This window comes from Corapipo altera, unplaced genomic scaffold (genome assembly GCF_003945725.1).
Source record: "Corapipo altera isolate COAL_440 unplaced genomic scaffold, ASM394572v1 56, whole genome shotgun sequence".
NCBI lineage: Eukaryota > Metazoa > Chordata > Aves > Passeriformes > Pipridae > Corapipo > Corapipo altera.
This window is the reverse complement of record NW_020884896.1, coordinates 10,872,315-10,944,403: the sequence shown is the minus strand read 5'-3', so window position 1 is coordinate 10,944,403 and position 72,089 is coordinate 10,872,315. Positions and strand designations below refer to the sequence as shown.

General features: G+C 37.6%; 2 protein-coding genes across 2 annotated transcripts; one reads left to right on the top strand and one right to left on the bottom strand.

Moving 5' to 3' along the window:
* Positions 1 to 26,849: 26,849 nt before the first annotated feature.
* On the bottom strand, positions 26,850 to 54,102 carry NHLRC2 (NHL repeat containing 2). Its single transcript, XM_027648084.1, has 11 exons — positions 53,553 to 54,102; positions 51,359 to 51,511; positions 47,354 to 47,809; positions 45,297 to 45,418; positions 43,645 to 43,774; positions 34,296 to 34,395; positions 33,641 to 33,872; positions 33,102 to 33,224; positions 31,847 to 32,056; positions 30,541 to 30,766; positions 26,850 to 29,193 (listed from the first exon to the last, which is right to left on the bottom strand). Exons 1-11 carry the CDS (start codon positions 53,713 to 53,715, stop codon positions 28,928 to 28,930), a joined length of 2,181 nt encoding a protein of 726 aa, XP_027503885.1. The 5' UTR covers positions 53,716 to 54,102; the 3' UTR covers positions 26,850 to 28,927.
* Positions 54,103 to 54,181: 79 nt separating this feature from the next.
* On the top strand, positions 54,182 to 71,226 carry DCLRE1A (DNA cross-link repair 1A). The gene is made up of 9 exons (XM_027648083.1): positions 54,182 to 55,150; positions 56,755 to 58,251; positions 59,917 to 60,050; positions 61,210 to 61,328; positions 62,942 to 63,085; positions 63,966 to 64,111; positions 65,147 to 65,301; positions 69,671 to 69,812; positions 70,449 to 71,226. Exons 1-9 carry the CDS (start codon positions 54,733 to 54,735, stop codon positions 70,613 to 70,615), a joined length of 2,922 nt encoding a protein of 973 aa, XP_027503884.1. The 5' UTR covers positions 54,182 to 54,732; the 3' UTR covers positions 70,616 to 71,226.
* Positions 71,227 to 72,089: the final 863 nt, after the last annotated feature.

The following is a 72,089-nucleotide window of genomic DNA, read 5'->3' as shown; positions in this document are numbered from 1 at the left end:
ACAACTGTCCTGAAACCTTTATGGATGAAGTGATCAACACTTACCTCTTCCCCTTATACCCAGTAGACACATAGTGTAGTAAAATTCTGGAAATCAGTGGCTTTAACTTCTAGCATCACCATTGGCCTGACAAGTTGATTTTGACCAAATCACTTTTCTTTCAGCGCACATCCCTCTAGTACTTTGATTAAGTTTCAACCTGATTAGGGTTTCAGTTACTGACAGTGTTCACAGAATGATAGAATCATAGAATCAGCCGGGTTGGAAGGGACCTCTGAGATCATCAAGTCCAACCCTTGATCCACTACCGCCATGGTCACTAGACCATGGCACTAAGTGCCACATGCAGTCTCCACATTCAGTTGTTGAGTTGCTATGAACACCTGATATAACTAGTTCAGCATAAAACCTGGAGGAAGTTTATCTCTGTTTTCTGGGTCCAGCTCTGACATTTGACCCTGAATCAATCTGATGTCCCAGTCTCAGGTCTCAGTTGTGATCTATAGCACAGCTCTGAGCTGGAGCACAAACCAGTTCAAGGTAACGGACTGGACCTGAGCATAGCCAGGGAAATCCTGGGAGTTACTGAGCCTAGCTATGCCATAGCAGTTGGCTTGCTGTACATGTCACATTTTAGTGAGAACAGTAAGTGATAGACCAGGGAATCTGGGATGGTACTATAATTAATAGCACATGTTTAAAATTAAAAATTAAACATGGCCAGTGTCCATTATTGTAGGAATATAGGTGGTTCAGAGCTATTTTTCTTAGCAAAAGAATTAAATCACAGTGAGTTAAACAGTTTGTGGTTACTTGACAGTGTGGCTTTATCCGGCAGAAACCAAAGAAGTCTCTTTCAACTGATGTCTTCTTTCCAGAGAGGGTTGTGCTCTCTCCTAAAGCTTGGATCACAGACAGGCCTGAACCAGACCACCATGCAGCATGAACCTTGGCTGGTGACTGATATAAAAGCAGTCTGAAATCCAGATCTATAAATCCAGGAATAGGTTCCACCTCTGTAATTTGTCAGATTCTAGCAATTTGGGAGTGCACAAGCTCCAAAGCTTGTGAAATCTCATGATTTTCTCCAAAAAGGCTTAACAGGAACCTGGAACTTAAACACTGTTCCATATATACAGAGTAATACAGGCACAAACTTAGGTTGCAGAAAGAGATCTCAGATCGATCCTGATTTCTTCATCCTTATATTGACCTTCTTTTAAATATACTTCTTGTAATGGAGGAGAAAAAAAGCTCCTTTTCTGATCTGAGAACTTCTTTGGAACATAAATGGGAATATAAATGGGGAGATGGACACAAGTCCATCCTAGCTTGGTTTCTGACATGAATAGTCTGTACTGCAGATGCTCATCAACATGGTAAGTCTTGTGAAATACAATATCCCCTTTATGCTCCAAATTTCTATTGAGCAATAGAAATGCAAGGCATTGTATCGAATCAACAGTGGTATCTCGTGGTCACTGGGTGATCTGAACAGTCCTTTCCAGCTCCCTCTGAATATGTGGGAAACAGCAAGCAGGTTGAGCATAGCCACTATCCCCACAGATCTCCAGCTGTTTCATGAAATATTCTATCAAAAGGTTGTAAAAAGGAGGCTTTTCCTTTTGGATCCTAAGTCACTGCTGGTGACCAACTGTTTCCAGATTTACTTTATAACCTGCCTCCAGCTTGAAAATGAAAAAAACCACAACCAACAAAAACAGCTTTTTTTTTTTTCCCAAATACATATTCCTAGGCTTTTGCTTGGTTTAGAAAAACATTATTTTAGGTTAGATGTTTAATATTAGCAAACCATTAAATTATAGATTCACTTGCTTTCAGCCTCATGCTTTAGAAATGTTATTGTTGGTTATGCATCTTTTTTTTTTCCCGGACAGAAATGGTGAAGAAAATGTGGATGATGATCAGATGAGCTCTTCAGCTTTGATAACACAGGCCCCCATCACAAAGAGACCAGGTGGGAGCAGAAAGTCCCATACATCTGTGGCCAGCACAGGACCCACACGCAAAGATGAGTTTTATTAGACTTTAGAATCCAAGCCTGGCTGATATAAGAGTGGGACAATTCATGCATCTCAAACTCTATTTCTTCCTGGCAGAGCTGGAGAAATGCCCTCTTAAGCCCTCAGTCACATCAGTGTTTCTACCTAGATAGGGCCTGGGGAGCAGGAACCCCCTCCATTGTATTCAGGTTTTCTTTGCAACATAAAAGGACATAAATTATTACTTCATTTAGATTCTTCAGAAGCTGATTGAGTCACTGAAGAAACATTGGTAGGGAAGTATCACTTCAATCCAACATTCACTAACCGTTAATAGAAATTGCCAAACAGACCTTTAAGTTCCATTTTATGAGAAAGCTCAGAGAGAATATGAGATGTGTCAGCTTCCACAGAAGCTGGAGCAAACCTTCAGGATGAATGGAACCGTCATGTAACTCAGCTTTTTGCCAACGCACTTCATTGCCCACGGTCCAAGTGCTGCCTGTGGTTCCCGTTCCACATTTCCATCACTTGGACTCTTTCCCTTGATTAAAGACAATACTTTCCCTTGATTAAAGACAATAGGTATTTTCAGAGCCTATTACTTCTTTGCTGCAGTTTCTTTTCTTCAGGCCTGGGCCCCCTGCAATTGGCCATGGCGATTTTCATTGTGAAGGAGGTGTGAACAGGTTGGTCTCCTGGGACACCCCTTGACTGGGCTTTTTTCCTCTGGACAAAAAAAAGGAACAAAGAGATCAGAACATTTGCCTAATTAACACAAATACGTATGGCTTATCAGGGTGTTTAGATGTAAAGAACAGTACAGAGAAGTAAGACCTGGCTTTTCAAAAAGATTTAATTCAGCCTGTAATGGTACGCAGACATATCCAGCAAATCTCCAGATAATTAAGCCTGTCTCTGGCATACCAAAGCAAATTGTTTACATCTTTTTCCCTTTAAAATCACATTATCTGGAATGCCTCCACTGCTAGCAGAAGGAGGAATCTCAGGGGCAAAAAAATACTTTGTCCAAGACAACACAGTAATGATCTTTTCCACTCATTTCTGTGAACATCCTTTTTCTTGGACAGACTGCCATAAGACCATCAGGCAGCTTTCAAAGCATATGCATCACTTACCTCTGCTGAAGCAGCAATCTGGGGCAGGAAGGGGCAGCAGCACCTCAGATAGGTGTCCAAAGAGCATCTCAAACATGAAAGTACCGACAGATCACTGCTCTCTCCCCCTGCCCTGCCTTCTCAAAGCGCTCTAATGTATTGTCACTTCCATTACCACTGAAATGAAAACACACAGGGCTTTCCTGCTGGTGGAAAATTAATGTATTTTCATCTATCACAAGCCAAGCCAAAATTAGTAAGAACTTCATTTTAATACCATGCTGAGATTTTATTCACTGAGCCTCCTTGACTCAAGACATACTGCTGCCTTAGAGCAGAACTCCCACATGTTCTAGTTTATTACCAAAGCTCACATTTTATAGGCAATTCTTAATCCTCATGTTATTTTGCTACTCAGACAAATTTATCTAAATCTATCTGCAAATTCTTGCAAATACAGACTGTGCTGTCTGAGGATGGAGGAATCTGGGACTAGCTGCATAAGGGCATACAAACATCATGGGTTTTATTTGCTTAGAATTTGCAGGCCAGGAAGCTCATCAGGCTGCTTGAAAACTCCCCTTTGCTGCACTCATGGAGGCAAAGTCTGGCAAAACAAGGTTTATGAACCCCACACCAGCCTAATTCTCATGGCAGGAATTGCTCTAAACCTGTAAAAACCAGGACTCCTATTTTTTCTTCTCAACTGTCACTTTTTTGTTCTGAAAAAATGTGTAAATTCATCATAATTCAATTTTGTTATATCTAAAATGATACATCAACATGCATTTTTATGCTGTACATCGACCCCCTCAGATGCAGAGCATGCAACTTAGATGTCCCTTTGATGTGAGTATTGAATTCTGGCTAATTTTCTCAGTTTACCACAGCTGAGAATCTGTCCAAAGAAGTGTCAAAGTTTTTTATAATAGCTCTTCCTTCACCAGCAATGCAAAATTTAGGTGTGTCCTTCTGTCGTGCCTTAAAAAGGTAAAAAATCCTACACTTTATTGATTCAGAGGAATGCAGGAAGGGGGTGTTAAGAACAGATTTGATTTGCTAGTGTGCATTTAAAAACTACCTAGACCTTCTGCAGGATCTATCAGAAAGGTTGAAAATTATGTCAATTATACATATATTTTAAGTGGAAGGCTTTCCAACAAACAGCTAAATAAATAAATATGCAGTAGAGGAAAAGAGAGCTAAACTATTGCTTCACATATTTTTTCTATTTGTATATTTGCAAAATGTTTATCAATGGATGTACAGATTCACTTATTGCTAATTGAAGCAGACCCACTTTCAAAGCTCCCCACCGAATAGATGTCCCACCAAACCGCAGGGACCCACAGGGATGATTAGGTGGAAACAACTGAACTCTATTTCCAAATATTTCATTACGCCATTCACAGACACATTCATCCATTTTCCACACATTGTGCTACAACATAAAGAAATGGACCCATATTATCCCTTAGTTTACACAAGCTATAATTCAGCATGGTAGAGAAGCAGGTGATTGGTAGGACCACTGAGGCATCAGGCATGTCCTGCTTGCCATGAGCAATGGGAAAGAACCAGCTCCCCAGGAGAGTTCTGATCTCAAGCATTTCAATGTCAACCTGAAGCAGCTGCTCTGAAATTAATGGATTTGCACCTGCATGGTTGAGAGTAGAATCTAATTCTCAATCTATAATTTAGAGGAGGATAGCACTGGTATCTTGCTATTTTCCACATTTTGGATTGTTCTAAAGTGCATTCTGCATCTTTAATATGCCTCATTGATTGGTGGAAAATGCATCATCATTAAACTAATTCCCTTTAGACAATTCTGTTCACCTGGAAGTTTCTATTCGATGGAAAGAAAAGAAAATAAAAAAAGGAAAATCTCTGGAAAATCAGGGATTTCACTTTAGCCATCGCTTAATTATAGTGTTGAACTAAACCATCAGCTTTCCAACTCAGGCTAGTTCAACAGTGAAGTTGTAGAACAGTGGGAGGAAGAAGGTATAGTGAAAATTTGGATCTATATTGCAGATACTGTCTTGTAAAGATGTTCAAAACCAGTTAAGACATGTTTTTGTGTATAGACTATTAAAAACTGTATAGGGGTATCTCAGGATTCAGTAAATGATGGTGTTCTGGGTTTCAAATTCTCTGAGAAGTATTTCTAGGCTTACATGAAAGTAAACTTCATTATCATTAATTTTCAAATGTGAGACACAGAGGTTAATCAAATGATACAGCTTTTAATTTTCCTCTTTTAAATCTCTGTACAGTGCTTGTGATTTAATATTTCATCTCTAACAGTCTGCCCACTGGGAATGCTTTTGTGTAATGGGAGGTTGTGTTCTCATTTTCAAACTTCGGAGGCACCAAACATATACACAGGAAAAAAGCTGTAAAAGGAGAAGTAGATCCATTTGGTGATGATGCAGGTTTCCCACTGAAACTCTATAGACGTGGAGCAAGAATAAAAATAGCGTGTAATAACTAATCTGGACTTTTAATGTAAGGAAGGGGAAAAGATCATACAAGTATTTGCACTTCTAAAACCTTAGGCTAAATTGTGATAAACTAGTAAAAATTTAACCAACTTAAGTTGCAGTGTGATGGAGAAAGAGGATGTTCCCTCTCCTCCTATCAAACTCTACTTGCTTTTGTCCATTTTGGTTTTGTTTATAGAGATGCATCTTAGTCAAAAATCTGATTTGGAGCAATCCCCATCTATGACTGCCACAAAGGGTAGCATTTTCCTTATGTGGATTCATGCATTTCTGTAAGAAAACTAATATGGCAAAACCATGGAGTCAGGTTGTTCCTAATTAATAGATTATCCTTAACTCTTTCATTTACTGCACGATGTTCAGTGATGGCAGAGGAATTGCTCCTATAACTGAAGTCTGCCATCCCCTTAAACACACGGAGGATGAGCCAAGGAGCCCTGGAGTGGGCATTTGCTGGATGCTCTTCCAGGAAAACATAAGGTAACTCTGCAAAGTTACAGGTTGCTTTAAGATTGAAAACCCATGAAGTGGGTCAGTCTCACTTCCAAAGTGAATGTCAGTTAGCTCCTATAACTGCTGATATTCTGAAATGCCACTCCAACATCCCATCTACCGTAGTAGTCCGTATCTTGCCTGTTCTTGCTGGAGCCTTGGTGAGTGCTGGGCCACCACCAGTGACAGGGTACAACCTCAGAGCTGGACAGTACCAGCTCCAGGCAATCAAGGGTTAGGGGGAGAAAGGACTTTTATTTACAGCAAATAATACACATAGGGAAGGAATCCTAAGTTAACAGGATTCTGGATGCAGCTCTGTGAATGAGCAGATCAGAAGAGCAAACAACCCTTGACACTGCTAATGAGTCACTCACACTGTGTAAAGGACGGTGATTTTGTGGAGCTGCTATTTCACAGCTACTCTACAGAAGATAAAATCTGCATTAAGCGATTTTTTTTTTGTTTTGTTCCATGATTCAGGGAAAAGAAAAAGTGCTATAATAAAAGGAAGGGCTGGAAAGGAGATAAGGATTCCACTCTGAATTCTGTTAAAATCTTTCTTTTGTGAGCCAGTTATTTTCTCTTTCCATAGCTCAGTGCCTGAGGTACATCCTTCTGCGACAGATATACCCATGATGTAGCTGAAGTTTGATGCATTAACATTTGAAGAAATATTTAAATAAATGTGAAAGACACTTCTGCATTTAAACTAAGGTATATACACACCATTACTGCATTCATTACTATTCTTTGTATACAAATAAAGAATTGTATTTGGACTATTTTGTATAGTGGATTCTCTCTGTCATAAAGAAGATAGAGATTCCATCTTGATTAAGAAATGACTGTAAGAATGAAAGGGTTGGGCATCTAATTCTCGTTCACTTAGTGCAGAGGTGTAAGATATGCCTGTAGAATAATATCATTTGCAGGAAACCTTTCAAATGCATGATTCTGGCAGATTCAAACTTCCCTTCACAGTCATATGAAAGTGCATGATGTCATTCTTTTGGGAGGTTATTAGGAACCAAATGTCTATAGAAATGTTGTTGGTGTTCATGTGGCCTGTAGAACAGAAGGTCAAGCCTTAACACTGACTGTCAGAAAGTCCATTTCACCTTGGTTTCTACTTCCTTAGAAAGTTACCTTAGCTTATTTTTCCTCCTAAGAGAGGAAAAGTTTGGATTTTTTGTTTGTTTGTTTCTGCTTCCCTTACTGATACTGAAGAAAATTAGAGAAGAAAGACAAGTTCAAGAAAAGAGACCAATATTGCTGTCTGGGCTGGAGAACCATGGCTTCTTTGGAATTGATAGCAACAAGCCAGAGAGGACAGAAGTTTTACAGTTTCTAGGCATCTCTGACTATCCCTGGTAATCAGAATTGCTCTCAATCAGCTGAGAAATGAGAATAGAGTGACAATTCAAACTACCTTTTGCCATGCCATTGCCAGGATGGTAATGACCTACAAGTAAAGTGAGGATGTAATGATGTTATGAGCAATGATGTTAGGGCTTTTTTAAGTGCTGGTATCATCACTATGAGGTCCAAGCAAAAAAGGGAACAAACTGCCTGTATAAAAATTTCCTTGGTAATTCTAAACAACGCACTGTTAACTTTGATGTGAAGTGACTCCTAAAATGTGCACTGATAAAACTTAAATCTTCAAAATATACTGCATTATTCAGTGTTTGAACTAGGATCTACATGGAGAAAAACTAATTTCCCTGGTGCTAGAATTACAGAACTCTGCAATGGAAATTAAGTAGATGTCCTGCATTGATCCAGGTCATAAGCTTTTGTTGCTTTTTTGATGTTTTGTTTAGCTTCATTTGACCAAAGTGAATTTCCACCATACATTTATTTCTATGCACCTCAGAAACAAAATAATTTACATTTAAAACCATGTTCAAATGACAGAACGAAAGAAACCTGTAAGTTTAATAGAAAATGTTTCCAGTGTCGAGAATATTTAAGTAAAATGGTTACATTAAAGAAGTTATTAAGGTGCTGCTTTCCTGTGCTCAAATACTGTAACGGAAAACACATTTTAAAGCAGAAAAGGAGGAGGGGAAAAAAGGCACAGAGAGAAATAAAAAGCCAAACAGTCATCAAAAAAAAAAATAATCTATAACTGAGCTGGCAAAGCTACATGCCAAATTTCAGCTAAAGACATTGAATTTCAGCTGACTGGTTCATCTAATTTACTGCTTTGTTTTGGACATCAGGTTAAAATGCTTTAAAGAAAAGCTGGACCAAAACAGCTCTGTCCTGAGTTTTCCAAGCGTGATGAGCTTAGCTTGGAGAAAGAACTGAGTACTTGACCTTGCAGGACTTGAGTTCTCTATTCTTCTTTCTTTCTTTTCTTTCTTTTCTTTCTTTCTTTCTTTCCTTCTTTTCTTTCTTTCTTTCTTTCTTTCTTTCTTTCTTTCTCTCTCTCTCTCTTTCTCTCTTTCTTCCTTTCTCCCTTCCTTCCTTTCAAAAGGTTATTAAACCATGTATCTTATCAAGAGAATATGTTTTCAGTGCAAAGATTTAAAAGCTCAAGGAGGACTTCAGAGAACAGTGAAGTGAGGACTTGTGTTTAAAGGTGAAATTCAGACTGTTACCCAGGTGGTGTGTACGTTTGGTCTTGGAGAGCAATCACATTTCTTGCACTCGCCCCTTGCCCAGCTCAAGAAGAATCTAACTACCAACTAGAAATTTGACTGCAGAAATCTCTTCATTTATGTTTAGGCACCCACATGTGTTTGTGAGGTTTGTGTACTGAGGTGTCAGAACTTTCCTGCCCCTGGGACAGCAGCAGTGGCCTAACAGCCCAGCCCTGCTTGGGAAGAGGGTCCCACTTAGGTGCCATTGGCCTGTCCTACAATTGTATGGAGAAGTCCTGGCATTTTGTTTAAGCATTCTCAATCACTTGCAGGTGTAGATAGCAAGTAGCAGTTATGAGATGAGTCATCTCTACAATGTAGGGATTATTGGTCCCTAAAATGGGGTGCATGACAGAATAACTCATGCAATTGGGTCTTCTGGGAGAGCAATTTTAAGCACATACACAGCACCTAAACCAACATCATTACATTAATTATTCCATTGTCAAATGATACTCAAATACAAGGCTTTGGCTTTCCGCAGTCATTAAAAAGTCCTAAAAATAGGAGTACTATCTCCAGATTCCAGCTAAGACATCTACTTTATCTTTATTTCCATGTGATAGTATGGCAGGGAGCAACACATCCTATAGTTGTTATGTGTGTCATGTTCTTGTATGATGTGCCGTAGGTTTGTGTTTCCTTATGATAAGGTGGTACATTAATATGCTGGTCTGCATTTGTGTAGCCCCTAAGTGACCTCTCAGATGAAGGGTGTTATGTAAACTTAAGTACATCTTAAGAACAGCAAACTCACTTCCACAAAGCCTTGAAATTTAATCTTGAAAGTTCAGCTCCCATTTATAATTATTAATGTCATACCTCACTTTCCAGTTCCCAACAGGAGGAGAGACACTTGACATATGGACAAAAATTTCCTGTCCCACTTTGCAGTAGATTAGAAATGTTTCCCCCATTGTGAAGTATGTCTCAGTGGAAAATCAGAAGCCTGGGCTGCTACCACTCTGCTGCTCATTCCCTGTCACAGTAGCCAAGATTTTCAGCTTCCAATGGCATGGTGAGCCATAATGAGCAGCAGGACCTTGCAGCTCCCAATGACTCCTCTTTGCAGCCAATGTGAGTCTAGCACAGGTTTCTCATTGTATCCTAGGGTCAACTCCAAGAGCAGAGCACAAAGGCAAAGGAAGTTGCTCATCCAATTATATTCTCTGTGGACACATGTCCTTAAGTGACAAACAGAAAAACCCAGATGAAATGTTTTGGAATTCTGCTGCATGAGTGAAGCTCTCAACCCCAAGGATTTCTAGTAACAGAAGAGCAAGTGATGCTGAAGATGACGACTTAGATGAGCTGGCAGAAGAGCCTGAAGTCTGTGCACACTGCTGCCTAGCCATGTTTTTAAATCGTTCCAGTTACCAAAATAGTCTAGAAAGTCTGCTCTGTCTTTCACCTTCCCAACATAAATAAAGTAATGAACATGTTGGCGAGATTTAATTTGTGTATCTTTGCTTTCTGCACATTCTTTCTGGTTTGGGATAGAAAGGTACAGTCCTCTCATCAGCCCCAGTTGTGGCAGCAGCTATTCAAGATTAACCATATCTGGGGATGAAATGTACTGCACAAAAATGTCTGTTACTGTCTCTTCAGCTCTATGCTTTAGCTCAGTTCTGGAAGGACCTGCTAAAAAGCACTTCTCTTCCCCAGTTTTCTCAGCATTTTACCTTTCTGCAGTCAGCCCAATGCCAGATAGCTATGATGAGATACTCCTGGAGCATGGCTGCATGGCCACGGAGAGCAGACTGACACTACCAATAATAGGCATTAAATAAGGTATGAAGTGGATAATACTTGCTTGTTTCCTACTTGGAAACCCTCTGGACAAAAAAAGTTCCACTTTCTGAATAAGCAGAATTTTGGTAGATGTAACCTGACTGAAAATGATATCTACATGAATGAAACTCAGAGTATGGTCCCTTCCAATTCAAAATATTCCATGATTCTAATATTCTATGAGTGCTTCTGTCCCCCCTGATGCCATATACACTCTCAGAAGTCTTGGTTTTACTGTTAATGGATATTGTTGCATATCTGTTTCTTGCTCTCTGCAAATTTTGCTTGTGGTCTTTTTCTCAGGAATTGCAAATGTGGTGATTTAATCAGTTCCTGAATGTCAAGCCCAGGTATATATTTTCCTACAGTTTCAAAATAAGTCTTTCATGATTTATTTGCTTTTTTGTCTGCTATATAATTTTATCAGTGTCACTTGTTAAAGAAAAAATGTAGCAAAGGTCAAGCTGGAAAGCACTATGCAGTTTTGAGGCACTTCTCATTGTTAGGGGAAGTAATATCAAAAGAGATACGGAAGTGAAAATCATTTTTGGATTCCAAGGTTGTGGAAATGTTTGTTAAGTGTCTGTATTATGCAAGGTTCTAGCACCCTTTTATTTTTTTCCCCCTCTTGTGAAAAATAGTCAAGTTGCTTAAAATTTCTCAATGAGTTTGTCCAGAATTTGCAGTTCCATTCAGGTGACTTTCCTTCTGTTATTGCTGCCACTTTGGAGATATGGTCTTCTAGTCCACATCAATGGCAAAGTAATCTAAGTTCACTCAAATAACCCTGCTGGTGACACAGGCCACAAATGTCCAACTGATCTTGATTTAAGGCATAAGAATATATATATTTTTTTTTTCAAAATGATTCTCTCATGTGCTAAAGGTTCCAGTGAAAGCTTAGTCCCTGTGGCACTGAGTCAGAGATGTTCTCAGCACACACAAAATCTCCCGCTGTCACATTCACCTCTTCTGTGAGGTGTAGGTGTGATACCAAGACCCTCATTTGGGGTTGTGATTTCCAGCAGCCCCTGGCAGTTTGGTGCTCACTGGAAAACATTTCATTACTGCTGGTGCCCTTTAGTTTGAGTCTGAGCTCTCCCAAGATGCCCCACAAACTGCTGATCTATGGATATGAAAAACTGCAGCCATCTCCATTTTGGAAGACATCCTGACTGCCTAAGCAGATTTAAGAAAATCACTGATAATAAATCTTCCAATATTTCCTTTGTATATAAAGTGGTATCTCCGTTTCCAATTTTCCCTGATACATTTTATTCTGTGATTTATATCCCATGCAGAAGCAATGCTTTTTAAAATATAGGAGAAGATCTAACAATGCCCAGCTGTAATAAATGCTTTGTAGTTCAATTGTTTCCTCAGTTTATAGATACCAGGAGGTGAACAGCCTGCTATTCAGAAAGGATTGAGCAACCATCCTTTGTAAGCTGGATCATTTGAGGGAACATTAAGTTGGGAATCCCAGAACTGAGTGCTTAAGTGCCTAAGCCACTTAAAAATATTTAGAACAGAGAGCTCACCTGACAATTTGGGAGCACTGGAGTGCTCACAGGATTTACATAGATGAAAGACTTTGTGGCAGACTAGCACTCCATTGCCAGATTCCTGTTGGATATGTAACTTAATTTGGAACTTAAAGCTGCTTAGGTTATTTGATTCTTTATTGTGTTTATTGAGGATGTGCTCTGTGAAAATGTTCACAGATTTTACAACCAAAGGAAAAGAAGGATTCTAGGAGTTTAAAGATGAGAGTGTGTTAACCCCTCAGATTTAGGAGAACAGAGCATTGTACAGCAGACTATATCTTGCTTACAGGATGGGGAATGTGTACTACCAAACTGGCATGCATAAAAAAATTTGACAATGGATGTTAACCACCTGGCCATAACACTGAAAGAATCTGTTTTAAGAAGTTGTGTAAATAAACTTTGATAGTTTGCATAATAACATGGTCTTATCATCTCTGAAGCTCATGAGTTCAAACAGCAGGACAGGGGAGATTAGCAACAGGAGCCTTTCTTTGGAAATGAGATTCAAATTTGTCTGTGCTTTGAACAGACTGGAACATTTTTTGCCACCATTAGAAGCCCTCACAGACACATTATAGAATTTTTATTTTGCATTTTTTTACATATTTATTTTGTATGAGAAATGGTACCTACACGCTTAATTCAGGACTTTTAGTTGCTTTTTCACACTGCAGAAGGTTTTCATTAAAACCGCAGAAAATGTAGTGCAACCTTTTAAATATCAGGCTAAGAAAAAAAAATCAAGGAAATGCTTTTTATGACAGGGCTATTTAAATATAATCACATGTCTGTCATCATACAGGCCTGCTTATAACAGGCTGTCAGTTCTCCTGAAGAGGGGGTGATCTGCAGTCAAGGGTTTTAAATAAGGAAGTGTAGGATTTTTAAAAATCTATAATGGGCACCTAAGAAAGAATCTGTAATTTTCATCATTTAAGTCTATTAAGGCAACACTCATCAGTCCCAAGTTAGGGCTAGAGCCTCAGTGTGGTAGGCACATGAATCAACAGATGTGTGCTTAAGCAGCTACATATTTATCTACAGGCAGACCTCAGCTACAGTGAATAAACTCTCTGCCACCAGCAGAAATGCATCTGGACAATGAAGCATCTACATAATTTTGAAAACCTAGGGCTCAATAGGTGCTCTACAAAGATCACAGTCTTCCAAAACAGATCTTTTACAGAATTTGTCTTCTAGGGTGTTTGGTCATAGACATTTTGTCTAAATTAGCAAATTAAAACTGTGTAGGAGCTTTCCTTGGCACGGAGGGGACCTAGCACAGAAAAGCACAGATTCTGCTAGACACACTGCTTGTAAGCTTCCTGGCCCTGCCAGCAACTCAACCCTACCTTGGAAATTTTTAGATCTGTGGTATTTGTAGGCCAAGGACTATTCTAATAACTTGCCCTCACTGTACTGATCTGAAACATCTCACTTTTATTTCATTGCACTCTCTCTGCATGTTATGTCTAGCTTCTGTTTCTTAGCTTATTCTCAGACTGTTGGTTCTTCTGGACACACAGTGATGGCACTTAAAAATGAAGTTTCTTTCTTGGTAGAAAAAAATAATATGAAAAAAATTTTACTCTGATTTAGAAGTGATTTTCTCAGTCAAAACTGAGAATACCCTCCAAAAAACCATATTTTCAACTGAAGTTAAACAGTTAGATAATCAGGGGCAGGGGAAAGGCAAATATTCTAAAAGCTTGCTCAAATACTAGTAAGCCAGTACCAACAAGAACAGTGCTTAATTATGGTCTGGGAGATCAGGAAAGTGATACACAATCAGAGAACTGAGTACTTTCAACTTCCACTGCTGTAATGAACGAGATCTGACTTGGGCTCTGTTGTGTTTTATGACAGCTTTGGTTATGCAGCCTTACATTCTTGACTAGAATATTAATTGCATTAGCTATAGGTTTTTTTAGTTTTGAAAGATATGTGTTAATCTCTTCACACTGTAAAATAAATAAACAAACTAAAGTTAGGGAATCTGGAAAAAAAAAAAGATCTTAAGATAATAGCCTATTTTTTTTTTTGCTGAATTTTATGATTCTTAGATGCTTATTTCCCAAGTTGATATCATGTACTAGGGGTTTTACACTTCAAGTCCCTCCATTTTACAGAAAAGGGAAAACAGTTCATTGTTCCTTCCAATATGTACCTTAGATACTGTATTATCTTAAGAGAAAAATCAACCAGGGAAGGTGTGAAAGAGTTAAAAAGGCAGTTTTAGTGAAGAGCTGAGCTCAGGATTCCACACATACTGGAAAGAGGCTTTGCAAGTTAGTTCTAATAAAACATCAGAAAACAAGGTTAGAATATCAGACAGGAATTCTTCAGGATTAAAGGTAAAAATAAACCAGGCCAGGCCAGAAGATTTATGTATGATTGCAGAACTTCTCCAAAAAGAATGGCTTCCTGACCATCCATCTGTCTGGGTGGTTACACTGCAGTCAGAGCACTCCGTAATTCCTCCCTGGCACGGAGGTCTCACAGACCATCTCAGGGCAAGGCTTCCACCTTCCCTTATTGACCAGGAGACATCAAACCTGGCAGATTGCCTGTCGTTACCTCCTACCTGGGCTGCAGCTCTGCAATACTGGAGGTGAAATCACCACTTTTTCATGAACTACAGCAGAGTCAGGGCACAGCAGTATGTCCCAGCAGCAAAAAAGGGGTCATCACATTTCTTCTCTGCAGAGACAGGTTTCCCATGGAACAGTCCCATCCAACTGGTACTAACAGGACTTTGATTACTGTCTTTTTTCAGAAGAAATAACCTGTGGTCCAAGTAACCAAAAGCCTCTCCCTGATAGAGGGAGCCGAGAGCTTCCACTCCATCCTGTACCACTTTGCAGTAGCAGTGGTAGCACATGTAGCAAAGAATATGGGAATGACAAGAAGCAGCTTCTGATGCTGAGTATGGAGAAATATAGAAAGAAAAGCTTATACAGAAGAGAAGATCTGTGGCTAAGGAGATTGAATCCTTCTGCCCTATTCCTAATCCTTCAAGTTAAATTAATGAAATTGTTCATGATCTTCCAGATGCTCAGTGCCAAAAAGTCAGACAGGTGTTAAGAAAGATCATTGATCAGTCACTCAGACTTCCATACATGGGTAACAATCAGCAGTTCAGGAGACAGCCTTGTGGTTTTTCCAAAGCCATAGAGTGTACTTCTATGGGAATTAAATATAGCCACAAACCTCACCTCCTACAGACACTGCAAACGTGCCCTTTGCAACAGCCTGAGATGGGAAGGCCCATCCCTTCCCTCACACGTGTAGGATCTGCTGTATTTTGACGGAAGTCAGAGGTCACTGTCCAGGATCAAACCCTATGTCTGATACTCTTTTACTTATTATCTGTTTCAATCAATTGTCTCTTTACCCACTGGAACAAACTAAAAAAGCCAATAAATATCGTGAAGACAGATGCAACTCTAGCCAACTTCAACATTTTTTCAGCATGTGATCAAACATCTCTATAAAAAGCATGATAAAATCTTTGGATCCTTTAGGACTTGAACCTGGAGAGACATCCAGCTCAGCTGAACTCCATGTGCCCTTCCGGAATTCCTAGACTAAGGACATAATCCCCTCAGTTCAGGAAAGTTTTTTTTAATTTATTTGTTTATACATTGCTGAAGCTTCAGTGGAATAAGAAATGGGGATTTGTCTACAAACAGCAATGCAAAAGCAAGACATTGGAATGATGGAAGCAGAAATTCAAATTTTGTACAAGTAATTCACTTTATTTTTCTGGCTCCCAAATCAATTTTAAAAGCTGTTTTGCTAAGATTAAGCACTGCCAGGGAAATAAACCTGTCATACCAACTGTTATTACCATTTATATTACCACAATTCTCAGGAAAAACTCCATGGCATTGGGTGCTGTGTAAACACACAGGAATAAGAAAGTCCCATGTCCACAGAGAGCTTACCTTGAGATCCTACAACTGATGGACAATATGAGGCAATAAACAGTACAGCACAGCCAACAGTCAGAGCCTGACAGCAAACAATGAGATATTGTTGGTTTAAGAGTGATTTAAGTCCAGGAAAGCCTAAATGTTTACACTATTTCAGTGTTGTAAGAAAGGCTTTGACAACATTGATGAGGAAATCCTTTTAAAAATTAAGGGAAGCCTCAGAGGTACTTTGTGCAATATTTGCAAGAATAATAGTGGATAATGGTGCAGACAGATGAAAAAAAGAGGCTGGAGTTGGTATCTTAAAAAAATCTTGGAAAATACCTTGCAGATAGGAAATGACTATGCTGTGAGGCACACTGAAATATGTGAAGGTGTAGCATATGCTTGATGCTAGAGAGAGCTGACAGCTGAATTCAAGAAAGCCATGTTTCAATCATCACCCTTCAGGCAATGAAACCAACACTTGACAAAGTCACATTTTGGGTAGGTAAGAGCAGGACAAGATTCTGTAACTAACAGGGTGTGTTGTAGAAACTGAGACATGAGGTAGAAACCTCAAACAAATGTTCAGACCAGAGAGAGTAGACAAATGATGGAAAAAAAATCTGCAAAAATCCAGACACTTTCCAAATTAAAAGACCCAGTGAGATGCTAAAGCTGAATGAATGCTGGAGTTCTAAGGCTTGTCTGTAATCAGCAGGATTGCTTGAAAAAGGAAAGGAGTAACATGAAGGAATAATGAACAGATGATTAGGAGTTTTCAGCTACATTACATTTTATAAAGTTAAAGGCAGATAAAGGCAGATAAAGGATGAGACTTCATTAAAAGAAAGAGACCTTTCTGGAGCAGAGGGTGAGGGCTCTGACTCAGTACAGGTCATTGCAGAACTTTGTATCATTCACAGACAGAGTGTGCAAAGGGAAGAGGGAAGGAAGAGTGACAGTACGTGGGAATTGCCACCAAAAGGTGGAGATGGGGTAGATGAAGACTGTTCAGCCAAGGACACGATGAAGATGCAGTTTCCAAAGTATGCAGAGAGTTGGAGTAAAGAGAACTACAGAGGCAAACAAAATGAAAATTTCAAGCCTAGAAGACTGGTTGTATATGTTGAAGGCAACTGGCAAACCAAGACTGACAGTAGTTAGCTAACAATGCATCATTAGAAACCTTGCTGAGAGCAATTTCAGTGGCCAGCATGACCAAATTAGTGGGATATAGTACAGGAGTGAAATAGAGGAAGCCGGACCTCTTGTTAACAGCACATTTCATGAGTGTAAAAAGGGAAAGGGAGGTACTGGTTAGTAGTATTTTTTTTCCCAATACAAGAGAAATTAAATTATTTTTATTTTGAGTTAAAGGAGTTGGATAGTCACTGGGCTGCAAGATTTGGGAGAACTAATTAGAGAGATGAATGTAGAGTGAAAAGGATCATGTGACAGTCATTAAGAAAAAACTTTGCAGAGATTAACAAGAGAAGCACAGTAATGTAGGGATAAATGCATCTATTTGCTGCCTGAGAGAAATGTATAAACTCCACTCTCCAGTTAGAAGCAGGAAAATTTATTTATTCCACCTAAGGGTCCAGCCTTCTTGTGGTTTATATCATAGAGTCAAACTTACGACTGAATTGAGTCTCTTCCCAAACTGAGGAGAACTCAGTAAGCAGCCTTTAATGCTGAGGTTTACTATTGAAGTTCTGTGCTGGAACATTCAACATTCCTCACCAATTTCCTTACCTGACAACAGTCCTTATGCTGTTAAACTGGCAGGTCAGAATTGCTTTGGAATAACCTGATTCCCCTCTCTGAAAATTTCTGTAAACATTTCTGAGTTTAAAATAAACAATTTTCCTAGACTAACTTGTTGGGATTTTTTGCAAATAGCAAATTAACTCTTTCCTGGGACCACTTTAATTGTAAATAAAACTTCCTTTCGAGACTGTGAGAAGCTTGAGCATGGATTAAATCCTCACCATTTTTTGCTTATTGCTGTACAAGCTACTCCATAAGCTTTCTGCATTTTAGGAGAAGGTGGAAAACAATTACTATGGCGGGTTCATCTGAGCTGGGCTGTTCTTAGAAAGCAGGTACATGCCTGCTCTCAGGTACCTGTAGCAAGGTAGTCTCCCCTACTGTCAAGACAAAAACTGTGATATGCAGAGGGTATCATGGTGATACTCTTTCACAGTATACAAAGCAGGAAAGACCCTGTACCAAGCGTTTAAAAAAATGTATAATCTTGTGATTACAGGTGATGCACTTAGACAGACCAGAGGCAGGTCACAAAGTTGCTGAGACTCTCCATCCACTATTATTCTTGCAAACATGTACAAATACATATTTTAAATCAGCAAGCTTGCTATATATTGGAAAAAAGATGCTTGTGCTTCTATATAAAATATATCATCCATCCTATTGCACTTCTCTTGGTTAAATTCTGTATTTTTCCTGTATTTTGTGCACTTCCATGTAATCTAAGCCTCCTGTAAAGAGAATCATTCTGTTCAGCATCCTCAAGTAAATAAAAATTTTAATCCCCTGCTAGTTAAAATTCATAACTAATCCTGTTATGATTCAGTAAATGTTTCGTTTTACACTTAGTAGTGAATTTGTGAGGCAAATTTTTGTCACTCTCTGCTTGAGACTTCATTACACCCTCTGCACCTTCCTCATAAGGTTTAAGTTCTGCCACACGCACGTCTGATTTGGATCTGCGATAACAGCAGCACTTTACAGCACTTCCACTGCTTAGAACATGGCAAAAATGCAAATTAAATCCATCTTCTTCACTCAACTGCATAAAGGAAAGGAAAATTTAAATGATGGGTTTCTCAGTAGCCCCCAGCAAGTTTCCTTTGGATTTAACTGCCATTTAGTCATTGATGCTCCTATGCACTGCTTGGTGCATTTCAATTTTTTACTTTCTCCTGTGATTCCATTTGCTGAATGTATTAAGATTCTGCAAAATGGTTACATCTCTCATTCTTGGTGATCTCTGTGTCTTAGTATCAACCCCAGATAACTTGGAAAACATCACAGCTTTAGTCAAGTGTGTCAGTGTACATAAGGAGAGGGAGGGAACATGCAGAGACCTTGATGATGCTGACACACATTAATGCTTTCATTAATGATAAATCATTATATCAATAAGAACATCATTAAACTGCTGACTCTGCTTTGCTCTGCTTACAACACGTCACACTTGCGTGCTGTTGTCTCAGATGCAGGGTTCACTTCACCAGGGAAGTGATGTGCTTTCCTAAGCCCTGACGTATAAAGTAGATACTAAACCTGATGTGTTGCCTTCTCATTAGTAAATAAGATAGTGTTAGAACAACTTTTTAGTTCTCAAGGACAATAATTGCAATGATAGCTTCAAAAATAACATTGCAGTTCCACGGCAGACGGAATTCATGAGTGAATATACAACATAAGGGTAAATTTAACTAAGTATTTGGTTTTACTGAAACAACCTCTTCATTAACATCTAACTACTCCATAATATTGCAGTTTAATGCTAGTTAAACACTATTTACACCCTGAGCTCTTGCTGGGAGCTCTGAGCACTGGTATTCACATGTACTCTGCTTAAAGGAATGCCTGAGATGGAAAAATTATGGTGAGATCTAACAAAGGGTTACAACTTGCTAATGCTTTCTGCTGTAGCAACGCTTTAGAAAGCTACTCTTTCACATGCAAAGGCTGAAATCCTCACCTCTGCTTTGACTTCTGTGCCTAAAAGAGGGCAACGGAGAACAAACCAGATCTATAAAGGCCAGTTACATCAAGGGTAGAACTTTGCTACACACAAACTGGCACATGAAACAGCCATTAGGTATTGTTTTCAGCTTCTGGTGGGATTGTGTGTGCAAAATACCAGGGTGACAGGCAGAAAAGATAAAATTCAGATTAGGCAGCAGGGTCATGATTTTGAACGGCCACAGGAAACTACTTCAGATGGGAAGGACAGGGCAGGGAGAGGAGCCTTTTAAAGCCCCATTTACCCAAGTTCCTCTTGGCAGGAGATTGCAGAATGCCTTGCAACAACAAGAAAATACCTTGGCCCCGTTAGTGATTTTAACATGAAAGGCTCCTTTCCCTTGCCTTTAGAAACAACCTAATTAATAGTTTCCTAGAGCATCAGCTTTGTGACCACAGAAATCTCTACTGGGCAGTGCCTCCCTGGGCTCTGGCAAAATGCACAAGCCCAGCTCGGTCCCACAACTGCCAATATACACAAAGGCACCATAGATTTGTTTGCACAAGGAATGTGCCAGCCTGTGTACGCACAGGCTTATTGTTTTAAAAATACTTAGAAGTTGGAGGTGAAGGTGTCATTTCAGAGATGACGACTGAAAGCCATCAAATGTTCAGCTTTATGATCTGAGGTAAACGCTCACGAAGATTCTGAAAGATTTGAGGCCCTGCCTAAGCTAGCTGAGTTAGGCTCGGCAGAAGCTTTGATGCACTTTGTAATAAAACAGAAATTACAAGCAAATTTTGAATGTTTGTAAAACTCAGACTTACTGCATCAGGCTAAGCTGAATATATTTCATCTGGATGGAAATCAAAGAAAGTTAGCTGAGTTTTATAACTAGTGTGTAAAAATGTTTTAAATATTTCAACAGATGAACAGACATGAGGAATAATCTTTAGTGGGGTGGGAGGAATGACAAAAAATCAACGTAGTTACACTACTATTTCTGGGACTCACCTATAGTAGATCTTACCAATTTTTTGGTATATGATGCTTTCATTAATGAGAAATCACCGTACCAATAAAAACATGATGAGCAGCACAAATAAGGGATTATCTTCACAGGCATGTCTTCAGTTGTATTCATGCACACGAGAGCCTGGATTAGCACTCTGTAACCACGTGTTCTGTGTCCAAGCTGAAAAACTCTTATTTAAGTACGATATTTTCTAGAAACTGCTGTTAAAATATAGTTCAACCATAATTATTATTAAACAGGCACCCACATAGCGCAAAGTGTGGTACAGTTTAGGCAGTGTGGTATGGCTAACAAACACTGCTTCAAGTGGAGCTCAATGCAGAGATCTGTTCCAGTAGCTACATTTGCTGTGGGATCTCTGCAATAAACTGAAGGCTACGGTCAGGCAGCCCATGACTCATGCAATACACCACTTCTAATTTCTCTTATGTAGAGAAATGAAATAAAACCAGATCTCCTGTTTTCAGACCCGTGGGTAACCCTGAAGGTGGGGAGTCCTCATGACTCACACTATTTTACTGACCTTGGGTCACTGATGGAATGTTTGACACCCACGGCTGCAGAGCCAGGGGGAAAAGGAGGTGTGAAATGAAGAGCATTTCTTAATTAAAGGATTTTAATCAAGCTGTAACACCTTACAGCAGACACATTTCATAACTTCTAGATCTATGTTCACACAAAGATTGACAGACAAACCCAGCCTTGAAAGAAAACATAAAATTTTTTAATGTTTATTTTTCCATGAAAAAGCTTTACAAGGAGAAAGAGGTTTCACAGAAGAAAAGTGTACATTCTTTAATCGCTGTTTATTTGTCGGATTGATATCCGAGGCTGACATTTCTTCTACAGTGTATTTATTTGTTCTTATAATATCATAAGACATCTACCTTTTATTTAAAAATGATCATAATCCATGAATATTGTTAAGAACGCTGTCAGGCAACACTCTCTGTGAAGCATTTACATTACCTACTGTAGATGAAGTGCTTTCGTTTTAATGCTTAGCATATTATGTAACCATAAATATAAACCACATCTTTTAAACGTACAGATATTTGAAAGGCTTTGCATCTCATGTAATGGAAAAACAAAGGTTTAGTATCTCAAAGAGCAGACAAAAATATCCCAAGGTCCACAAAGCAACCCTGAAATTCTCAATGAAAAAGAAAAAAAATCCTGTCTTTCCCCTTAAATCACATGGAGACATTTATTAAGGTGTTAAGTGCTCAAACGTGACTTTCTCCACTAGTATTACACTGCTGAGATTTTGATATCCTAGCATCAGAACCTAAATGAAGTTACATGGTTTCACAGTGAGAGAACCCAATCCTTCCTTGCTACCTCTGCACACAACCTTCTGCCATGAAAAGAATCTCTGCTGATCTGTAGAACAGATGAGAAAGAATCCAAAACAAAGACCAACCCTGAATCCCTCAAATACCAAGAAGCATCACTTTTGCCCTTTTAGATCAGTGCATGTTTTGCCTTTCATCTCACTCAAACCACAATTTCAGCAAGCTGTTTGAAGTCTCCCTGCCAAGTTTATTCTGAAGTGCACAGAAGAGGTAACAACAGTTTCAGAAGTAAGTTCACAAGATTGAGAAGAAGAAACAACCACATTTTAAAGTATTTTGTAAGAAAAGTAGCTTGACAAATAAGCACCTTAATTTCAACTTAATTCAAAAACATGAAGAAGGAAAACTCTTCACAGTTCTGGAATTAGTAGAATTAAACCCCTGTGAAACTTGCAAACCATGAAATTCAAATACCTTATTTCAATCAGTACTCCAGACTTCTGTAAAGAAACACTTTCAAGTATTGTTACAAAAGGCACTGATATTTTTCCTTCAGCCATCATGATGTAATGAAAAGGCAGAATTTCTGTCACATTGGGCTGAACTCCTGGCCCTAAGGACATTTGCCACTAATTTGGAGCACCTGGATTTCACTCAGTCGCAGTTTTACAACTACCTTATTTTTCTTTATTGATTTCTTCATAAAATCATATAGATCCACCACAGGTTTTAATGATACAATGATTAATGGTACATTAATGGTAATGACTTAGAGAAGAGAATGTTTTAATTGTTCTAATTCTACTTTAAAAGTGAAATTAGAAAATTTTGAAGTTAAATATTCGATATATAAAACATTTAGCAATTCTGTTCCTCCACTTTACTATCAATTCAAAATTTTTAAAATCTGATATAGGCAACTCTTAGGATGGATTCCTTAAATGTACAGTTCAAAACCAAGCATTTCAGTTTAATCAAAAGCTTGGGAAATAGGCCCTTAATTTCTATAAAGACATCAATTAGGGAATTAAAAATCAAATCGGGAATTGTTGTCTTGCTTTCTGTGAAGTCTGACAATGGCCAGATGGGTTGAGTTGCTCAATACTTAGTCAAAAGGGGAAAGAATGCACGTGTGAATTATCACTTTTCTGAGTCATGTTGAGTAAAGAGCATTAAGTTAAGGTACATGTATAAACAGATTTTTTCAAATGGGATTTCTTTAGCTCACAATGGTCAATATTTCAAAGGAACTAGGAAAGACTTGAAAAATAGTTGCAATTCTTTTGCTTAGACCTAGAGCCTGCAACTGGACAAAGAGTTCCCTGGTACACTTGAAAGCAACGGACCACCAAAGAGGTAAACTAAGCAAAAAGTAATTAATTATAGCTATGCAAACACTCCTCCACTTACACCCCAGTTTTCTTGCTTCTCATCTGAGACAAAAGTGAATTACCTGATTACAATTAAGTGCAACCTGCAACAAGACAGCAAATTACATAACAGATAAATTATTTAACCTATAGCATCAAAGTTTCCTGAAACCAAGAGCCATCAGAATCCCTGCACAGGCTACTCAAGTTTGACAGGATGTTCTGGGACATCTGGAAACAACTTCAGGACCTTGCTGGACAGGGCCAGAGGTAAAAATTCTGACAGTAGCTGCATCACTGTAAAGCCTGATGAATGTCACCTGAGGACATAATGTTATTCCAATGCTCCCTAAAACCTGCTGTTTACATCCCCACCCCTACAGCAAGGGAAGGGCAAGCAGCTGGTAGAGGGAATGATCTTTCCTACTTGGATCCCTCCGTGGTAACAAGATACTGGCTGCATTTCATTGTGGAAACTACAGGAAGAAAAGACAGGCTCAAAAACCTAACCAAAATCCCCATGACAGTATGCCAAAGAAACTAAGATAAACTCGGAAACTCAGTGATAGATGCGCTGAATCTTGAACAGGAATGAATCCTAATCCTTAATGAGAGCCGTGATTTTACCTATCATAGCACAAAAATTATAAAATATAGATAAGCTGCTTCTCATGGAAGAGAGTAATCAAATTTCGTTATATGAACACAATGGAATGTAATATACTAGAAATATTGTTTTAAATTCATGATCTGTCGTTGAATACAAAAACAGATGTGGTGATTTAATTAAAAAACAACCAGAACTCACTTTAAAAAAGAAACTATGTCAAACTACTTGTTACTATTCTTACCCTTTCCTTGCTTGGGACAGAGAAGCTCCTCTAATCCCTGACAAACTGATTTCAATGAAAATTGTAATGATAAATTGCAAATACTATATATTTGCTAACACAAACCAGTAATTTTAATTGATTACATTAACAACTGAGCTGGCAGATTTGTGTGGAGAGTTACTGGGGGGTGGCTGATGAGCTGCTGCACATGGTAAATTTTCCTTAGGTAGAACAACCACAGCCTGGAGAACACATACACACAATGTGTCACAGCTCCTCTCCCACATTATACCAGGAAAAAAACCTTACTTTTGAGTTGCAAAACAAAGTTTATGAACACACTTCAGTCGGAGTGTAGGTGCAGTGTGTCTTTGTGGTAAGTCTTAATGAATAACAGTGATTTTAGAAAATTACAGATCTTAAGAATGTACATAAATCTCTGCTATTGCCTGCTAAACTACAAGCCATTTAAAACTAGATGTATCACCTATAACTCTATGAAGTCAGACATTTAAAGCTTTCATGTATGTAGAAAACCTCGTTAGGAATCAAAAATTCAAGAGAATTTGTGGTCAATAATACCTCTCTCTTTGCTAAAATAAATAGTCAATAATTAAAGGAACAAAGGGACATGCCCCTAAACGAGAAGAAAAGTCTCTTCATTCTGATCATCTCCCTCCTCTGAGCAAGAGATAGTGAGTATGTTTTTCTTGATGTTCTCTCAACAAAACAGTGTTACCTATGGTTTCAGCTACAATCTTTGCCTATTAAAATAAAAAAAAGTGCATTAAGAATATATACAATATACTGGAAGCCATATGCATCTTTTCTCTAAGCAGGTAAGGCATTTACATGATGCTATAAAACTACTTTCTCATGTATTACCCATCTGGTCTTAACTTGCTTTGTACCACATTACCACAGCATTATACAAACATAATGCTTGGCAGGTAGAAAACCTGTAGAGGTTTTCCTTGCCTGGTCTTCCAGAAGACCAGGCAAAGCACAAACTTTGAAGAAGTGCATCCAACAGAAAAGCCCAGAATGATGTAAGAATCTAACACAAAAAGAAATCAACTAGAAACGTATGCATCAAATATGTGCCCATCAATAGGTTTACACAGTCACCATCCCTACCCTTCTTTCAACAGAAGGGAACAAACTACTAGAAGGATACTGTTGCATTCAAACAATATGAAAAGCTGTTAAAACTAACTATGCTCCCTCTTCGAAACCACATCATCTTTTTTCTAGTCTAATAAAAATTACTGTACTGCAATTAAATAAAATTTCTAAAACCATTTAATGGAACTATTAATATATTCATTCAAAATCAAAAGCTGTCCCAGAAAAGCAAACACTACAACTATAAACTTAAAATGCCACTGAACTTGTTTCCATTATACAGATCAACCATGACCAATACTCTTCAGAGATTTGCTAGTCAATCTTACTTCATTAAGGTCTGACATAAAAAACTGTTAAAGTCAGTAGAAAGACATGTTTTGAAAAGGCCTTGAATTACATTTACTGTAAGACAGAGGTCTGGGAGTGCTGAGCCATATCAACCTGCTTAGAACTTTTATATCAGGAAACACCACAAAGCTAAGTTTTCATACAAAGAGGCAGCAGTCATCAATATATCTGATTTTTCACTATGTAGACAGAGTAGTAACATCTTTTATTTTTCTGTATCATATTTTGAAGATGCTTTCTGATAGTTAAATGAAATAAATTTCTGTAGCTTTTACATGCCATACTGTTTGCCTGTCTGGTGAAATTTATGGCACTCACTGTTTTACTGTAAGAGCATCTTGTAAACCCTGGAGGAAGAAATGGAGACAGGATCCCTAAATATCACAAGCTTTCAAAAAATGTGCTTTTCTAATTACAGAACATTCAAATGTCTGCACACTACAAGTGAAACAGAAGGAGTGACTCTGGGAATGTGTATGCTGTCCTCTGGACAAACAAAACATAGTGTTAGGCTGTATGACAAAAGGCCAATCACAGTGAACACACAGACTGAGTAAGGAGCAGAACATTTAGATAGAAAATGTAACTACAATACTATAATTAAACATTATACACTATAGCTAAATAAAGTGACAAATACAGTCTTTCCCCTATGGCAATACATTAATTAAACAGTGTCAATAACAAAACAGATTTTTTTTTTTTAATACTGGAATACAGGCAGAATTTGATCTTATCTAACTAAAATAGAAAAATACGTCATTCTAGCTGAAAATTTGAGTTGGGGTTGTTCAGCCCGAAGAAGGCTTTGGGAAGACTTCATAGCACCTTCCAGTGCCTAAAGGAGGGCTACAAGAGAGATGGAGAGGAACTTTTTACAGGGCATGTAGGGATAGGACATAGGGGAATGACTTCAAACTGACAGAAGGTATATTTAGATTAGATATTAGGAAGAAATTCTTTACTGTGAGGGTGGTGAAGCACTGGCACAGGTTGTCCAGAGAAGCTGTGGATGCCCCATCCCTGGAAGTGTTCAAGGCCTGGATGGATGGAGCTTGGAGCAACCTGGGCTAGTGGAAGGTGTCCCCATGGAGGGGGGGTTGGAACTACATGATCTTTAAGGCCCCTTCCAACCCAGGCCATTCTATGATGCAATAAAATGAGAGAAAAAAATCCACCTGATGAATTACACATTCAAGATAACTAACAAATTGGTTCCTTATTCTGAACTTCTGAAACTAATGCTTGTTTTTTTCAGAGAGCAACAGAAAATTTTTGGGGTATCTAGACGCTGATCTAAGGTTTCCTGGCTTCTATCCAAAGGTAAACAGACAAAAAATTGTGAAAGTTGTGCTAAAGTGTAAACAATAATACATGCCCAAATCAGTTTCTTTATCTTCATCCTTCCAGTAGAATTTGCAATCTGTGAACAAAGTAGCAAAGCTTTTTCATTCTTCAAAATGGCATGTGAGAACTGAGAGGCTGAAACACTGAATTAGGAAAGCTGCTTAAAAACCAAACACAAGAAAAATAATAGTTCAGCCCTTGCCTTACTGACAGGTGAGATAACAACCATTTCTGGTACCACAAAGAACTCTCAGATAGACTGGCATTTCAATGGAAGGAAAAAACACACCAGTCCATATGGTTCCCTTAAAACAATACTCCTGGGTTCATGACCAACATTTCAGTCAGTCTTTAAGTAAGAAAAAGCAACAACAACTGACACTGGGGATTTACTGACAAGTGTCATGAATAATGGTGACTGTTTTAGAAAAGACTGTATAAAAATTCTTTCACTACTGCACTTTATTACATATGTGAAAAATACTATCTTCAAACTTAAAACAAAATCATCTTCTCAGCACTGATCATCATGACCAGAGAATGGAGCCTAATCCAATTACCACTGAGGCATGGTGGAAACTCTTCTAGTTCAAGTAAGAAACTTGCACACACACACACACACACCCTCCCCCATATTCCTGCTACTTACTGTGGCAAATTGAGGGAATTTTACTTGCAAAACCTTTAACCACTAAAGGCAGAGTTTTGCAATACAGCTTGAAGCACCTGACACAAAGGTTAGGGGTTACCATTTTTCTAGCAAAAGATCAGAACCTCTAAACATGAACATAAATAATCCATTATTAAATATACAATTCTGGTTCAGTGGCCACTATTACAAAAGTGGGGACTAACAGTGACTTCAAAAGACTCTGAATCAGACTTCAAGAGTATAATATTCTTCACAATATTACATATTTTCAAGACCAAAGACTTCACACAAGTCTTTACAGAGAAATCATAAAAATAGGAAAGTGATTCACCCTGCTTGAAATGGTTGACATTTAATTTTTGCCATTTAGATATTCAACCATTATCTACCACCTTCTATAAAATGTAAATTAGTATGTATCAGAAAAGCTCCAGCATGGTTATGTGGTGTTTTCTCTTTATATATATACATTGCAGAGAGGCACATTCTTTGTTAGAAATCACCATGGAATTCTTCCGTAGAAACTTGAACACTTCCTTTCACAGAAAATTTTCCATGAACCTACGCTCTTCATATAAGGCGGTCACATCGAGTTAAAGCAGTTACTCAGTTTGCATAAAATTAGAGCTGCACCTAGTTTAAGATGTATTTTCAAAATACGTGTGTCATAAATGTCATTACAGAAATATAAACAAGATAATTCTTTTACAGACTGGAGAAGGAGGCCATTCCTTCCAACATTCTATTACAATTTAATAAGGGCACGAAAGGAATTTCGGACTGTTAGTCCAGAATGATCTAGCTACTCTAACAGTATGTACAGTGCAAAGAGCTTACAGTAACATCACAAAGTAACACCAGCTCTTTCAAAAGGGCTCTAAAAATTGTTGCTCATTACTTAGATTGGCAGACATCCAATGTGTCCACAACTGGCAGCAGAGTCCACAGTATTACAATGTTATTGCTGCTACTGTAATGCAAAGAAATGAGGTTGTGATGATAAATTTTCCCATTAAGCTGTAGGGAACTCTACCTTATTTGAGCAGGTATATTATTTCTTAGCTCTGTCATAAATTTCAGGAAAAAACAGAGAAAAGTTATCTATTTTTACTTTATCCTGTAGAAATGGTGGATAGCAAAATGAAGTATGAAATTAGCTGGCTTTGGGTTAGTTGGTTAAAAATGTGTGTATCAGTTCAACTTGAGTTGAGCTGCCTTGGTTGGTACCAGTTATCTGTAAAGGCTGGTTGAATGAGACTCCTTTCATCATACAGGCACTGCTACCTTTGCTGCAGTAGTAGAGGCACGCTTTGATAGCCAGGACAGCTTCAGCTGACACACAGCTCCTGGGTAACTGAAAGGGAATGACAGTTTGACAGGAAACATCCTTGATTTCTCCAGTCAGACACTGTCCTTGAAGCAACCACATATTATCTGTAAGTGAACAAAAAATTTTATCATTAGGGTATTTAACATCATGTCTGAAACCTACATAAAACATGACAACAAGGACTTTCTTTTCACATGAGACATTGGCAGAGATTTCCTTCCTGATTTTTCCAGTTGTGAACAACAAAAAAAGCAAAATTAATTTACAATTTTATCAGTCATTTAAAGATGGAGAGACCCACAGCTTTGTGTCAGCACTGCAGGTGTATATATACAGCACATCTCACTCAACTGCAATAAAACTGCAATTTCTCCTATACACTCCTACATTTGTATCAGAGATCTAATACACCAGGTAAAGTATCTGCCATAAATGCACAAAACTGCAGGCAAGTTATGACATTTCCAAACAGCAGTGTTGGTCTTACCAGTGGGTTGGTGCAATATAGCAATGCTCAGGCTGACTGTGAGAACAAAACTCGAGTTTTACATTACTTAAATATTTGAGAGCACATGAACTGAAAAATGACTTGCACAATACATACACTTAACTCACTGCATTGTACTCTGTATTTTACTGTGAGATGGATGAAGTGTTCTTTTTGGCTTTTTAGAAAATACCTAAAAGTTGGCTCTAGAATTTGTGAGCTTGAAAAGACAAATTTCACTTGCTTACATTTCCAATTTTTACTAACCCTTGAAGCCATCACATATATCTTTACTTCAACAATATTTGGAGATTCTGTAGGCTAAAAACTATGCCAACTCTCCTGGAAACAGCCTATTTGTACTCCCAAATCACAAACTGGGATAAGAAACTACATTAAATCATAAGGCATATAAACACACTGCAGTGTCTGTATAGTATTTTACAAGTATAATTATGCAAATATGAATTATAAGAAAGTAGGTTCAAAGTGGTTAGGTATAAATGTATCTCAAATACTTTCTGGAAGAGACAAGAGCCATAAAAAAGGAATTTCTTTCAGGAATATGCTTTGTCTTCATGGTAAGCTTTCTCCCAGAAACAGACAGTAGGTCTGGAATGAGCTGTACACAGAGACAAAGGGTAAGCACTGAAGGGGATCAGTACCTTTTCAAGCCCTCTCTGGCAGCTCATTCCAAGGAAGTTTAAAAAACATAAAATAATGCAGCATGTAATACTTCAAGCCCAAGCAGTCTAACAGGTGTTTGCTCTTTCTAATATTTGCACTCCAGCTGTTAAATGTATCAACTCTAAATACCACGTATTGCATCACAAGGTCAAATGGGAACACAGGACTGTGAGGGACATCTTGATTCATCAGACTGAGATCCCCTGTACTGCAGGACATGATGATATAAACCTATCTTAACTAGTTCTGTTCAACTGATAAAACATAGGCACGCTACCTTCTGCTGTGATAAACCAGGAATTGGGTGCTTCTTCATTCAGTTTTGAATCTGCAGGAAGAGTCAAGTTTAGTAAAAACTGAATTGTCTGGCCAGGAGCTACAGTTACTGCAGGAAGTTGAACATTTGGTGCGGATTTAGGCAGTTTTGGAAGGTTTGTTATTTTATCCTTTTGTACAGGCAGGTTATCTGGAACATCACATGCTTCTGGCTTCAGGATAGGCAACTAAAAGAAGAAATCAAGCGAAATATTTATTTTTATTTGTACTGAAAGCAAATGGGCTTTCACAATACAATTACAGTTTGAAAGCTGACAAGGACAAGGAAAAATGACACATGATATTATGGCTATTGGCCTAAAACTTTCTGACAGAGTGCAATAATACTACAAAAACAAAAGGAAGGATGAAATGTTTTTTTCAAAACGAAAACCCCCTGATTTATCCAAATAAAAGCAATATTTACTATTAAAACAAAAAAATCCATAACTACTTTAGAGTATCCCTTAATTTAACATTTTAACAGTTGCATTACATTTTTACTTGAAATAAAATGTAAAAGTGTTTTCTTCTAATCTGGTGGTAAACTGCATGCTTTGGTAGTAAAATCCAAGATTTTAACTACGCAGATTGCACAGTAAAGTAGAGGGGAGTTTCCCAGAAAAGCCACCAACACGTTATATGAAATGAAAATTTAAACACACATCAAGACTATGTACTATTAAATGCAAGAAACATACAAGAACACAGCTGGACCATTATATCATAGACATATATATGTATGTCTATATATTTGAAAAAATCATTATGACATAGTGCCAGTGTAAGATGGAGAGGAGCACAGTTCTTTTTAGAAGCAAATACAGCAGTGCTCAATTATGACAGTGGTTTTGATTTGACAATTTGGAAGCCCACTATGTATCCTGCTTCAAGTCACTGACCTCCCAAAATCATCTCTTACAGTTTAATTATAGGTCTTGGTAATTGATTTCAACTTCCAATTGTTACAAAGTGCTCATGAAATGCTTTTCATACTGAAAAACTGGGCTGTACTTTTTAATAACTCATATTTCTGTGTTACTCTTTTCTAGAGGATCGTCATTTTCTGCTTTCATTCAAAAGCTGCCTTCCCAAAGACCAAAGCTTTCAACAGCCCTGCTAATGGACAATGTTTATTTGCCTGATCATCACGGAACACTTTGTGAATATAGCTACTGTACCCAAAGTTAGCTATATCATTTTTATACCACTTGCTAAACTTATATCAAGGAACACCACTAACAGCCTGTTTAATAAATATTACTTGCCATGGAAAGAATTTTTGTTTCCAAGTCCAGCACTTTAATCTGATGATTATTTGTGTCTGCAACATACATCAAGCGGCCATTGTCTTCAACACACAAACCTCCTGGCTCATTAAAAGTTGACTGTGTAAAGCTGGAACCAACAACATTGCCTGCTTCTCCTGTGCCTGCCAGGGTAGCACAGTTCTTCATCTTGGGATCTACAACCTTAATCTAAGACAAACAAAGACACAAAAAAACTTCACTGAAAAAAACCCAGCAGTATTTAAAAGTTCTGTATCATCTTATGTCCCACATTTTCAGAAGATAGCACTAACTTCTGATTACCTTAACTGTGCATCCTGGAGTTATCATTCTTTAACAAGTGACATGTCCCATCTTCTGCCCTCCCCATTCCCTGATGGACTTTACTTCTTCCTTTGGTCTTCATTCAGTGTTCCTTTCCCTAATTTCAAAGGTATCTATCTCTCTAATATAAAATGGCTTGTTTTTCTAATGTTTTTTGCCTTTCTGGAAACATGTGCGAAACAGTAGGAGTATAACAGAATTGGCAGGCTAACTTCTGGATTATTTTTCTTCTAAAAAGAAATGTATTTTTTTTCTTAAAGTAGTAACAAAAAGTTTACAATGTTTTATACAATATCTAAAACAAAATATCATTTGCCACATAAATTTTGATAAGCAGTTAGTGTTATATACCTTATTCCTCAAATTAAACTAATTACTTGTCTTTTAATACATATAATCAGTGTACAGTTTTAGACATGAATGCTTACAAAACATCACAAAAGAACAATCATAAAAAACAATCTTGCTTATCTCAGAGTTCCATGGAGGCAACTCACAATACTTCCCAAAACTTGGGTGGTTTTTTTAAGGGAAAAGCAAGTCCTCGTTTTCTCAGTTTTATCAAACCTGCAGTATTCTTTACTAAGCACTCCTAGCTCTTTTATTCTACTTCAGAATCTTTGGGAAGACACAAGGAAAGAGTCTTTAGTCTGAACTGTAACTTGGCACTTTAAATTCATCTCCCCCAAGAGACCATCACATCAACACAAAAGAATGTGACAGCAAAACAATGGTAAATAAACGGACCCATAGGGAAGGAAGGAAGGAAAGAAAAAGAACCCACAAAGAAACTCATATAATTAGTTTCCTCAGCTTCACAGAAACAAGCACAATCATTGTATGTTACTAAACAATTCTTCGTAGTAATACAAATTCCAATGTCTGTTTATAACAAGTTACATATGCTTACCTTGTGATTATAGGAATCTGCCACATAGAGCAGCTTTCTTTTCTTGTCCCATGTTACTCCTAAGGGATGCTGCAGCTTTGCATTTATGCCTGCTCCATCCACATCACCAAAGGCAAACAAGTTCTGAAAACGTGTTTTATTTAATTAATACACTAGATTATTCAATGTTGACATGAATGTAAATGATTGTAATTAAATGGAAATTCACTGACTTAAAAAAAAAATCAAGACAATTTTAAAAGGATATTAAAAACTGGGAAGTGTGGACGCTAACCATGGAAATGAAAACTCTCACATCTAAGTGATAAATATGAATCCAGCTGGTTTAATGACCACATGATGCTCAATTAAATTGGCTATTTTAAATATAACTACTACAACCTGAGCGTCACAACTGGTACACATTTGCATTCCAAGCAGTGAAGTTAAGAAATTGATGGCCATGGAAACTGATTTACCCTCTCACCCCAAAAGTGGTTCCTCCAGGTCAGGCTTGAGGAATATTAGTAGGGCAGTGTGGGGAAGTTTGAAGTGATTACCAATGGATCTCTCTCTCCTCCTACAAGGTGCTTCACTGCTCCATCCTTCAGCGAGACGGTTCGCACGGTGCTGCTCTCGCTGTCCGCCACAAACAGGCAGTTCCAGGGATCCTCGGGAGCCAGGGACAGCCCCGAAGGCTGGGCAAAGCCTGCCTTGTGTGGGTATGCATTGTTCCTGTTCTCCTCATTTCCACTCCCAGCAAATCGAAGGCAGACTCCTTTCTTTAAATCACTAAAGGAAAATAGGGCCCAATTTCAATACTGAGTCTGAAATATCTCAGACATTATGCATAAATAGAAGCTACACCTGTGAGTTATAAAACCAACTGTACTGCAGCACAAGGAATCATTCAATGCTTTTGTGCTAACGTTTTTATCACCTCAGTATATCATTCATTACTAGGTAACTTGGCAAATGCAAGGAAAAGTAACATTCAATTATACGAATGCACCTTACCAAGTCATAGCTGTATAGCAAAAGCAGTATCTTTAATTTCATCCAACAGATGTGGGAAAAAGCAGACAGACTTTAAAGCACACACGCCTTTAAACTAAATTATTTTTAGTTTAATTTGATTATCTCTCTCTTTGGGGTTTGAAAGCTGTTTATCACAACAAACAGCAATTTCACCTGTCTCTTAGCATGGTTGCTTACCTTCCCTTTGGTAGTTTTCCATCTTCCAACATCAGTGCCCATATCTGATGGGTGCCTGCCATTGCTATCCATAAAACATCATCTTCCTGCGCTCCTGAAGCTTTTAAAAAGGGATGTATAAAGCCAGATGAAAAAAAAAAACACTTTGGAATTGTTTTATAAAACAAACAAGTCATCAAACCAACCCTGCTGTCCTCCTACTCCAGCTCATCTTTTGCCATGGGGAAGAAAATAAAAACCCAACCAAAAAAACAGACTAAGAGAAATAGAGAGAATATCTTTCATCTACCAAAACCTGCTATTTTTCTTCTGGTTTTTTTCCAGGGCTATAAAGATAGTGGTTTTAATATCCCTACCTGATAAAGGCAATATTTCAAATGGGATTTGCTCTCTGCAACATTTTGCTATTGTGTCTGTTTCACCTGTTATTTTTTGATTCATACCAGCCAACAATAAGTACATATCTTTCCTAAGCATGGTTTTGGGGAGCGCAATCTTGAGGTTTTTTACTACACTAGTGACAAAATGATATACTCCAAGAAAGAAAATCTTAATGAACAGAAAGGTGACATTCAAAAACTGCATTAAAATGGGGACACTATTATCTTTCTAACATGCCCCATCTAGTCAGAGAAGACATAAACATGTTTTTTCTAGTTCAACGTATCAGGTATTGGAATAACCATTAGCCACTCAACAGAAAAATACCTTCAAGTTGCTCACAGAAACCTTTTATTCACATGAATTTACGAAGCATTAAGTATCTCACAGCTGTTCCTGAAAATAACCTCATGGATAATCTTCCCCCCACCAAATATTTCGGAGTTTCAAAATAAAAGCAATGTTATGTGAAATGCTTGCAAGTACTATCAACCCGAGAAGTTAGTCCAAAAAAATGAAATTACCACCATTCTCCCAACTGAGATCCTGCTGTTTTTCTTCTAATCATAAATCCTTCCTACACTACACACTGCAAGAAGGGCAAAAAAGGCATCCTTCTGTCTCCAGATCAATTTTCTTATACTGTGAGCTCTCTGCAGAATAGAAGTGGTATGATTTTAATGTAGTTTATCTTCAGCCTTTTCAGTTTCTTGGATCAAGATACAAGTTTCCAAGACTGTTATCAAAGTAACTCTGGCGACTCTTTCCTGCATCTCCATGTGGCTCCCATGTTTTTTACATAAACTAGAGCTCCAAAATTAAAAGTCAAATTTGCAAAGTACCTAAAAGCTTTTTTTTGAACAAAAAAGGTTTGAAAAATTAGTTGCAAAACATACAATTTATGAGTTACTAGAAATGCTACCAAGATTCCAACAGTGCCAAAAACATTCCAATAATAAAACCCCAGAACAACACCTCTCTGCCCAAAAAATCGCTTTTTATTAGAGCTTGTTTCTAAGAGATTTAAATTAAGAAAACAGCCTATGAGATCATTTCACTACTTTCTACACAGTAAATGCCCAGCTTTAGGATTTAACATTTCCATTATGCATATCTTGCACTTTTCAGATGTTACTATTTTAAGTACTCTAGAATGAAAAATGTTAAAATCACTGGTCTATTCACAAAGTGAGCTTTTTTATCTTGCTATGCTGTGCAATTCATTCTGAGGAATCTCAAAGAGTGCTTTGTTAATTATTTAATATTCACTTTATCCACCAATTATATGAAGGAGTAAGACCTGAACTGTTCCATCCATCTATCCAATTCACTAATACCATACACTGAGAACTCCCTTGTGGCAGCTACGTGTTGAAAAATTGAAAAAGGTTTCTTACTCTAATTCTACACACTAAAAGACCTTTCAAATATAAGAAAAAACTATCAACATCAAATTCAAATTTTACTGAATATGTAAGATGGATAAAAATCCTTTCTTCAACTAGAGAACAAGGCAGTAAAAATAAGTAAGAGCTCCATAACCATCATAAATTTTAACTCAACTTTCTACTGGATGGCCATTAGAACAAAGAGAATGGATACAAGCATGGAAACTGCACGAGCATACTCAACTGTGGAAAATATGTCAGAGCTTTAATAAAAAATAATTATATAAAACCATAAAAGTAAAACTAATGCTTATAGCTGCACAGCTAAGGTATTTTATCAAATAGTGGTCCTCACACTACATATTTCAATGCTTTATGTTCTGAAACAAAAGAGAGAAAAACTTTTAGGATAGAGTAGTTTGAGGATGTCACCACTGCTTGTTATCCTTGTGCTGTTCTTGCAGGAGAAGCAGGCCAGAGAGAACTAGCATGTAAAATTATGGTAATGCCATCATTATCATAACTCCTTATCATCCCTGAATGGAAAGAATTTATTTTTAAAGAACTTATTATAAAACAACATAAAAGAACAAAGCAATTCTTTTACATTTATTCAATTAAGCACTACATTCCAACCTATCTTGAGCTGTTTTAAAAATCCAGTGTAGTTTCTCCTTTTTAGGGTATGTGCTTTCTTATCTTTAGTGCTGCCTGTATCAAAGTGAGGTATGGCTTGCAAATGTGATATACTTATGTTACAAACATTCACTAATATTGAACCAGAGCTCTGAATGCACCAGTATTCCACATCATGATACTTCAGCAATTAAATGATGTTTCAGCTCCTGAATGTGCCTCTCCTATACATCTGTGTTTTAAGAATTCCCATTCCTGTCTATACACATGCACAACTTCAAACAGTAACGCTGCTGACTATTAACGGTGAGTCAATCTGAATGCACAGAAATGATTTTGTTTTGCACCAGCCAACAGCAACATCTGTTTGAAGGGATTCCATTCCCAGGACTGCCCACACTTTCAGCTTCCCTATCTGGGGACTGCATGCTTGCTTCCAGTCTGGGAATTAAAAGCCTGGGAATCAAAGTTACATTTTGTGGCTGGCACCACTGACATTTTCTAAATAGACTGAAGTCTGAAAATATTACTCCTGTCTACTAATTTTATCTTTAAAGGAAATAAAAAAGCCAACAAGGAAGAAATCAGTAGGTATGCTCATCCCCTGCAAATTCTCAAGGAGCAAAAGGGGCTATACAACACACAGACAGGCACACTGCCTCTGTGCACAGTGAATGCACATCTCACCTTCTCTTAAGTCAAGGAAATTTAGCAAATTAAATGTAAATCTGACTCACAGAACAACTAGAGAATCATCATTCCTCTTCAGTGAGACAGACACCAAAGCCCTAAAGGCATGCTTTTGCACTGGAAGTCTGGACTGTTACAAGCACACATCATCCTTTTCGGACAACTAAAAATTAATTTTCTTTTTTTTTTTCCTGTGCTACCTGGAACTCTTTCATATTGTGTTGCATCGTGCAAACAGCATAACCCTTCATGAAATAAAATGCTTCTGGAATTTTCCTCCCTAATTAACATGCCCTCTCTCTCACTAAGGGAAATCCTTGGACACAGATATCAAGGGGATGTCATAAAATGGGAGATAACAGGGAGGTAAAAATGATGACTGTAATTAAATATTTTTTATTTCTTTCACAAGTTTTCTAACTCAGGCCTTCTAGCTGTAATGGCAGTAAATATTTTTTAAAAAATCCAAAGCAGAAGAGACTGCATTTGTAAACATGAAAGAATAAATTTGGATTATTTAGTGTTGGGATACATAACTATAACTACTAAAAAAAAAAAAGCTAAGTCTTGTTATGTGTTTTACTCGTTCCTAATTAAGTACAGCAAACACACTTGACTTCAGCACCACAGACTCCCTTGACTTCCAACACCCACATTCCACATTCACAAGCACTTTCAGCATCAAATGGTAACAGTTAAAAAATGTGTCTCCTTCTGACTTCAGCATGCCTGACAAAGCCTCTCCACAACTTGCTACGGATGTTTATTTTCAACAGTTTTGCATCTGGAATTTTGCAGTAAAAACTGTATCTGATATCACAACTAGTCTTTAGAAATCTGATTTGCAGTTTTAACTTCTTTATCATGAGCATACATTTAATTCACAGAACAAGACTATAGACTGTGGAACAAAAAGAATGAGAACTATCACTCCAGGTACAAATATCACATTTTTTTTACAGTTTCAAGTCATGGACTTCAAAATTATTCTAAGTTTGACAACTGGTAAGATGGCAACTCTGCTAATCCAAATGCTTCTTTTTACTGCAGAAAGTAATCCTCATCATCATGCATTTTGTCAAGATGTAGATAAATCCATCTTAGAAAAAGTAGTCTGTCGAACTAAATTGTGAGATTACGGTTGAATATCGAGTCACAACTCCCATTACACCCTTTCATTAAGACTTTGGTCTTTGTATATCAAAGGCATGTTTATACTAAAATACTAACATAGGTACCTAATTTCTTGATCTGAAATACTAACAACTTTTGTTGCTATTACTATACCACAAACCCTGTAATCTCTTAAGGCTCAGAATACAGAGCATTCAGTCAACAGTTTAACTCAGTTCCTGCAGAGATAAATTCTTTGGGGCAGACCACACAAAAGGCTACTAGTTCCAAAAGTTTCTCTCTCCTCAGTTTTCTCCCCAATGCTTAAAGGAAAAAAAAACAACCAACTCAGTACAGAACCCGTTCATAAATTTGTTAGGACATGTTAAATCTGTATGTCCCTCTCTGTGATTTTGTCAACAGTTTGAGTGCGTTGACCCACTCAATGTACAGAAGATGTACTTCAGAAGTCCCCCCAAAACAAGACTGGGTAAGGTACTGCTTCACTGCAGTCCTGCACTGACTTCTTAATTTCATATTTCTCAAAAGACTTTTTCACCTTAAACAGTTCTTACAAAGAACTAAAACCCTACTATAAATCTTTCACTTTACTTCGGCCCTATCTTTACCGAAGTTATTTTTTCTTTGAAATTTCAAGAATTTAAAATAAAAAATAATTGTTATTTACAAGTAATTTAGGATCCCACTCAAGAAGACATGTTCAGACATAAACAGTTCATGTACGATCTGAGCTCACTCAGGAAGTGCTAATTGCTTACTGCTTAAGTGACTATTGTTTTGGGGGTTTTTTTGGTAAAATTAGGGAAGAATCACCATGAGTAATTCAGAAAAAAAAAAAATTAAAAAAGAGTGTTTGCTCTGGAATGCAGTGGTACTGAATAATCCTCTAGCAGAAACACAGAGAGGAAAAAAAAAATCTTACATACTTTTGCCTTTTAAGGGCTATAAAAATTGTACCAGTGTGATAAGGTACTGTACTTTCATTTAAATAATATCTATGTAAAACTTAAATTGACGTAAAAATTTCCAGCTGGTTTAGTGAAAACATGGCCAATACTGTACTTGGGAGTGTCTATAAATACATTACAATCATGCAATTTAAAACCAGATTTTGGAATGCCAAACACACGGTTATGTCACCAAGCACAAGTCATTGTCCTGTTCCTTCCAGCAAGAATGCAGCTATCAAGAACATTTCACACTCAAATCAACTGTGCATTAAAGTATCACTTGCTTTCAACACCCACTAAATAAAAATAGAAGGGGACAAGAGAGAAAGCTAAAAAAGCACACAGTAGTTTCATAATGTATTTTTAAGCTGCTGGCCCTCCCCTTCTATTTCCCGCACAATCTGTGTCAATGCAAATTTCAGCACCACCCTCAATAAAGCCAGAATTTAATCCAAGTTCATTCAAGAATTTTAATGGGAGGGTAAAACACAAGCTCAGTGGCCACAACTAAAGAAATAAAAGAGATGACAAGGAAGAATACTGTCTGTCTGAGGCCTACCATGTGTTTTTTGTCTCCATTAATTCCCCTGCCTTAAAGGAAAGTTTGTGCCAACTTTCTTTTAAATGGTGTTTCACATTCAATCTCTTTGTCTCAGACTTCAGCATTTGTAAAAAACGGGGCAACAAAGCCCTACTTATGAAAATACTATGCGGATGCTTAAAAGCACATCACTTAGCAGTATTTGTTCCAAATACCAACCTATTCACATAAAGCTTTTCTCACAATTTTTAATTTCTCAACAAACTATATATTAAAAATTTAAACAAACAATGAAGTCTTTTAATTGATTAATATATATACTCTAAACTGTATGTAGGAGTAACCCCAAGAAATATCGGCGATACAGGAAAAAAATTTCTTTAGGAAATTAGGAGTTAACCTTTCCCCTTTGAGACTTCAAAAAAGGTCAGCAGTAGTACATAACCAGCTTAAACATTTAAACTTCCTTTTTTTTTTATCCCTTTCATGTTCTTGATAACATGGCTCTGCACACTGAAAGGAAACTCAGAAACATCACTTGTTTAAAAATTATAAAATCCATATTAAAAAACTCAGCTATAAATCTATCTTCTGGAAAGAAAAAAATGCCTCCTGAACACAGTTTCAGCTACACAGATCTAAGGAAAATGGGAAAGTATGCTATTATTTCCCATAGGCTAACCAGTTAACACAAAAGTCAAACTTTTAAAATTTGTCATAATGAACCTAAGTTGTTGAAGTGCACGTTACCTCCTGCAATTTGTACAGAGATAGATATAAGTATATGTAAAAAAAGGATATTGCTGTGTAGATGCAAACAGAAGTAATTTTTTAAACTCTTATTAATTACTTCACCCATCCAGATGCCTAAATAGACACTGGCATAGCAGTTTTAACATTGACAACAGGGTATCTAGTTGTAGGACAGCACTCTGAGGGGCACAAATGCATCCTTGAATATACTGGGTAGTAACAGAAGATCCCATTAGGCTCAAGCAATTTGCAACTTTGCAATCTGCAACTCAACAATACAGCTCTGACAAATACTGCTGCATTGTTGACAAACTATTTTGATGTCTGGCAACAAACTTAAAGAAATCACCGCAACTCATGACAGTAAAAAATGCTTGTTCAAAAATGCACTGCAAACTATTAAATCAAAAAACTCCAGGCTCCTCATGCTCTGGGACAGACTTCTGTTTGCATTCTACTCAGTATAACTCTCCATTTTGACAACTCTCTCTGGTTATTGTTTTCTAAAGAATTTTTTATTGCCATTACAGTAATCTATATTTTTCCCCATTTTATCTATTTGGCTTATTATCGTCTCAACAAAAAAAAAAAGACTTTAAATCGATTTAATCTCTTCTTAACTGACAGTTTATATTATATTTTGCAGCAATTTAAACAGAAAACTGACTAGTAGGTTCTACCTGAAGATGAGAAAACTCTACACTGGTCTGAACAGAGTGCATTCTGAAGATGTGATTTTTATGCAAATGCTTATTAAAATTCAGCAGTGTTAAACAGTGCAGATGATTAATCTTCTACAGGTGATTAACTCAGTAAGTATAATGTTCATGTTGATAACAATTATCATATCAATTAACATTTAACAAGCAGAGCTTTCAAAAAGTATCAACATATATTCAGTTACTGGTAGAAGCAGAAGAGAGCACCATAAAAATTAAAAGTAAAATTATAGGATATTTCGAATAGTTCTGTTAACCAGCTCAAGTTTTTGAAATGCTTATCAGTTATTAGTCTCTCTGCTGATTTGCAAAACAGCTCTGCAATAACATCCCACAGGGATCAGCTTTCTGGTTCAAGATCTCCTGAAAACCATACCATCTACTCGTACAAGTCTACTGGTTCACAAAAGGAACATCAGATTGAAGAAGATTCACCAAAATTCATGCCTGCATTAATAGCAACGTGCACCCAGTGAGATTGTCTTTCAGGTATTCCTCCTTTCTCTCGCAAGTAGGATTCCATACGCTTAATTTCCACTGGAAGGGTTGCTGACAAAACCTTTGAAAAAAGGCTTTTTTTGGGGGTAGAAGACATGTTAATAAAAGCGTTTATTAAATTTATCCTAGTTGCTTATTTAAGTACTCAAGGCTGCTGGTGGTACTCTGTACTGACAATGTATTTGTACCAGAAGATCTCTACACTATCAGCATTTATGAACAAGCTCCATGGACCTGCTGGAACAAGGCCAGAGCAGGCCACAAGGATGACCAGAGGGCTGGAGCACCTCTGCTATGAAGACAGGCTGAAAGAGTTGGGGTTGTTCAGCCTGAACAGGGGAAGACTCTGGGAGACTTTAGAGCACCTTCTAATACCTAAAGGGGTCCTTACAAGAGAGCTGGACAGGGACTTTGGACAAGGGCATGGAGTGACAGGACAAGGGGGAATGGTTTCAAACTGAAAGAGGGCAGGTTTAGATTAGATATTAGGAAGAAATTCTTTACTGTGAGGGTGGTGAGGCCCTGGCACAAGTTGCCCAGTGTGGATACCCCATCCCTGGAATTGTTCAAGGCCCAGCTGGACAGGGCTTTGAGCAACCTGGTCTAATGGAAGTTATCCGTGCCCACAGCAGGAGGTTGGAACTAGATGGACTTTAAAGCCTGTTCCAACCCAAACCACTCTAGAATTCTATGTTCCCTTAATCCTAGTATGAGCATGTCTTCCTTCCTCATAACTGACCCAAGATTTTAACAAATGCTTGCATGTCAATAAAATGTTATAATTTACTACATTTGCAAAGACCTCTGTTCAAGGTATTAGAGGTAAATCATGCTACTTCCCCACCCTATTCGAGAAATCTGAACATTGAAAGTCAACTTTTTATGCCTGAAATAACAATCCAATGGGTTTATGCCCCATTAAAGAATTGTTCTGTCACTGTTAAGAAACTGGCATCTGCAACTTTTAAATTAAATTGAAATGGAAACAGGAGAAAACTGCCTCACAGTCAATAAAACATGGCTGTTATGAGATGTCAACTTCAGGTGTATGTTAAGTGAATCAGCAAAGAAAGCTACACAAGTCCCCAGAAGCTGATTCTTGCATCCTATTATGCAAAGATTTATTTTACCTCCTGATGCTTGCAAGATTTGTTCTGAGGTATTCCTCTCCTATCTGACTGACTCTATCATGACCTTGAGCCTAATGATTTTATGTCACCTAAACAGGAATAAACAGAGGTCCCCAACTAAAACTATTTTTATTTCCTAAACCCAAATATTTACAAATGGTCAGACATATCTGTACAGTCAAGGAAAGGAACTTCTGTACAACACTTCCTTCTTGTATAATGTACCTGCTGCTTAAGTGATCCTGGCATAAAGCACTGGCCTAACAAAAGCAATCACAGTTTCCTTTGTATTTGGGTCCATTAACCACATAACTTGCCTCAAAAGAATTTTTCTTTCATCAAGTAATATTTCAGGATCCTAAGCAGAACTGCAGTTACCACTTGCAATTGAAACCAGTGGTTTTTACACTCAGTTGTATAGAAAACTTTAATTTTTTTATATCTCAGATTAATACCGAAACAAGGAAACATACAGCAAACAGTTATGCATATGTAAATATGAGATGTTAAAGCTCAACTGATACACTACTTGAACTTCCAAAGACCACATCCCACGGAGAGCTGATGGGCTGTTCTTCTCCTTTTGCTCCACCTTCCTTATCAACACCTTGTATCCCAATGCCTGCCACAGTGGTCACCATCTCTAATTCCAGGTCAATCTATGTGAAGCAAAATGACACACATTGAATACATAAACTTAACTTGAAGTTACAGATAATTTAAGTTAGATGTCAAAACCAGAAAAATTCCAACAAATATCAGGTATTTATGTAGGAAAATAATTAATTTTACCACAATGCTTGCTGATGGGCAGGGGAGCGTGAGCGTGGGGAAGAAGCAGGCAGCATGAAAACCATGTGCCTGGAACTCTCTTCCACATGCAACAAAAATTAACACTGCTCTGTCAAGATTTGCTCGGCAGCTGTAGAAGAAAGTATCCCAATTTTCCAGATAAATACTTAAATAAACAATGGATGTGACTGTTTTATTTTAAAATTCTATAGGAACATGACGTAAAAACTCAGATACTGTATCTCTCATCTCCATATCAAATAATCTGAGCAAAGCAAATTATTTTTTCAGTTTATTTCATGCCCTAGAGCAAAAAATGATTTTATTTCATTTCTGCAACCTAAATCCCTTTATTTTTCCTTACCCTTTCACTTACTTTCTAAGTGACTTCCAATACCTCCCATGAATTTATCAGGATGATCATGTAAAAAGGGAGTCTTTCACATACAGAATCTTCTAACTTCTGTAGCAGTAAATGCACTCCTTTTGCAAGGTCTATGGTCTGCACAAGCATTTGAAATAATTTCCTGTAGCTATTGTGTTACTTTAATTCTTGGATACCATCATGGCACATTTCGATGAAAGGGAACAGCTTACTATCACAGAAAATGCTGAAGCAATATGATCCAGATCTTCAGGTGTTTCTGTGCTGTCTTTGCTACCTGCAACACTTAATTTCCTGTGGTCACCAGGATACAGTGGTGAATATTAATAAGATGAGGACTCCAGAGAAAACGACTTTGGTCACCAATCAGACATAATGGTGAGGATCTGAGTACAAGATCTTCTGAGATGCATACAATACTTTAAATAATAAGGCTACATTATACTGCATCACCAAACTTAACTTCTGATTATTCTAAATTTTACCTAATCAAATGTAAGATCCAATTCCTACATGCTAAAACTCTGCAAGTGTTTAATCAAAAAGAATACACGTGCAGCCAATTCTGATATTAAGGTATTTTAGAGACCCAATCAGCTAAAGGAAGTTTAGATATTCACTGAAACACAGCAGTACAATAACTTTAGATAAGAATCTGATACTACTGGAAGTGAAACAAAACCAGTTTTTGCTTCCAGTACTAAGAATAGATGTTTCTCATAACAGGAAAGTAATAGTGACTAGGAAAAAAACCACAACAAAACTCTGTTATGCTATAATGAGGAGACCATCTCATCTTCAATTGACAGGAAGCATAAAGTATATGTAGCCTTTAAAAAACCCAAACAAGCCTGCATAACAGCATTTATTTATAAGATATTGGACCAAATTTTCTTCCTGACATTAAGGATATTCAGAGAGTCATTCATTTGGTGTAAACTTTCACTTGCGTAAGTAGAATACAGTACAAGATTAAATTTTTAGTTTCCTTATGGAAAATTTACCTTCCTAATTAGGTGATTTTCTGTATCGGCTACATAAATAACATTATTTTTTATAGCAATCCCTTGTGGTGAGTTGAAAGCCGCCTCTGAAAATTTTCCATCTCTTCTTCCACTGTTTGGACCTATAAATAAAACAAAGCAAACTCGAAAGTAATTTTAATAAAAAGCCACCTTAAAGTCCATGCATTTAAACCTCTAAGAGAATTACATATTCTAAGAGCTGCTCTCACAGCACCTTGTACACTTCATGTTATTACTATTTTGTGTAGTCTCATTTTAGTCACTGTGATATGTAATTAAAATAGCCTGGTGCTAATAAGTTTTGAACCCATTCTGAACAAGTTCTCTGCTTCTTTAAGCTCATATTTCAGAGAAGTCTTAGTAAGGTTCTAAATTGTTCTAGAGGGGTCTAAATAGGGTTCTAAATTGTACTGAAGGACAACAGCAACAATGAAGGACAAAAAAACTACAGCTCTTCCATTCCTGAATATATCAAAACAAGCCAACAGGAAAAACTTTAATTTCCAAAACTCAATTTCATTAGTTTAGAGTTTGGTGTAATCACAAATGAAATTAACATCTGATTAGCAACATTTTCTCATTAATAATAATAATTGGGTAAAAGATGACATGGAACTAATTACACAGAAGAACAGTGAGAATGATGGAGCGACAGTCTTCTGCACAGAACAATCAAGAAACAGAAAGGAACACGACCTGAATACAACAGTATGAAGGTAAGCATCGTATTTCAGAGGGACTAGCATTTAAAGTGCATTAGCAGTATATGTCAGCAGGAGACATTTAGGTATGAGTTATGTGTGTATCATGATTTATGATGCAAATACAACAATTTCAACCTTTGTGCATGCCCACGTTTATTGCTGTATTATCAACTTCATTACATTATTTTCTGCCCACTGAGTCATTTAACTGAGTCATTGAAATACACAAACTTTTACAACCTCCTGTCAGAAGTCCATTTAGACCTTAACAGAGATGAAGGACTGAAGTACTGGTGTATCAGATTCCAGTAGTTTCCCTTGAAAGCATGAGGGTGCATATCCCCAGGGAAGGGAAGAGCACAGAGTGCCAGAGGAAAGACAGGTACCAGTTGGGAGATTAGGACACTCCCTCTGAATTCCCGTTTAATGACCATAGCAGAACACTACTGGGTAACTTGAGGGTAGAGATTAATCTCACATATCAAGCAGAAACCAAATTCTCTCACTTTTGCCATAAGAAATTCTGACTGTACTTCCTACATTTAGACTAATGCCTTAATGATAAATCAGGTTAACTTGGATAAATAGTCTGTCTATCCCAATACACTGTTACTTCAAACAGCAAGAGATTTTTCCTTCCTTTCTTTAAACAGCAGTGCCACTGGTATTTTTATGAGGTTTGTAGGATTCTGCCATGGGGCAGGCATTAGTCGACACCACACTAAGTAATATAGGACACATTGGCACACAGGTTCTGATTCTGAGACATAAATGAACCATTGTTTTCAATAATTTGGGGATTTGACCACTTCCTAAATCTGTCTATCATGGTTGCTCATGGATGGACTGTCTGAACAGCTACGTACATGGTGCATTACGATGCAACTTTGATCACTTTAACCAAAATTCATCATTCTCTTCTTCTATTGGAAAGAGAGGCATTATAGTCTGTCTTTTCCCTACCTTAATGCTTAATGTGGATGTCACATCCCTTATATTTAAAACCATTTGTAACTCTCTCAGAAGAATACAAAATGTATTTTCATAATTCATACTGGACATCACATGAAAACAGGAACTTTAGTCAATGAAGCAATGAAAAAAAATTAGGCATCTCAAACAATTTTGCATTAACAGAGTCCCACACTGATGGTCTTACACTATATACCCCCAAATCAATAAAAGTGATTTTAGTACAAGATAAAATCCTGGCAATACTTATAAACTGCCAGGTCCTTCAAGAAAAGAATCAACCTACCAGGCCCAGTGAACATCCTCTACTCCCAAACTGAAATTACTATGATAAACTTATATATACATATACACCCTTACCTCCAATAGTGTGGAGAATTTGTCCATTTTTACGAGTAACCAAAATCCTATGGTGTCCAGTGTCTGCTATTACCAGCCTTTCTCCTGAATTATCTACAGTCACTTTGGCAGGAAACAGCAGAGGAGAAGGTGGGAGGGAGTCTCTGTACAGCTTTATTCCAATGATGTTGTCTTTGATTTGTCCTCTTTCCTTGTAGAATTTTAGTGTTATAGAAGTAAATAAAAACAATTTCTCTCTGTGTCCCTCTCCAACAAGTGAAAACAGCATATTTCCACGAGGCCCAAGGATGACCAGGGTTGGCCAGCAGGACACTTCTAGTTCATGCCACAGTGTTGCATCTGCATCGTTTACTACAGGGTGGACAATATTATACCTGAGAACAGCACTTTTAATGTTATCCAGAACCTTCTCATTTGGGAATTTCGCTGAATGGACACCAACAATAACAAGACCATCTGAAAGGAAAAATAAAGTTGTGCATTGAAATGTACCTAAATTTAAAAAAACAAGGAAAAATGAACCACAGTTATCTCACAACGTGACTGACTGCTTTCTGTAACAACAGGGAATTTAAGCAAACAAAAAGCAATTACATCTCAGTAGGAATACAAAAAACTATGTATAGAAAATACTGAAACTTGGAAATAACACTTCAGTGAAATTACTGAACTTTAGGACCATTACTTCCCCAGCTGGTTGACATTTAGTATGTCATAAACTGTTTTTAGTTCCTGAACCTCTATATACTAAGATAGAAAATATTTTCAAAATAATTATGGGTATGTTGTAGTTCAACAGATACTTTGGTTTTTTTTCAGATGCTTATGACACCTAACTGCCTTCTGATTGTCTTATACACAATTATGTATTTAATTTTTTTCCACCATTAACCAGAGCCACAAAAATAACATTGAACTCTGGAAGTCCAGAGTTACCTTGATATATTTATCTCTAGCTAAACAGTAAAAAAAATAATGTATAGGCTTCTGAAATCAACACAGTATTCTATATTTCAAATAAAAATGGCAGTGCTGACAACTGTGACAAAATGACAAATAACACCTGCTACAAACCAGGCAGGTTTGAATATAAAAATTTCACAGATACAGAATTAAAGAGTTGCTATAACTGATACAGTCTTTATCATCTCCACAGTTGCAGAATGTTGCAACATCAGACAGCTGAAGTTGTACTATCATTAACTGGTGAACTCCAACCACCAGGTCAAATATTTTAACTGTAAAAGGACCATCACCAGGGCTTATATTTGTCCTTCAAAAACATCATTAAAGCTAGAAAGACAATTCTATAGTGAACACCCGAGCAACACAAGTAAGTTATAACATCCCCTCATGAAGAAAACTCTTGTGGAAACTGATGGATGCTATGCTGAGAAATAACAATATGCACACCATTTAAAACACTTGAAGGATTACAGCAGAGCACAACACTGGATTTATGCCAAGCTATTTCTGAATATTAAAAAGTACTTCCTCTTATAGAAGTAATTTCTGGACTGCTGATAACATGAACTGAATATGCACTGGGGTTCAAAATAACTTTCTGAATGCCACTTGAAACACAGAAATAGCACCACTGAAGATAGCAGCGAGAACATATCAGATAAAGATCCTGGACGACATTTAATCCTATGGAAAGCAGTCTTCATTTTGAAACAGATCTCCTGAAGTTCCAGACAATAGAACTATGGCACATATACTATGATATATTTAATGATTTAGGATCATCCTGTATAGTCTCCTAAGTTTAAACTTCTTATGTCTGATGATCATATTGTTTAAGATTCAACATACTCCACATAAGAGGGCATTTGAACCACATAAAAAGTAATCAGAGTATCAAAAATGTATGTACACAATGCACAATCAAGAAATTTATTTCTTATAACTAGGAAAAAAAATAGGCAGTATTGCTTCAAACATTCAAACAAAAGATTAAAGATCCAAATGCATCATGAGATAGATGTTCTGTTAAAATAGGATGCTTTGTTCTTCCAACTTTTATCTTTCTCAAGTTTCTTGAGTCAACAGCTCTTCCCTTCTCTTTCTCCTAGTGATTAGTAATTCAGATTTATCTTGGGTGAAGAAGATGCAAACTGACATAAGTTCATGTACTGAAGTATTTTTCAATGGTTAAAAAACCTTACTGCCTTGATATATTTTATACATATTACTGTAATGCTAAGATTTACACACTTAGCACAGCAAAGAAAGATTAAATAATTCTGGAAGGGTTGATTAAAAAAAGCCATGAAAACAGCAGAAAAGGATAAAACCAGAGATCTAGAGTAAAAAAAAAACCCAATGTATTTTTCTCTTTGTTTGAACCATCAAGCACCTTAATCTCTTCCTGGATCCATCTGCTATCCTCTGCTTCCTAATGGATTAAATTTAAAATTAATGTTCCACACACCTGCTCTTCTTTCCCTTTACTTCCACTTTCACCCCAAGTATCTTTTTTGTCACTCTGGTTCCTGCAGGAACAGGATAGCTCAAATCCAAAAACAACTTACAAGGACAGTTCAAATACAAAAATCATTTATCACCATCAGCAAAATACTTTCCTCAAGTAGTAACTCCTATGACAGGAAGTTTAATACAAGTCAAAGAAAAACACGTCTCCAAGTGGACCTTAAGCTCAGAGTGCTGCAGCCTCCTCTACATCAGTACAGAGATGTACAAGCAGTTTAAAGAGAAAGCTTGGGGGGAGAGGTTGTTAAAATGAAAATTTTGTTATCAGCCGATTTAACAACTTAGCCTTATATAAAAGCTATATTATAACTATACTATAAAATATTTATAATTTAAACATATTGTTCATTATATGATCAATGCAATCTTCTGAAATCTCAGGCTACACCTTCTTCCCAACATGCCTAATATCCACAGCAGTCCACTTATCATTTGCTAATCACCTTCCACTTAAAACTGACTCCCTCCCAAAAAAATGCCATGAAGGTTTTTCTTTATTAGACAAAGTTCCTAATATTTGAAACATTATTCCACAATTCAATTTTTTCAAAGCAAACAGCTAAGCTTTCCAAGGTAGAAAAATCAGTTTGAGTCTTCTGCAAAGTGCACTCTAAATGTATGTAAAGGACTATGTAAATTTCAAAGGTATTGCAATCTCTTTTTCTAGTGAAAGAAGGTAACAAATGAAAAAAAATGCTGCTGAAATTAATCCCAATCAGAAACAGTAAAGGAGAATCAGACTTAAGCATTTTAAGATACTTTTATTTATTACATATAGTACAATATTTTTAGGGCTGAAAGTGACACTGTTCTTTATCTCACAGTTCAGTCTGTTAAATATCCATGATAAGTGAGTAGCTGACACACTGTGTAAGACCACAGCTTATCTCTGACAAGTCATCATGATGACAAGAGACTGCATTCTAAACAGAAATTACCCTGCATTTTTATTCACTCAGAGTGGGAGACAGATCTAATTTCAGATGTGACATTAAAGAGCATAATTCCCTCTCCAGAATACAGGACTATTAATGGTATACAATATGATGCCAATATCAAAAAAATTTTAAAGCAAGCTTAAATATTTTGTTATTTGAGTTCCAATGGAAAAAACCCAAGTAATCTTAACTATATCCATACTACCACCTTTACTGTATTCTTCTCAGAGCTAGTTCTCAGTCAAATGTGAAGAGTTACATATATTAACTTTGAGCTTGCATCTTACATCATTGAGTAGCTTTTTGCAAATAGCCTTATTGAAAGATATCAGATTTTAAGCACATATCCTGTTTGTCTGATTATACAGACACAACAGCTTTATTTAACCCTATTTAAAAATGTGATGGAAATATACACAGTCACCTTTTTTAGGCTACTTAAAAGATTAGAAGACATTTTTAGACACCCCTGAAATATTGCCAGGAGCTTAGTAACCAGCAACAAAGTGACTCAGCTACTCCGCCTGCAACACTGCCAGGAAATTCTATTCCAAGCAAACCAAAGCACTCTTACCTTTATCAGAGTACTGGTGCTCTAAGGCATGGAGATCAGGCAGCAGGTGCAAGCAATTGATGCAGCAATAAGTAAAGAAATCTAACACCACAACTTTTCCACAAAGGTCTTTGTGAAGAGAAATAGGACCTTCAGTGTTTAACCATTGCAGATCTGGAATTCAGAGAACGGTGATACCCAGTTAGGGGAAGGGCAGGGAAAGGCAGACACTTATACCTAATTTACACAACACCACATAATGCTCCTGGTATATTTAACTTTAAAAAAAAAAGTTCGACATTTCTTTCTATTCAGTAGAAAAGGAAACAAAAAGTATTTATCCAACTCATTCTTATGTTCCACAATTCTTTGTAAATATTATTAACAAGATTTACTGTATTATCAAAGTGTAGTTTATAGCTTTAAACAGGTACCTTTTAATTGAAAGAACATGCAAGTCTCAGAATCATTCCATACATTTTAAAACATGATTTACATTATTCAACTCCCAACAACATGACATGGGTAACAACCATTTCAAGCTCACATAAAGGCTAGTAAAAGTTAGAAAGTGTTAAACTCTTAATGATTTGTCCAACAGTTTTGTAAAGAACTGATTTCAGAGATCATTGAAATATTTTTGTACTTATAGGTTTGATTTTGATTTTCAAAGTTTGAAATGACAGGTATAAATTAATTCTGTTACATGGGAAGAAATATAACATTTTCAGATAGACCCAGCAGGAGTCACGGTCATTTATTCTAACAACTTGACACAAGACATGAAAGTATTCTTTCCTCACTGGTAACTGATATTCCTCTGATCCCATTAAATGTTGGTATCAAGATAAGGAATAAATATCCTAGAATATGGTCTGCCATTATTATCTCTTAACATTTCTGAAAATCTTAGAGGGAAAAGACAGATGTGATACAATGTTAACTTGGACTAAGTTTTTGAAGGCCTTTTCTTAAAAAATGAATGTTGACTAATCTAAAAATCCTCAAAAGTTCCACTGACAGTTTCAGCAAACTAAGTTCTTGCAGCCCCAGAAGTTATTCCTGCTGAAGTCAGCAGGAGGCTGTTTTCTGTTTCACTAAGAGGAAGACTGATCTCAGCCTCCATATACTTATAAACATAAATGAATTCACATACATTTAGCATTGGTGACAATAATAGAATAATTTATGGAGTGTATGCAATATTTCCATAGTATAGGAGTTTTACTTTTTAAAAGGAAAGGGTAGTTTATTTTGCTGCATTGCTCCCCTTTTCACTAGAACTAAAATACCTTTAATTAAAAAGCACTTGAAATGAAAAATGTTGGCTATCTATTTTAGACGAGAAAATAAGTCTTGACAGAACACTGGAAGTGAAACAATACTTATCACAAAAGTTACAATTCAATTCAGGGGTCCAAATCTACACAAAAAGAACATTCCCTTTGCTTCAGTGGTTAAAAGTCATAATTCATTCCCATGATACACGTGATTTTAACCCTGAAGTTCACCTCCTGAGGTCTCTGTCTGGCAGTCAGATGTGAGCTCCAACAGCTGCAGAGAACCTCACTAAGGTTTGAAGGACTATGAGCAGGACTAGCAAGACCATACAAGGTTTAACCCTTGATTTCATCCTTAGGACAAGAAGAGATATAGAAACGCATTAAATGTGTGAAAGGGGCATACCACAGAAGGAGGATAAATGACATTTCCAGCGCAATTTGTATGATCAGGGACATGTAAACTGACAATCAGGGGTAAGTCATGGGGGGATGGGGAACATCCTAAGGGATACTCAGGGAAACCAAGGGAGCTCAGGAGAAAGCTGAGAGTTAGTAAGGTTCTCACTAGGACCAGAGGTGACAGATACCAATTCACTGTACAGGTGGGAAGAGCTTTATTTAAAAAAAAAAAAAAAAAAAAAATCAAACCCAGTAAATTAACGAAGCTAGCAGAGATTTAGAAAAGGGGTTTTAAAGAACGGGGGTTTTGCAGTACCAGGGCGATCATGTTTAAAGCGGTTCTTTCTCCTTTCCCTTCGCTCCCGGTGCTCCCAGGATGACACCTCCTGTAGCTACAAGCGCCCTTTACAAGAGCGGCTCACGGGGCCGTCCCTGCCCGGCCCTGGCCGCCGCGGGACCTCCGGGCAAAGCGCTCACGGCGGGAGCCGCAGCTCCGCCACCTCCCCGGGGAGGCCCCGGGCCGCGCCACCCACCTCCGCCGAGCTCGGGCACCGTCAGGTCCCGCTCCCGGCTGTCCACCTTCTTCAGGTACTGGTAGACCAGGTTCTCCTTCTCCTGGGCGGTGTCGGCGTCGAGCAGCGCGTACTCGAGCTGTGTCTGTGCGGGCAGCAGCCCCGCCAGCCCGCCCGCCGCCATCGCCTCGCCCGCCCGCTGTTTACGGGCCTGGCGCTTCAGCGCCGCACATTCGGCACCGCCCGCGGCGCCGGGCGGAACGCCGCGATCGGAAAAGAAAATAAACCACAAAGCACAGGCACGCGGTAACGCGCCTGCCTTAAAGCCGGACCTCCTCACTTATTCCCTGTTTTTACGTATCCTTGGTATCCACAGCAGCACATTCCCGAAGGGAGCCCGCGGTGGAGATTCCCGCGCGGCAGATTCAACACAGCCCGCCGTGTCCCGACCGGCGGCTTCCGTGTTTGTAAGGTGTGAAAATTGAGATGCGCCGGGACAAAGCTCAAACCAGCAATTTAAACGCTGGGATTTTTATTTTCTTTTCTGGGGTGGGGGGGATACTAAGGGAGGAGAGGAAAGCTGAGCGACAGCCGCGGTGGCGAACCTGCGGAAGCGAATGCGCGGCGGGGAAGGGGCGGGAGGCGCCCGCCCGCCATCCGCGGAACCGGAGGGAGCTCGGGACATCCCAGGGAGCATCCTGGAACGCTGTGTGGGCACCGGGACGTTCCAGGGGGCATCCCGGCATACTCTGTGGGCACCGGGACACGCCGGGGAGCAGCACTGGGACACCCCGGCAGCGATCCCGTAGCTGAACTCTTCGTTTTGTTTTTAAATCTTCCCGCTCGGGAGCGAGGTGTCCGGGCTGCCTCTCCCGAGGCCTGGTAGATGCTTAGGAGCGGGGACAGCTGGAGGAAATGGCTCGTCCTGCAAGTCTTGGCAGACTCGGGTCCTGTTTAACAGAAGTAGCAAATCTTCAAAGAGGCGCTCATTGAATTATTTTTTTAGGATAGGACCCACCATGCTTTTGTCCCGTCACGGACTGCTGCGTGGTTTGTGGCCCAGTGTTGATTTTTTAATATGGGGTTCTGGGCCTTTTCCTTATGTAGTGAAGAGTGGAGGGAAGAGAAAATACATTAGCGGGAGGAAAGGCAGGTTTGTGAACTGTTGTTTAAAAGAAAGGGGCGTATTTCTTGTGTTACCATGTCTGAAGATGCTTTACTGGAAGAGGAGGACATTTGGGAATACAAATCTATTAGGAAGCAAAAGCATCAAGGTAATTCACAGAGTGTCTCTACACCTGTGCAGGAAGTAAGTGATGGCAATGGTAGGCCAAAAAGAAAGAGAAATAGGAAAAAGAAAGTCGTGGAAAAAACTGATACACCGCAGAAAACCAAGCGGAGATCACGGCCAAATCAGGATGTGGATCAATGTAAAGATGACAGTAGTGTGCACTCCCAGGAAAGCGTGAGTAGCCTGACGGAACAGAGCTCACAAAAGGCAAAACCCGTGCATGATGGATACTGTCCCAGCTGCCAGATGCCTTTCTCTTTGCTATTGGTCCAGACACCTCAATGGCACGTTGATGAATGTTTGGATACTCCAGGATCCATTGAAAAAGGTATGAATAGAGTAAAAAAAAAAGCCTTCGAAGAAAAGTTGGAGGTTTCTCACATAATGTTGCTTTAAACTTTGTTTTTCATATTTAGCTCAAAATCTGAGGTAGTAGTTGGTATGATTTTTTAAGTGTTGTTACTGATCAATACTGGTTTTGTAAAAAAATTTTGCTGCTTTGTGGAGAACATGGAAATCTGACATGAAAATCTCATTTCGGAATCTAATCTCAAAACTCTGAGAGTAGTGATAAAAGATTCATGGCTGTTTATCAAGCTCCAGTTTTACTAGTTCACTTAGATTTAAATCTAAGGAAAACTGTTAAAATTACTAAGTCAGTGTCAGAAAAAAACCTTCAGTTACAAGGCTGCTACTTTTGACATCAAGTTTCTTTTTCCTTATGTATAGATTCTGTTATTCTGTATCCGTGTTGTTATGTGATTTGTCCAATTGTCTAAAGACATCTGGAACCTGAAATGTACTAATTTACTTGAAATGTTTGCTCCTGGTCCAGTATGATTTAGAAATTTTATACAGAATTTTACATGAACAGTCTTGTATCATAACACAACACAGTTTTGTTTGGAGTTCTGTACAAGAAGAATAAAACTGACACATTCCAATTTCAAAACTGGCACATACCAAATTATAGTTTCATGGGGAAATACCATATCTGAACAGATTCAGGTATCCAGTTTATGTCCTTAGTATACCTCATAACTTTTGAAAATCAGAAAACATACGTTACCTAAAGCAACTGAAGGCTGCTTTAGGTAATGCAGTCACTTTCCTTTTTACATCTTTGTAACTTTCCTTGAACCTTCTTCTTCAGAACAATGAAATGCTGATCCTTTAATGCTGATTTTGGCAGCGGTTTTAATTTAAGGCAGGTGTGTTAACACCTCACTGCCATCTTTTTCTCCTATAATTAGCAGATGGAAACTACTTCTGATTGATTTATGCACTCACCTTAAAACCCTCAACAATTAAGCTAGCAAACTCTCAACATAAAAAAGCAGGAACAGCCACAGACTTTTTTTCTGGCATCTCAATGCTGAATATTTTTTCATGTAAATAAATACGGGACTTTTTTTTTTTAAATGTTATACATAACCCAGCAGACAATTTGGAATGGAATTTCAGGTTGATTCAGAACTGAGATTTGTTTTGTTTTGAAAAAATTGAGCAGCATTTATTTGCTTATTATTTTTATTTTAAACATTTGGCCTTTTTTGGTGCTAATGCTCTGAGCTTGTTGCTTGCATGTGAGACAATTCTAAACTAGAAGGTATATGATTAAGCTGAGCACAGCATTGAAACAGGCTTAAGTATTCTTGTTGTTAAAGGGCTGTATAATTCAGGCATAGTGCTGTATTAGCTGCAGGAGCTGTTTGGTTTTAGGTTGGAAGCATTCTCATTTCTACCTAGCTCGGGGCGGGAGACCTTGGCAGCTTGAAAATTCCTTTTTAACTTATGCCTTCTGTCCTCCAATAGCTGTATTTATAAGAAAAAGCTCTTAAGTTGTGTGTCACTTGTGATTTTTGTTTTAATATTTATGCCAGCTATATTTGCAAAGATATTAACATTTCATCTCTATTTATCTTTTCATAGAGTGTCCTGATGGTTTGCTGTGTACTTCCACTATTCCATCCCACTACAAGCGTTACAGCCATTTTCTACTTGCAGCAAACAGAGCAGGAGATTATCTTGTAAACTCTTCAGGAAACACTTTGGAGATGCAGATGACATGTTCTACTGCTGCAAAGCCCAGCTGTTTCCCCAGTCATGTAGAAGAAATCTCACAGAATGAGAAACCACCTAATGATACAAAACATGTCCCTAATGATGACTGTGCATTGATGGTACAGAGTTCACTGCAAATGAAGTCTCCAAATATAATCAGTAAAAGTACTTCCTTGTTTGCAGATGTTCAGAAACCTCAACAGACATTTCTGCTTACACAGACCGCAGATAATAGTTGTAAATTTGAATTTTTTGATTTTGCGTCCTCTCAAGAAAGTGAAACAGGAGAAGATCTGTGTAGTCAGAAAGATGCAGGTCAGCCAAGTCTGCTAAAGTCAAAAGCAGACTTCAATGACTGTGAAATTTCTTACTCTCCACTGAGTACATTTGAGGAAAGTGAAGAGGAAGCTGAGGAAGGGGAGGAGAAAGTAGAAGTGTCACAGGATAAATTATTCAAAGTGCAGAACTTGGAAGATGAATCCTCTAGTTCTGAGGAATTTAAAACATTTGATGAGCTCTTACAGAAGAAGCCTCAGTATGAGCATAGCAAAACAGGAAATTTTGTAAATAAAAAAACCCTCTGTGAGGAAGTAAATACATTGAACCACCTGAATCATCAGCAAGGGGTAGTAGCCAGTGGGTCCTCTTTTACTTCTAATTGTGAGGAGGCTGAAGAGCCAGGATTGATTTCCTCTGCTGCCAAAGCAGGTAACACAGAATCAGGAGGTAGTGGTGCCTGTGCTTTGGATTCTGCATACATGAGTTTTGCTGAAGCATCATCACTGCTAGACAGAGAAGATACTGGCTCTCTTCTGACACAGGAGAGTAATGTTTTGAGGGAGCCAAGTAACATTGTAACTAATACAGATAAAGTGACTGCCAATGCAATTGAAGAAACAGCTCACCAGGAGAGTTTGCAGAGAGTAGTGGAGAAAAAAGGAAATCTTAATACACCTGCTGTGTGCTTTCCCAGCCCCAGCTCTAAGTCAGTGGCATCTCTCTCTTTAGCCAACGTGAATGCTAAATTGAGTCCTGCCAAAGAACTCAAACAAATGGATATTGGTGTTTTCTTTGGGTTAAAACCCAAAGCAAAAGAGGAAAGTAAAGGAGAGATGTGTTTGAGTGAGAGAAAGCAGATACCAAGTTCAGTAACTCCCAATGGAAAGAGGCCTAGACAGCAAAAAAGGAAAGCTGAGGGGTCTGTGGAAGATGTAGAAGAAGTTACAGAAAGTTCAGGTAAAAATGAAGCCATGGCAGAAGTAAGTTCTGGTGGCCGACGAAGGTGGAGAAAAAAATTTAAAGAATTACCTACTACAGGTGAAGGACCAAGAAAAAAATACTGCCCTTTCTACAAGAAAATACCAGGTAACTTGCTTTCTGTAGAGGTTAATTAATTTTGGCTAGAGTGTTGTATTTTTTTCCTAATTTTAGGCTTTGGTATGTTTACTCTTGATAACTACTTTCTTGAATTATTTTTAATGTATCCCTTGTTAATATACACTCCTAATTCCTGAATTTAATCTTTTACATTGTTTCATTTGTGCCTGAAAACATGGCTGTCAATAGCAATTACATCCTTAGCACTAAGTTAAAAGAATTGAGTTTAATTTTGCATTTGAAATTCAATTAGAATAAGAAATATGATTTATTACAACTGTGAAAGCAAAGGAAGAAAACCGAGCAGAATAGTTTAGTTCAGGAAAAAGCCAAGAATTTCTCAGAATCTCCTCAAGCAATTACTTAAATTACAGGATGATACTTCATAGCCTCACAGTTCCGTTTACCACTGAAGCACTGTCTTAGTCTTAGGAAGGTGTTTGAAGAAACCAAATAGAAATACACTGGTGATCATAAGTGCCAGGCTGCTGCTTGAAAACTGACTTAAGTCTTTGTGGGGCTACATCAGTGCTGTGAGTGCCATGGGTTCCATGGGCTTAGAAAATGTTGCCAATGTAATAAACTTGAAGAGCAGACTCCTGTGAGTACAGTGCAGTTTCGAAGTTGCTTTGTTATTACCTATGTTATCTTTATTCTGAATTTTGTTACTACATTTGACTGGTTATCTGTGTTGCTAATGGGATGTATTCATCCCCGTGGCCTGGTATAATTCAGCCTCCCTGAAGTTTTGAGTCTGGTATCGCTTAAACACTTGGGGATTTTTTGGCTTGTGATTTTTACTTAGCAGACTGCTGTGGGTTTTTGGGCTTGCAAATACTTGAAGTTCTGGCTGCAAGTAAGTCAAGCTATTTCTAGTTCTCCTAGAGGATATGGGAAATTTGTGTAACAAAATGAAAAATATTTAAGTGCCAGCGGTTGAGTTAGTTCTGTGCACTGTTGGGTAGTTTTAAGAAAGTATAACCCAGTGTAAAAGGACCATTTGTCAGTATATTTGCATTTTAAAAAAATAAATTCGCAGAGATGCACAGGTGTCTTTATGCAACATTTTTATGCTTTCAGTGAGCTGCTTTTTCTATAAAATGGCAAATCAGGCGTGTTTCATCTCAGCAGATATATTCAAAGACCCCAGATTTCTTGCTTAATAATGATGTGGTTGCATGCTTTAAGAGGAGTGTTAACTGTAGAATAATTGAAGAATTGCAGTTTAATTGCAAAATGCATTCTGTTAAACTGCAGTTACCTGTTTCATTTTGTGTTAAGATGTTGGTATTAGATTTCAATCTAACTGAACTTTCAGAATGCCATCTAAATGCAGGTAAATGTGTTCTATTTGCTTAACCACTTGCCATCTGTATAGGATGGCAGCTAACCAACATATTTGGGAGGCCTGTGAAAGCATTTATATGTGGATACTATGTGAAATTTTTATTTTAGTAAGTGAAAATCTCTTTTTGCAACTGTTCACTGATACACAAACCATGTTAATCTTTAAATGGCTCCTTAAACTGTTTGAAGTGTAACTATTACCTTTTAATTGAGAAGAAAGCAAGAAAACAAAAGCAACATCTAATTAGAAACTGGTTCTGAGCTATGGGTGTTCACTGGCTGGCTTCTCTTCCCTTTTTGCTGTAGGAACTGGTTTTACAGTTGATGCCTTCCAGTATGGAGAAATTGAAGGCTGCACAGCTTATTTCCTTACTCATTTTCACTCTGATCACTACTGTGGGCTAACAAAAAACTTCAGGTTTCCAATCTACTGTAATAAGGTAAGGTTTTTCAAGATTGTTAGATATTGTCCATTCTGCATTCAAATGGAATCACTTCTGTAGTGATGAAAGTAAATAGAAGATTGGCGGTTGCATTGTTAGGTCAGTTAGGCACAGTGGTTATGTACAGGGGAATCTACAATTTGCTTGTAAGAAATCCTTACCCTCATATGACTGATGAAGATGACCAGTGAAACTTCCCTGTCTAGATACCATGCAAATAATCAGGTTTAAAAGGATCTCTAGAGGTCATATAGACTGACCCCCTGTACAATGTGGATCTAACTTCAAAATCAGATCAAACTACAGGGAGCCTTTGTCTGCCAAATTTTGAAAACAGGCCAGATTTCACTATGTTTCCTTACAACCTGTTGCAGTGCTTACCCACTCTGAATTTTTTTCCTAGTACACATTTGAAATGCCTGCTTTTGCAACTTGAGATTGTAGTTTGGGGGTTTTTTGTGTGCATCATGAGGAAGAATCTGGCTCCATCTTCTCTATAACTCTATTCAAGTGATGGAAGTCTGAAATTAGATTCTGCTTAAGCCATCTCTTCTCCACATTAAGTGAGTTGTTTTAGCCTGGTCCTCTGTGTCCTGTGTTTCAGGCTGCTGAATGGCCAAGACTACCATTAGCTGTCATATGTCTGACCAGCTCTTTACTTGTAACATGGTTGGACACCTTACTTAATCAACCCATAACCAGAGTTTGCATCAAAAAGAGTGTTTATCGTTTAGTCTGGAAGTTTCCTGGAATGCTTTTGTCCTGTGTTGCCCTTCTAGTAGATGCTGGGGAGACTGCAGTCCTCCATGATAAGATCCAGGGGCCTCTTACCTGGAAACTTGTTCAGTTGTTTAAAGAAGGCTTTACCCACCTCCTTTTCTTGACTTGGCAGTCTGTAATATGTTATTCCCCCTTGTTTTCCTTCTCTCTGATTCCAATCCATAATCTGTTGACAGGTTTTGAAAAGTTTCTTAGGACAGCTTTTTTGAGGCTGCTTTCTAGAGGTGAAATGCTACTGAGAGGCTTGATTATGCCCAGGACCTTATAGTTTCTCTCTAAGCCAGACTGACTGGCTTTGAGAGCTTTTGTTTCTGAAATAAACAGGCGCCTGTTTTAGATTCTTCCTATCCCATTTTAAATCCTTTTCCTTTTTCAGATAACTGGCAATCTGGTGAAGAACAAGCTTCGAGTCCAAGAGGAGTATGTCCACATGCTGCCCATGGACACGGAATGTACAGTGGATGGGATCAAAGTGTTGTTGCTCGATGCCAATCAGTAGGTATCATTGCATTTGCTGTGGAAAATTTGTGTATGTAGAATATTAAAGATAACCAGCTGTACAGATGCAGTTTATGTTTTCATGATCTTTAGGTTTTCAGTGGATCTGAGAAAGTAAGGATGAAAATACCTGACATTCCTGAGGTGGCTTAGTAACGTGCATTTTCACTTCAGAAGTGAATTAGACATGTAGGAGTTAACTCACCTATTTCAAAAGCTATCTTCAAAAATGAAACAGGCTTTTTTGAATTTCAGTTTAACTTTATTTTGTTTTGAGTACATTGTATTAACCACTCTGAGTATGTTGTATTAACCATTCATAGCTCCCTAATTTTATTTTGTTTGGAGTGCATTATATTAGCCACACATAGCTGCATAATTTTTATGCTTGTTGAGGGGTAGAATAATTTTTCTAATGGTCTGGACCCTTTTTTTTTTTTTTGGTGTCTATTTGGGAACATAGTAGATTTGATTATCAGATACCTTAGGCTTCTGTAGCTTCAACTGACAATAGGGAAATCTTGAGCTAAAGAAAAATGTGGTACTTTGGATCCTGTGAGAGACACAACATTTTTAAAACTGAACTTCAAAGAAAAGCCTGTTGAACTTTGGAACAAGACTTCTGGATTCGGTGGTAAAGGGTGAGATTTTTGTCTGTTGCACTGGCACTAACTGGTAATGCTGGATTTAGAGTTCAGTAGCACCAATCCTGTTCTCTTGCCTTTCTGCCTCTTGGTACCTTATTTGGCCATGGGCTAGAGGAAAAGTCCCTTCCCTGCAGTATATATATTGAAATGCAGGACTATGTCACAGCTGGTTTGAATATTACCTAGTGTAGGATTTGTTTGTAGTTGGAAAGATAAGATTCCATGAAGCCCTCTGAGAACCTTTTCTAGGAATGAAGGAAGCTTTGTTGCTTGTGTAGTTTGGACAATTCTCATTTTTCCTGTTTGTCTCTCTGATCCTCTGCTTCCATTTAAAAGGCATATATACCTTAGGTACAAAGATCAGCTTCTTGGAGAGTTCACCAGTTCTGTCATTTTAGCTCTGATTCACGCCAGTTTTTCCTCTTTTGAGATTTCATTTACCCTTTGCAGATGGTTGATACTTAAAGTAGTCCCATTCTGGTTTTCTAGTCTGAGCTCTTGCCCTTCAGGTACCAACTGCAGAAGGTGCAATGGATTTGCTCTTGCCAGTAAGAGAGTTTGTATTCATAATCATGGATTTCTGGATGGAGAATAACATTTAAAATCTGCAAAGAGAATTTAAAAGAAAATACTTCAGCAAGTCCTGCAGGACCAAAGTTGAATCTACAGTAATACAATTCTCTTTCTCCTGAATAAGAATACTGCTTCTCTTTGCTATGCCATTTCCCCTTTGAATCAAGCAGTAGAACCTCAGAGATTGCAACTGAGGCAAGCAGCATCTTTGTCATACCTAGAAGATGGGGCTTGATTGCTTTGCTGCTAAATTAGGCTGCATAGCAGCTGTGATTTAAGGTATGCTGTTCTGCATACCTTCCTGCTGCTGCAGGGTGGTCTTTCTCTTAAGGCATTTTACCAGTACAGAGAGCTGACAGAATTTGTGTGGGGATTGTTTGTTTGTTTCAGTTGTCCAGGTGCAGCAATGATCCTTTTCCGTCTCCCCAGTGGAACTGTTATTCTGCACACGGGAGACTTCAGGGCAGACCCTTCCATGGAACGCTACCCTGCTTTGGTTGGTCAGCAAGTCCACACCCTGTACCTTGATACAACGTAAGTTGTCCTTAAACTGAATTTTTTTTTTTTAGTTTACCCTTACTCTTTTCAGTTTAGTGAGACTTTATAAGAACCAAATAAATTACATTACATTACATTACTGTTTTAACACTTATTTAGTGTTGAATAAAAACAGATATTTATTAAAATTTCATGTATGTGTAGCTTGTTCAACTGTTATGCTGTTACATGAGAGAATGAAAGTGGGTGGTGGAAAAGATGCTGAAGTATTTGCTCAGATGACCATATTATTTACAAGTGGTATCGAATTCTGGCGGTCAGAACTCAATACAGTGTTCAGCTCTAAAACAAGAGCTTCATGGAACATTGGTTTTCTGTGGGTTCAACTCTGTTATGAAAAGAGGTGTGGAGGAATTCAAAGCCAGAAGAAAGCCAAATGGTTGAATCAGTTGTCCGGGTTTTCATTAGACCTTTCTGACTCATGTATATAAAATTGTTTTTCTGTGTGTGATGACTAATGCCCCGTTGCAGACTTGTATTTCTGTTCCATATGTTTCTGTGAATGAATAATGCTTTATGTTATGGTTTCTGTGTATGACAAAAAATAGACATAAAGATGTAATTAGTACGTGATACAAATATCCAGCTTGAAAGAGCATTTGATATTTATAAAGAAGAAATTGTAGAATTCAGTATCAGGGAGTGAATAGTGGTAGAGAAAACACTGGTATGCTCAGTGTAAATTTTGTTGCAGCAATTTCACCTGGGCACCTCAGTGTTTCTAGTAAACTGAAATTCTGAAGAAGAATAATGTCTTTTTCATTTATTGTATGCATGTGGTTTTGAGGGCCTTCTTGATAGTTTCAAATGCCTTTTGTCGTGTAACAAAGTGTTATAATTTGTTTCTCTGCCCCAGGTACTGTAGTCCTGAATACACTTTTCCTGCCCAACAAGAGGTGATCCAGTTTGCTGTCAATATTGCCTTTGAGACAGTGACTCTAAACCCACGTACTCTAGTTGTCTGTGGCACTTACTCCATAGGAAAAGAAAAAGTTTTTTTAGGTATGTAAAAAGTGTGCTGGATCAAATAACCAAATAAATATCTAAGCTAGGGTTAAAAGATCTCTTTCTTGGAGACATAACAGGTCGCTTAGTCTGGATGTTCAGATATTGTGTAAAGAAATTAAATATGTTTAATAATCTTACTGCTATTTTTTTAGATTTCTGGTCGATAAGATTTAACTTTCTAAAAGAAACAGTTTTCTGCCGTGTTTACATACCCTCCCTTCTCCCCCTGAATATACTGGCAGCCAGTTTGGATACTAAATGAGTGAATGTATTTAATTGATTGTGGTGAGAAAATTGCTAAGGGCAAATAAAATAAATAAATGAGCTTTTGTGACATTTTTGTTGTTAATAACTTCATATCATGAAGGAACAGCAAAAAAGTAGTTCTTAGACTTCTATTTTGAATTTTTCCTTTCAGGTTTGTATCATGTATTTTCTTAAATCATAGCATCACCTGCGTTGGAAGGGACCATCAGGTTGCTCAGGCCATATCATAATCAGTTTTAATGAAATCAGTTTTAACAGAGCCTTTGCCAAACCAAAGCACACCTTTTCTGACTTAATGAAAATCTTGTGTTCTATGCTTCACTCAATTATAGCATTAGGAACCAACATGGTTGCCTAAATGTACACTCTAGAGCAGGCAGCTGTGTAGCATTTGTGCTTTTGTGTAAAATCATCAATACAAGACTTACCCTCGCTGAAACTTAGTCTGTCTTTAATGTGGGCTGTTTGTCACATCTTCCAAAAACTGCATGTTTCTGCCATCTTTGGAATAATTACCAGTTCACCTCAGTGATGTTTTACCAAATAAATATGACTTAGAATTTATCAAGGTACTTCTCTTTCCAATTGTCATACAAAATTCTGCTGCTAAAATGTTGGGGGAGAGTTTTTTAACAGCCATTACAGGTTTCTCTTCTTAATTAAAAATTATCTAGTAAAATAATCAGGAATATCTCCAACACGAAAAAAAAAACACCTCTTTTATAATTTTCTTTATCTGATTTCTTCCCAATTATCCTAAAGCAATTGCTGAAGTTCTGGGCTCAAAAGCAAGTATGTCCCGTGATAAGTATAAAACACTGCAGTGCTTGGAGTCAACAGTTGTTAATTCCCTCATCAGTGTGGACTGGAATGGTTCTTTGCTTCATGTTCTTCCCATGATGCAAATTAATTTTAAGGTAAGTTAAGAAAATATTCTGAATATTTCAGTAATATAACCAAAATATTTTGATTAACCTGCTATTAAACTTCTTGTGGCTTCTCCCAACCAGTGCTGTGTTTGGCGCTTTTTAATCTCTTGTCGGATCATATTTATTTAGTGTAGTTTTGACATGTAGCAATACATTGAAAATGAAATGCAATTAAACATTAATAACTTCTCCAAACATGATATGGTGCTTGTACAAGATAAGATGAGGCTTGTTCAAAGACTTGCTCTTTGGAGGCCTTTTTGAAGTAGATTTATGTAATGACTGCAGGATCTGTCCTATTAGCAATTAATATATTGTGACATGGAGTCCCTATTTTCAGCCTTTTACCTGGTCAGATGTAGGAAAAGACTAAAAGGATTTTCTGCATGTGAGTCTCTGTTTTGAGGCAGCCTGTGAACGTGACCAACTTCCAAATCCAGTGTCTGGTAAAAAAGAAACAGGTTCTCTGTTCTTCTCCGTCCAATTTCCCCGCATTTATAGCCATATTTTCATCTTTTAAAAGAATATTCAGTCTCTTTCTCTGCCGATGATTTACATGGGGATAAGGTTCCTTGAAAATCAATGAAGACTCACATAGAAACAAATACATGCACTGTAGGACACCTTGTGTATGCACATGCTTTAGTTTTTCCACACACAGTCTTCTCTACTATTTGTAGTAAAAGCAAGTAAACCATTTTATTTTAAAACATTGTTTCATCTAAGTAGTTTTCAAATGCACATTTTGGTTGAGATTTGAGTGAGTTTTTGTTGTTGAGAGTTTCTGTGGAGATTTCTTAGTTAGGAAGGGTGACTAATTCTTGGATGAGCCTAAATAGACTACAAAATATCAAATGGCATTAAGGTAAAGCAGCAGACTCTAGATTAAAGGTAACCTGTAAGAAAGAGGAAAACAGAGGTTGTTTATGCTTTACAGACTTGGATTCATTTGCCTGTTTTGCTTCAGACCTGCTGTGCCATCTCAAGCAAATCATTCAGAGCAAGATGGTATTTAGCTGCAGGACTAGTCAAGGTCAGAGTTGACCTAAAAAGGAGAAAAAGAGGCTATATGATTTGGATGGGAGCTGCAGGAGATGGAACATAATATCTTAATGTTTTAACTTTGTTCTATAATGTTTTCCATGGTGGGGCAGAAACTGAGTAATGGAAATGTGTATGGATTTATTTTTAATGTGTTGTCTTAACCAGTAATATGTTTTAGTTTCTTCTGGAGATTTCTAGGTTCTTATATGATGCTGCTGTCACCTGTTCCAGCATGTATGGCATACTCACATAGCTGACTTTCAGGGTGTGATTGTACCACAAGGATGTCTAGACAGCTTTACTTCTCAGAGAGAGGCAGTTGTATCATGCAGGGTCACATCTCTGAGAACAGGAGGTTCTAGATGAATCTAAAGCATGACAGAAGCGATGCCTGGACCCTGGAAAGGGCCAGGAAAGATTAAAGGCACAGTGATGTAGTGGATGAGAGTCCTGATCTAAGAGCAGGGCCCTCTGGACTGGGGCTTTGACCTCACTTTGTTGAATGTGGTCTTGTGCTGTCATTAGGGAGGTTGTGTCCATGTAAGCTGGGAGTGCTGTGTAGACTTCCAGAGTGCTAAACATCCAGTGGGGCCAGCAGCTAGATAAGTGCCTGGGTGGAATGTATTATCAGTAAAATGTGAAGAATATTAAATGCTTAAAGATGAGTTCATATGACTGTTTAGCTTGCTTCTGCACGTGAACTCAGCAAAGACAGTATTTTAAAAATAAATTATCTGATCACTTGCAATCCTGTTCTAGTTAAAGAACGGTGAATGATATCATCCTGCTTTTACAGACCATGTAAATGTTGATGCCATCATCTCTAGTTGGATGGCTTTTTGTCTTTTGTTGGATTATACAACATACATTTTTCTTGATTTACTGACTCATTACTGGGAAAGCCAGATTTTTTTTTTTTAGTGATCCTCATCACTAAATAGCAATGGTTTCATTTTCTTCTGGGTCTTTCCTGCCTCTTCTATTTGATCCTCAGCCATACTCAAGAACATAATCCTACTTCTTAATTGGGCTAATTTCCTGCTCATGTAGTTTCAGCTGTGAACCTACAAATCCATGAAATAATGAATAAACTTTTTGTGTTGTTACATTACTGTTGGATTGGGTTGGGTTCTTTATGTTCTTTTGTGTTTTTTTTTTTTTTCTATGTATTGCTCTGGCTTTCTTGAAGAGTTTGTTTATTAGGAGGTGATATCAAACTTTCTTCAGGTGCTATCTTGGTCAAAAAGTGAGATGATATGCTGTACATTCATCTTGTGGATATTCTAAATTAGTAGCATTCACATAAATTTAAAAAAAAATAGAAATTATGTCTAGTGAATTTTGAAGTGAAATATTTATAAAAATAAACCTTTCATTGCTACAATATTGCAAGTGGATTTGATATATAAAAAGAAAATATTTTTAAAAAAAAATCAAAGAGATGTGATTCGTCACTGCAGTATTTGGTTGTACCCCAGTAAAATACAGGGGTTGCTGTATGTGCTGACAAATGGCTGTTCTTGAATAAGCCAGATGAGTTTAAGTGGTCTTAGGGCTGATGGTAAATTAAATATTTAATCATGTTTGAGTCTTTTCCTACCTTATGGAATCTGTTTGTGTATACTGCTGGCTTTAGTGACACTGTAGATAACAGGCTGTCATGGTGATTGAAGGAGGTTGATTTAGCAATGAAATATATTTTCCGTTTTAAAAGGATGAAGATTTAGAACAGTGTTGGCAAAAGCAATAAAAGAAGAGATTGGAATGTGTACTTAAAGGGGACTTGTTATGAATAAACACCGTAGTAATTTGGTTTGGGGAAAATGTGCAACAAACAATTTTTTGTAAGAGTCAGCAATTGAGGCTTCTACCACAGGAATATACAGTGGAGAATTTCAAGAGAACTTGTCTCTGTGGGTCTGTGAACCTCTTTTAGGTTGCTTAGCTCTGCAGTGTCTTGTACTAGGATTGAGGTGAGACTTTCCGAAGTGCCTGTGATCTAAATGCACAAATAATTTTTTATAAGATTGAAATTGCATCCTTAATGTGAATGTTGTACAGTTGATCTATAACAAAATTTGAAAGCAGATTAGCACTGGTTAATATAATAATCATTGTATTTGAAGTACTATATTTAGGTTTCATTAGAGCAAGGGGAACAAATATGTGAATAATTACCTTTAGCTATGTTAATCTTCCCAAAATGAAGTGCGAAGGAGAATTAGATTGCTGTAGTTATACCTTTAATCAAGTGAGGACTGAATACAGTTGCAGTGTATTGAGTCATGGCAGTGAGCCATAATTCCTGTTGCTGAATGAAGTGTGTGCTGTGGTAGGGTTTTGTTAGTCCTTTATGTGCCTTGTTTGATGGATTCTGTATGTTGCTACCGTACATTGTACTGAAGGTGTTTTTACATGTGGCAGTGTCACAGGCAGCTTTCTGCTGCCCTGTTTAATAGTTTTCAAGTGTCTGACATGTTGGTTAGTGTTCTATCAACAGCCCATCTATCCCCCTCTGCCCTTCTCTTTTAATCAATCTTTATTTTGTAATCTTCTTCCTCCTGCTAATAAAAAGTTTATGATTCTGAATTCTATAACCTTACAGGACTTTGAAATGGAGAATGTGCCTTTAAGATTTTTATAGAGGACACATGAAATTGATTTTCTATTTTTAACTTGAAGTCATACCTACTTCACTTTATCCAGGAATAGGATTGTACGTTCCTTATACCTGGAAACTTTTTCAAGTTAATTTTTTTAGAGTGAAAGGATGAGAGGTGGTTTCCTTCCTGTCATGAGTGGAGATTTGGTAAAGCATAGTTTAGTCACGCACTGACTTGCTGCAATTTTTTTGGGTAGCTTAATTAACTCTGAGTGCTTCTGGGTGTAAACAGGCATTGGGATCTCAGTGGCACAAATTAATCAGATGATTTTGCACTGAAGCAGCTTTCACCACATTCTGTCTCCCACTCAGCTGCAAGAGTGCTGACCTCCAGCTTAGAGGGGAAAATTAATGACTTGGGTAGCAAGATTTGTAAGAAGATGTGATTTTACCTTATATATTCTGATCTGTAATGCATAGCTGTCCTTATGCACTTAATTCAGATGAAGCAATTGAGGTCTTCAGGGACAAGTTGGTTTGCAAATGTGAATATGTATCATTAATAATTTCAAGGCAGATGATATTTAAAATTAAAAAGATAATAGCACATGAAAATAAAATGTAGTCTGAAGTCTCTCCATCATGAAATCTCCAATCTTTAGTCTAATTAGCTATTTATTGGTTTTAAGTATATGCTATTTTTTTTCACAGGGCTTGCAAGATCACTTGAATAAGTTTTCTGAGAATTTTGATCAAGTTCTGGCTTTCAAACCTACTGGGTGGACCTACTCTGATTCATGTCTTTCTCTGACGGATATCAAACCTCAGACAAGAGGAAACATCACCATATATGGTATAAGAGTGGCAAAGATTTAACTTTGTGTGGATGCTTTTCATATTTTTTATTCTGGAAAATCTTACTGTTTTTTGTAACCACTACTTTTTCTGGTAACTCATCGAGAAACTGAACAGGTCTCTCCAGGAGAGATCTGTGAACTGAGTAATCAAGAACAGCATAAATGCAGATTTTTGCATACATTTTGCACCTCTCCTCCTCATGCAAATAAAGGCTTTCATCTGATACATGTAGAGACTGCAGGAATGGAGTCTTGGCCTGACTGATGCTGGTGGCAGTGCAGTTCCAGAGCCAAGATTTCATTCCATGTCTTACTTGTTTCTGACAGACTGGGTCTTCCTCTTCCTCTCGGTTTTTATTGGTGGGTGGAGCTGAATCTCTTAATTTTCATTTAACCAGGTGATTGATATTGCTCAGTTTGCACTGATGAGTGACTTGGTGACTTAATCCAAGGTAATTTTCCTAGAAGGAAAGTTGGGGGGTTTTGTTTTACCTTAGCTATAAACTTTAGATCCCAAATAAAAATTCAAAAAAACTTCTCTAAAGTATTTCTTAGCTGGAAAGTTTGCAAAGTGCTTTAGGAAGAAGCTAAGTAGACTGACTTAGTAGACTGTGATTTTTTTTTCATTTCAGGGATTCCTTACAGTGAACACAGCAGTTACCTGGAAATGAAGCGTTTTGTTCAATGGTTGAAGCCACAGAAAATCATCCCCACTGTAAATATTGGTGACTGGAGAGCCAGAAGCTTGATGGAAAACCATTTTAGAGACTGGATGACTGAGGGCAGTGGGCATAAATAAATATAAGGAAGAATGTGTAGTTCAAAGGAGGTCGGCTGGAGTGGGAATTTTGAGTTCCTGCAAGTTTTATTTATCTTCTTTTTCCACAGAGCTTTCTTTAGGGAGGACTAAACTGCTATTCTCTGAGGAAAGCTGAATTTGGAAAAAGAAAAAAAGGCACCTTGCTTTCTTGTGTATCCACTACTTTTTCCCTCCTGTAACTTGAATTTTATGCAAGTGCATATTTCAGGTTATTTTTGTCTTACATATTTTTCCCCATTCTTAATTTTTCTCAGATTATCGAGTTGTGCAGATATGTAATGCTGGGGATGAAACAGTCTCCAGGCTAATAATTTCTGAACATAAGTTATTGTAATGAAAGAGACAATGCTGAGCTTATGTCACATGCTGTCAACTCAGGCTTCAGAGAAGCTTGTTTCATGAGGCAGAACTGGCTATTGTGATTTAAATCTTGTAAACAAAACTTACCTTATGAGAAAGGATTGACTTGGGCTCTTGTAACATATGTGCTTCAGAAAATGGTTTTTATAAAAGACATTGCTACTTACATTCTGCTCAGGATTTTTTTCTTTTTTAATTATCTTTTTTTAAAATAAAGAATATACATGGTGCCTGTGTGTTCTTTCTGAGCAAAATACATTTCTCTTCAGTACTGTAGCTGCTAACCTAAGAAACCTGTCTCCACTGTCTTTGGTGAAGGTGCTGTTTATGTTGCTTGTCTAAGGTTGCTCCCGTGTCCTGGTAGTGCCAGTTCAAAGCTCAGAAGAGGTTCCTTGCTGTGTAGTCCCCATTTGACTTTGTAGGGCTGTATATGTACAAGTTTGTCACTTGAATGCTGGAAAACCGAGAAAGGCAGACACAGTACTGGCATCTGAAAGGTAAACTTCACTTGGCATTTTTTCCCGTGAATCCTACCGGATTATCAGCGCCGCTTTTTCTGTATCTGCTTGGTATTTATGATACTGAAGTATGTGGTTGCATGCAGGCACACTACTCAAGTTTAAAGCACTAAAATAAAAAGAATTCCTAACTTCCAGGGTTGAATCACATGTAAAAATCATCCCTCAACCCCTCAGAGTAGCTCGTCTGAAATCTTCAGTGCCGTTTTGTGTTGCGAAAACATTTTTTTTTAATGACCAATGTAAGTATAAACAGATCCCCCTCTGTAACATGAAGTCACTTATTTTATTTGTCCTATGAGAGAAATAACTGTGAGAAACTGATGGAAAAAAGATTCTTTGTACTGAAAGAATTGTGAATCAGTATTTTGCTGACATATACCATTGTAAATGCTTCAGTTTAAATTTTAAATAGTTAAAAGGAATCTGAAGCTTTGTTTTACCTCATGCATTATGCTAGCTAGCTATCAAAAGAATTAGTAACTGTCTTGGACAGCAGTGCTCATTCCTAGAATTCCACTCCTTTTCAGAGGTGTATGAAAAAGTATCTTTTATGGCTCTTGCAAATATCAAAC

What these genes read in the sequence shown, in the direction of transcription:
- NHLRC2 (XM_027648084.1), bottom strand. Translation starts at nt 53,715, where the DNA reads ATGGCGGCGGGCGGGCTGGCGGGGCTGCTGCCCGCACAGACACAGCTC. An exon ending in TGTGGTCTTTGGAAGTTCAA is followed by an intron (nt 34,396 to 43,644) that starts GTAGTGTATCAG and finishes CCTTTTTAAAAG; the next exon opens with CTTCAGGAGCGCAGGAAGAT. An exon ending in CTGGTTTATCACAGCAGAAG is followed by an intron (nt 29,194 to 30,540) that starts GTAGCGTGCCTA and finishes GTTCACTTACAG; the next exon opens with ATAATATGTGGTTGCTTCAA.
- DCLRE1A (XM_027648083.1), top strand. Translation starts at nt 54,733, where the DNA reads ATGTCTGAAGATGCTTTACTGGAAGAGGAGGACATTTGGGAATACAAA. An exon ending in ACCCTGTACCTTGATACAAC is followed by an intron (nt 63,086 to 63,965) that starts GTAAGTTGTCCT and finishes TCTCTGCCCCAG; the next exon opens with GTACTGTAGTCCTGAATACA. An exon ending in AGGAAACATCACCATATATG is followed by an intron (nt 69,813 to 70,448) that starts GTATAAGAGTGG and finishes TTTTCATTTCAG; the next exon opens with GGATTCCTTACAGTGAACAC.